This window comes from Miscanthus floridulus, chromosome 18, assembly GCF_019320115.1.
Source record: "Miscanthus floridulus cultivar M001 chromosome 18, ASM1932011v1, whole genome shotgun sequence".
Lineage (NCBI taxonomy): Eukaryota > Viridiplantae > Streptophyta > Magnoliopsida > Poales > Poaceae > Miscanthus > Miscanthus floridulus.
The window spans coordinates 59,644,472-59,716,560 of NC_089597.1; the positions used below are offsets into that span (position 1 = coordinate 59,644,472).

Sequence of the window (72,089 nt, forward strand, 5' to 3'; positions counted from 1 at the left end):
CCCTTCGACCACACCACCTCAAGGTTGTCATAGACCACTCCGAGGGTGGTGCTTAGGATACCGAGCTTGTCACTCTCCGCCTAAAGATTCCTCCTCACCTCATTGAGGTCCACTGCCAGCCTGGTAGAGACACTCTCGGCCTCTAGCTTCTAGGCCGTCGCATTTTTGAGCTTGGCCTGGAGGGAGCCAACCGTCTGCTGGGTGTTGTCATGCTCTTGGTAGGCTAGATCATGCTCTCAGAGGGCATAGTCACGCTCCTTGTGAGCCACACCATGCTCCAAGCAGAGCCTCTCTATGGTTTGGAGCAGCTCATCCTGCTCCTTGCACAGCCAGGCGACCACCGTAGCATCCAGACTCGCCCTTTTCTCTAGGGCCGTGAGCTTCTCCTTGGCCCCCAGCTTCAGCTCCCTTTGCTTCTCGACCTCGGCCAGGAGGTCAAGGATCTGCTGGCGGGTCTCAACATCCTTCTAGAGCAGCTCGTCCTGCTCCTTCCTAACCTTGGTGGCTTCCTCATCGTCCCTCCGTGATCTCACCGACGGGGCCTTGAACGCCCTCTCAGCCTCTTTAGCATGCCGACGGGCCATGGCCACCCATGACCGAAGACTGTCCTTCTCCTCAGCAAGGGGAGTTAGCTCAGCCACCTTTTGCTAGGTGGTAGCAAGCTGAGCCATCACCTCCCCACGCAGTGGCGCCTCCTCAATGAGGTGGTTTTAGGTTTCCTTCTGCTCATGAAGGAATCGAGACTTCTCCAAGCTATGAGCGATAAGGGACTGAAAGGAGATGATGGTTAGAATACAAAAATATGCGGAGAAAGGAAAGGGTGAGAAGCAGGATCAAGCAAATACCCAGCTAGTGGGAACAATAACATCGGCCAAGGCACCCTGGGCATGGTCTCGGGCTTAGAGCATGGATGCAACCCCCATGTCGAGGCTCTCTCACTCCATGCTCTCAGCGGCGTCATCGAGGGTGAAAAGCATTGATGCCAGGTCTTGTGGATTTGTCCACCTGAGAAGGGGCTCGCTCTGTGTAGGTGTGTCACCACCCACCGATGTCTAGGCCAGAGATGACTCCTCGCTGACTCCAAGCATCGCCAATCCCTCTCGCCGTGATGCCCTCGTCGAGACGCCTCCTTCGATGATAGAAGGGATTAGCGGTATAGACACCGACCTCTCCCAAGCACCATGACATTTGGGGACCCCACAGCCACATCTCCCTCCATCTAGCCCATGCCAGACTCTGTCACCTGGGCTACCAATGACGCGGGTAGCGCCGGTACCTCAGGCGCCACCTCCACCTCCACCTACATTGGTGGGGTCACGATCGGCTATGTTGCGCCGACCATGGTCGGCGCCATGAGCATGGTCAGCAGCCCCATCTGCCCTATCATTGGCAGCAGTATCGCCGCCATCGCTGGCTGCTTGGTGACCTCCAAAGGAGCCCCTTGGGCCCCCATGTTTGCCTATCCCATCGAGGGCATGGTGGCGGCGCCTGTCCAGCCAAAGATGTGGTCGCACTAGCATCGCTCCCGCCTGAAATGGGCATGGCACTAGCCGACGGCTACCGCCTCGCTTGGAGGGCAATGCTCTTCTTTGGTGCCAGCGCCAAAGGATTATGCTGCCTTCCGACGCTGCAAGAAACGAAAAGCATAAGTCATGATAAAATCTAACCAAAATAGGGAAAAATAGAGGAGATGATGACTCACCATGTTTGGGGGGTGAACCCCCTCGACCTCTGCTATGCCTTGTCAGGGCGAGGCCATTTTGAGCCTACCCCCTGCTCCTAGGCAGATGGGCTCGCTCCCCTTGGATCTTGGGGCACGACGATGGAGACACCCACTTCTGCTAGCACCTCGGGCATGATGGCTAAACTGTTTGCTCCTATTGACTCCTAGGGGAGGCTGACGGTATGTCCTACCTCCATTGGCCCCCAAGACGTACCCTCCCCTCCATGGAACAGGAAGGGTCCCGATGCCTGCAAGGACAAACCGATACCTATCAGCGCATGCTTGTTCTCTAGGATCTCCCACTCGACATTATCGGCTACCTCATCATCATCACCATCGTCATCATCGTTGCCACTGTCGGTGTCCTCCCCCTATTCCCGCACCTACAACTCCCGTTGTTTCTTCCTCTTCTAGTCCTCCTTCACCTTCCTCAGCTATTCATCCTTGATGTGATTCACTGTCCTTATGGCTAAATCCCTCGATAACGACGTTGGGTGATCCATGAGGATGAGGTCCCTCGGCTAGTCCCGCCTCCCTCAAAGTTAACATCAAGGGGTTGGGAAATCAATTGAAGAAAGGGCAAGAAAAGGGAGACTTACAAAGATGACATGGCCTCGCTCCAGCCGCATCGGAGGATGCCCCGACACTAGGTAGATGATGTTGAGGGGAGCGCCCGCATCATCCCACAAAGGCTCCATCACCTCCTTGATGCGTTGCATGATCTCGAAGTTGGGGAGCACCCCCTCGGTGAGCGTCGTTCCATCAAACGACGCCTTGGGTGCCATCACATACAGTGGGAGCACATGTGTCATCAATGGTGCCACCCTCCTTGCATGGTAGCCCTAATGACACCCAACCCCTTTCAGGCCACTCCCCTTTAGGATGTGGATGGCGGCGATGTGATCCTGGATCTTCTTCTTGTCCTTCTCTAGGATGCCCCACTTCCTCCATGACTCTGGGGCCTCCTTGATCAAGAGCCCGGTGAACTCCGGCAAGGTGGCGGCGGCGACGTTCTTGAGGTAGAACCACTATGAGTGCCACCCCTTGTTGGATGTCGATAGCCACATCGGCGGGTACTCGCCGACTCGATTGTTTCAGAGCTGGATGCTAGCGCACCCTATCGGCATGTGCAGCTCCTGCCTGCCGCTTTTCTCCCTCTTCTTCTAGAGGTTGATGGTGAAGAAGTACCTCTAGAGATTGAAGTGGGGGCTGATCCCTAGGAATCCCTCACACAAGGCAATGAACGCTGCCATGTGTTGTATCCTGTTGTGATTGAGGTGTTGCAACTCGATCTTATAGTAGTGCAGTAGCCCCTGAAGAAATCTAGGGTAGGGGTAGCAAACCTACGCTCATGGAAGTGCACGAACAACACCACGTAGCCATCGGACGGCAACGGTAGATCATCCTCGCTGGGCAGTAGCCACTCCTCGGCTGAGGTCCGTGTGTGGACAAGACCGCGACGGATGAGGCCCTCCATACGCTGGAAGGTAATGTTAGAGTGGCACCACAGATCCATTGGAAGATGGGGGCGGGTGGATGCAAGCTTGACAGCGGTAGGGACATGGATGTAGGAAGCCTAGGCGATTAGTGGTGGCGATTGTAGATGCGAAGGCAAGGTATGAAACCCAGGGGGCGAACCCTTCAGTTTTATAGGGGTGAAGGGCACGAGGAAACCAACCACCTGCCTAGGTCTCCGCACCTACCATGATCTACCACAATGTCACGCCACAAGATATGCGCACGCAATCTCTATCCGTTCCCTTGGAAAACTCACTGGATGTTTTGCCTCTCCAGACGGGTCACAATTCATCGCAAGTGCAAGGAATATGGATCTAAAAACACCTCTATGGCCCATCTGGCCCCAGGAGCTCAAAGGTTGGCCCATCGATGGGTTTGACAACCGCTCTGGGCACCTTCAAGGTAAGGAAGTAGAAAGGGGTGGGTCTGCTAGCAACCAGCACCTAGGCGCACAAGCGTTGTGGGCATCCTGGCCCATATTCGAGTCTCGGTTGGATACGATCCATGGTTTTTCCCTAAGGAAGGTAGAGAGCCCTCGGAAACTAGTCGAACGGATTAGAGAACTATATGGATTGACCGCTAAGAATTTGGAATCGGTCACCAGCTGGCTTAGCTGGATCCCCGCGAATGGGATATCGGGCCCCAATTAGGAAAGACCTTTTCCAAACAACCAAATCTCATGGCCATACCCGCGAAGGGTCCGATCTCGATGAAAGGGAACCACCATTCCTAGGTTATGTCATGGGCTATAGAAGAAGGCCAAAGCCCTTAGGGTCCCCAGTTCGGAAGAGCCTCTGAAGGAGTATTCTACTCCTCCGAAAGCTTGGGGGCTACTGTTAGGGACTAATACTAGGGTACCTAAAGAGGAGGGGCTAATGTTTGTTATATGTTAATCCATCCAGGCAGTCAAAGGTGCGACTACAGCTCCAACCGACACCGAGGCCGTGGGCTCCACCTCGCTCGACCTCTGGCCATGGGCTTCACCTCACCCGACCCCAAGGTCATGTGATCCGCCTCTCCTGACCTCTAGGGGTGGGCTCCACCTCATCCGCCATAGAAGCCGTGGGCTCTGCCTCGCCTGACCTCTAAGGGTGGGCTCCACCTCGCCCAACCTCTAAGGGTGGGCACCACCTCACCCAACCCCAAGGTCATGCGATCTGCCTCACCGACCTCTAGGGATGGGCTCTACCTCACCTGACATCGAGGCCACGGGCTCCATCTCGCCCGACCCTTGAGGGCGGGCTCTGCCTCACCTAACATCTGAGGGCTGGCTCTGCCTCACCCAACGTCTGAGGGCATAGCTCCTAATGGGAGCTCACATCGCCGCCAACCACTACGGGCTAGAAAGTACAACCCAAGGTCAAACTTCTGGCATCATGTACGTCTCAACATGACCCATCCCCGTGACATGTCTTTCCAGGGAACTCACATTGCCCACAGTGACGGATGCATGGTCACTATGTTGCCTACTCCCTGTATGGCCGTTGATCAGCACGCTGCTTCGTCGCGCCGCCCGCTGGGGCGGAGTGGGACATCATGCCCCACTGACAACGCCAGGGCATGGCATCATCAGCGGACAGGTGCCCAGCTTGGAGCTATCCCTATCACCACCTACCATGTCAGTGGGGCTCGCACAAAGGAAAGGGGAGGCTCGGTGACTATGAAGGATTTCCTCCCCCCTCTCGTTCTCCTCTTTTCTGCCATTGTAACCCGTGCTTTCCCTTGGCCTATAAAAGGGAAAGCAGGGCCTCCCATTAAGGGGCATTCACATCGCACCACATTAGATCAAAACTACTAGCATCAAACCTCGAACACATAGTCGAGCATCGATCGAGCTCTCGGTACCCATTCATTCTTTCCACTAGAGACTTGGGACTTGTCCCTCTCTCGCCCATTTGTAACCCCTACTATGATCTTTTCAGTGCTAGTAACATGAGCAGTAGCAATGAACTAGATGTAGGGACATTCTACCTAAACCAGTATAAACCTCGTGTCCTCTTAGCACACCATCCGGGCCAGACGCATGTCGGCACAAAAATGTGTCGACATAGGGCAAGCCAAAAGGATCTACTTGACGGAGCAAGGCTGGAGATCCACTTGGCTTCAACGTAGGGGTAACCGATCCTACGAATTCCTCTCGAGACGTGCTAGTCAATTTGACCTGCAATTGACAAGGAGAGAAAGTTTATTAGTAATTTAAGGTGGAACATGTCGGTCTTTGCCCAGACAGTTCCAAGTGTGCCGCTGTGGGAGCAGCCAGACGGAAAAATTGACTAAATAGCCAATACGCATAGAGATCGGCTATTACGGACTGTAAAGCTCATGGGTAGCGATTGATTTTATGTTGACAGGTACAGTACATGTAGACGTAAGTGAGATCATCAGCTAGGTAGATATTACCAGTATAAAGCATTGTGCCGATGAATCTAATCGATGAAGGATATAACATGTGAACAAATTGACTGTCTAATACAAATGGATCTACAAACGCTCTGAATCTAATCTGTTACCATCAACACTGAGCTTCGACCAGATCGATGGCACCTATGATGATAATAACAAACTAAAATGTTAGAATCCGTAAAACCATCTATACTTCGACAGGCTTTCCGAAAGACATGCTATACGTGAAGGCTCAGGCGAATCGGCTAAAATAACCGATTCGGGTGAAAAGGAACTACGGCGTGTGAACAATCGACTATTTCACGCAGACAAACCTATGGACTCATCAGACCTAACCTGCTATATCTAACAGTGGGGTTCAACCGGATCGATGCGGCCATGATAAAGAAAACAAATCAAACCTTTAAAGTAAACAGATCTATTCTCGTTTAACAGAATCATGTAAACACACTGTAGGTGTTAATGCATAGGCGATTGGCTATTTAGCCGATGTAGGTATAGCAAACAGTTAAGGTCACACCTAATCAAGAATAGATCTACTAACTAGCATCCTCCAATCTATAGTGCCATCAGTGGCGATCGACCGGATCGATGCAGCCATACAAACAGAAGTATAAGCCATGATGGTACTTACAGATAAGTCGGAAGTCAGTGCCATACAAAAAGAAGTATAAGCCATGATGGTACTAACGACAATAAGAACATCAGCAAGATTGATAACTTAATGAATCTACCCGAAGGACGCCACCCTTAGGTAGAGCCGATAACTTTGACCTTAATCTAATTCGAGCAGTGGAGGTCGACCAGATCGATGCAGCCGTACTTGAACTAGACAAGAGTCGATAACTAGCTTATACTAGAGTTTGCAGTGGAGGTTGACCGGATCGATGTAGCCGTACAAACAGAAGTATAAGCCATGATGGTACTTACAGATAAGTCGGAGGTCGGCCGGACTGATGCAGCCCTGCTTGCTGAAGAACTTATCGAGATCTACTCTACTCCTACTCCTAAGAGTTGGCCGGAGCCGAAAAAAGGTAAATTGTATTTGATTGATTGAATGTCCTTTTACAATAGCCAGGGTTTAATATTTATACCCAGAGCCTAAGCATGAATCCTACTTAAGTATGATAGATTAGGATCCTTGGCATAAGAGAAAACATTCCTAATCTAAGACAACTTGGACCCTAATCTTTTCCATTTTGTAGAGTTCAACATGTTTTTCCCGACGCCAATCGTAGCTTTTATCGTTATCTGCTGGCGCCATCTGAAGAGAGCCGATTCCAGTGTTGTATTTAAATCAGCTGATATCGACCTTTATGCAATCGATTCCTTGATGACATGATCTTGGGAGCTTCGAGTTACCACATTCCTCTTCCCAAATTTTGGTGTAAACACATGCCCCCAATTTTGGGATAAAAATAATTTTATTCAAAAATGCTCATGCCTGTGCCTCCGATAGGTCCGTAGTCACGAGAATCCTGATCTGGGGTCTACTACCAGTCAATGTCTTTGCCAGCTTATGAGCCCATGTTTCAAAACTTTATGAGAGCATCATTGCTTCACGAGCGCTTGAATCCATCTTTCTAGGCATGTCTATCCGACTCTGGCGAGAGCAACTCAACAACTCAGTTTTGTTTCTCTTCTGCTTAGTTCCTCGAGTGCCCTTGGCTCCACCGGACCCTCGATGGTCTAATTCATCGCTATGAGGATCTTGAGTGGTTAGAAGAATTCTTGTGCATAGGGTGATTGTGTCGCTCATTTTAGCGCCTTGTCGAGCAAGAGGATCAGCTACTATGGTTAGAAGAATTCTTGTGACATCACCTAAGTTTTCTCACCATGATCGTAGAGCGTTCTAGTGTTTGCAAGGGCTAAAATGTGTGGACACCTTCCCCATGTTTACTTCATCAAATGCCCATCGAGAAAACCATAGACTTCCTTCCCACGGTTTCCCAGCCACCGAGAGATGAGCATTCTTTAGTAGGTGGCTTTCTTTCCCATTGTTTCCCAGTCACCGAGAAATTGGTTGGGTATATGGGCATCTTTTAAGCAGGTGGCCTTTCCCCTTCCCCTGATGCAATTTTATCAATGGGTTGATGTGACTGGGTCCATGATGACCTTTAGCCTTATGGGGATCCAGACTTTCTTCAATCCAAAGAAGTCTTGGTGGGCTGATCGCCAGTCAATGCAAACCTTTCATATCAATCCCACGATATTTTGTAATTATGGGAAGCAATAAGTCTGAATTTGTTGTATCTTCATGATCCACCCCCTGAATTTTTGGAGTGTCGATCCATTTCCATATCTGACTTTAATTCCATAACTTTGGTGAAGCCTATCTTCTCACCTCTTGGGCTATATATACGGGCCATGGCTATGGATCGAAAAACAACCTACTTTGTCCCAAACCTTCCGTATCTTTGGTGTGATTCTACCTTCCCATAGTTTTGAAGGCATGGAGAATGGCAAGAGGTCTGCTGAGGAGGCCTTCAATGGATCTGTATCACCACGTCGGCGTCTTCGTCATCAGGAGGGTGCAACCCAGGATGCTCCCATCATCCCGGAGCATAGGGCCGATTACACTCAACTGCCAGGGTCATCCTCAACAACAACTCATTGCTAGCTCCCCTGCTACCCGAGGAGGTGGATAGACAATGACGATCTGCTTGCCTCCATTGATCGGGCTAGCTAGAAGCTCGTCGACTGCCTCTCCATCGCAAAATTGGCTCTAGCCACGGCTCGATGCCGATCACCCTCTGAGGCCGACCCGGTGGAGGATAGGTTGGCCAAGGCTGAGGCCAAAATCATGGGAGAGATGCCTACCACAACTTTCTATCTCTTCTTAATTTTATCTTCAAGACCTTGATCATCCCTCTCTTGAATCTTTTTAGATCTATCAGCTTAGCTAGAAAGCCTCTGATCAGCTACGGAGTACGCAATAGGATTCGTCAATGCTAGGGGCGCCATTCTAGTGGTTCGCTTGCACGACATCCCGAACCATGTTAGAGAGGTCGCTCTTCATGGCATTCGTCATGATGCTGCCATGGTGTTGGCTACTACGTAAGACCGCTCTAGCCATGAGCTTCGGCTACTTCCCCTTGGTTTTCCAGCCACTGAACACCCTAGGGATCATGAGCGCCTGGTCGAGGATTTCTTTGACCCCACCAACTCTATAGCCCTTACTTCCTAGGCCGATGACAAAGTAAACAAAGTGTTTTCTAGCCTGTATCTTGTAATAGGTGACACTAGCAAACAATCTCTTTGTCATAAGTGGTTTCTCTTTTGCTTCGTACTTCATGTTCCATGCATCAATTTATCCGTGTTTGCTTTGCTCTTATAGGCGATATATATCATACCGGCTTTTCCCCCTTCGGGTTTATTTTTGAACTAGAGGCGACACCCTTCTGGTATTGGCTATTAGAACCGATCATTGAACAAATCGGTTGTCAAGTATTAATACAAATGCTAGGATAATATTTCTTTAGATATTTTCCATTGATTGCTCTTTCAAACTCTTCTTCTCCACCTAGTGTTTCCAAAATATAAGCATTGCTAGGCACACAATGTTTAATCCGATAAGGTCCTTCCCAATTAGGCGACCATTTGCCAAACTTGATGTCCTTTGACCCGATCGGCAATTTTACTTTCCAGACTAAGTCGCCTTCAGAAAATTGTCTGCCCTTGACCTTTTTATTGTAATACTTTGCAATCCTCAATTTATTGGCTTCAATATTCTCAAGAGCACGCAGTTGATGGCAACTCAAGTCCTCTAAGTCATCTATTATAAGATTCTTGTAGACTTCGGCTAACAAATTATTTTGCAATGTGACACGTCTCGATCTAGTTTTAAGGACTGCATTATGACCATACACAAGCTCATAAGGCGATGTTTTAATCGATCCATGATAGGCCATCCTATATGCCTATAATGCCTCATTAAGCGTTGAATGCCACTTTCTTGGCTGCTCCTCAATCTTTTTCTTGATCAACTTAATCATAATCTGATTGGATGCCTCTGCCTGGCCATCAGCCTGAGCATAGTAAGGAGAAGAATTTAGTAGCTTAATTCCCATACTAGCAGCAAAATCTCCAAACTCTTCTTATGTGAACATTGTCCCTTGATCGGTGGTGATAGTTTGAGGAATCCCAAAACGATACACAATATGCTCCTTGACAAAATCAACCATGTTCTTTGAGGTTACCATCTTCAAAGGAATTGCCTCAACCCACTTAGTGAAGTAATCCATTGCTACCACAATGAACTTATGTCCTTTACTTGAAGGCGGAAAAATCTGGCGAATTAGATCAATTCCCCAACCTCGAAATGGCCATGGTTTGATCATTGAATTCATAGCCGATGCGGGTGATCTCTGAACATTACCAAAACATTAACAGTCTTGGCACCCCTTATAATATTCAAAACAGTCTTCCAGTATTGTTGGCCAGAAATATCCAGTCCTGCGAATAATCCATTTCATCTTATAAGCCGATTGATGAGCTCCACATATCCCTTCATGCACTTCACCCATCAACACCTTAGCTTCTTCTTGATTTAAGCATTTAAGCAACACCCCATCGACTGTTTTGTAATACAGCAGATCATCTAGTAAAACATATTTAGTCGATTTATACCTTAGCTTCCTGGTAACCTTCTGTGACAGATTCCTAAGGTAATCGGCTATTTCAACTCCAATCATTATTCAAGGTTTCACTACTTAAGATCTCTTGAAATACTCGATAACCTGACACATTTTGAGCTAAACGATTAGCCTCTTGATTCTGTGCTCTTGGAATATGTTGAAGAGAGACATGAGGGAATTCCTTGAGCAACCCTTGGCACTCATCATAATATCCCCTCAGAGTATCTTCTTTACACTCATATAGGCTAATCAACTGATTAATAATTAACTGCGAATCTCCTAATACTTTAATTGCCTCAGCCTTTACTTCATGAAGAAGTTGAAGCCCCTTAAGAATAGCTTTATATTCTGCTTGGTTGTTGGTAATCATTGGTTCCGCTGGAAAAGCAAACTCAAAACTTGCCCCCGAGGTGAAATAATAACAACACCAATGCCACCACCTTGCTTGCATGATGACCCATCAAAGAACAACATCTAGGGTACTGGCTCCACATAGCCAACACTTGGCTTATGATGTTGGGTGACAAAATTGGCTATTACTTGCCCTTTGACTGCTTTAGCCAATTCGTACCTCAAGTCAAATTCTGACAACGCAAGAATCCACTGTCCCATTCTTCCATTTAATATTGGCATTGATAGCATGTGCTTGATCACATCAGTCGTGGAGACGACTGTACACTCAGCCGACAACAAGTAATGTCATAACTTAGTGCAAGAGAAATATAAGCATAAGCATAACTTTTCGATGGGAGAATATCTTATCTCTAGATCTAGAAGCCTCGTACTGAGATAGAAAACAACTCGCTCTTTCCCTTCAAACTCTTACATCAGGGCCGATCTAATTGTTTGGTCATCAGCCGATATGTACAACTTAAAAGGCTTACCTTGCTAAGGAAGGATCAGCACGAGTGGACATTTCGTGTATTCTTTTATCTCCTCAAACGCTTTTTGTTGTACATCACCCCATTTAAATTCTTGATCATTTTTTAATTTCAACAAGGGAGAAAACGGCAGAACTCTATCCAACAAATTCAAAATAAACCTCCTGATAAAATTAATCTTACCACGCAAAGATTGTAACTCTATTTTAGTAGTCAGGGGCACTGCCTCATCAATTGCTTTCATGTTTTTTTGACCAATTTCGATTCCTCTCTCATGGACCATGAAGCCCAAGAATTGTCCAGCTGATACTCCAAAGGCACACTTATTAGGATTCATCTTTAGACCATGTTTTCTTGTGCACTCCAAAGTTTCCCGCAAATCAGCTAGATGTTCCTTGTATCCTTTGGATTTTACCATCACGTCGTCAATGTAAATTTCAACAATCCTGCCGATCAACTTATGAAAATGTAATTCATTGCCCTCTGATAAGTTGCACCGGCATTCTTCAAACTAAAAGACATCACAACCCATTCAAATAAACTGATTGCGCCAGGGCATCTAAAAGTTATTTTTGCTATATCTTCCTCAGCCATAAAAATTTGATTATATCCTACATTGTCGTCCATGAAACTAATAACCTTGTGCCCGACTGCCGCATCTACCAACATATCGGCTATCGGCATCGGATAACCATCTATGGGTGTAGCTTTGTTCATATCTCTAAAATCGATGCAAACTCTTAACTTCCCATTTTTCTTATACACTGGAACAACATTCGATATCCATTCTGCATATCGACACGATCGAATAAATTTCGCTTCTAGCAACCTCTCTGTCTCCTTTTTTATACCATCAAGAACATTTGGGTTGAATCTCCTCAGAGCTTGTTTAAACGGCCGATATCTAGATTTGATTGGCAACCGATGTTCAATAATCAATCGGTCTAGACCAGGCATTTAATAGTATTCCCAAGCAAAACAATCTTTAAATTCCTTTAATAAACCCACTAACTCTTGCTTATACTCAGGATCCAACTTGGTACTTATATACATTGGCCTAGGTCTATCTTCAGAACCAATATCTATCTCTTCTAATTCATCGGCTAACATAAAGCCATGCCCTAGTTTACCATCTGTAACATCTATTGGATTATCCATTAAGACAAATTTTTGAAGCCGACTTCTTGGATCGGCTATTGGCTTTCATTACTGATCTTAATGAAGCCTCCTTCCCATAGCTTGCCAGAAAAGCACTCAAAGTCTTCTAGCTCCCAAAATACTAGATCGGCTGTTGCGATACTCACAGATTCATCAGCGTGAACCAGCTCGACATCATCTCCATGCCATTGAATCAAACATTGATGCATGGTTGATGGCACACAACAATTTGCATGAATACAGTAATGACCGAGGCGTAAACTATATGAACATTTTCCATCGATGACGAAAAATTTGGTGAGCAGAGTCTTACTCTCGATTGTCAGTTCGACATTCATTGCCCCCCGGCTCTTAGACGCATTACCCCCAAAATCCTTAAGCATCATGTCGGTCTCAATTAAATCTCCTGATCCCTTGCCAAGCTTGCGAAAAGTGGTATAAGGCATAAGATTGACAGAAGCACCTCCATCCACCAACATCATGTTCATCAGCTTCCCATCAACAAAACCTTTTACATATAAAGCCTTTAAATACCGATGTTTGACTGGCTTATCGAATATAGCCTATTGTATAACCATCAACTTGGCAACTATCTCTTCATACTCCAATTCATCAAAATCTGAATAAACTTCTTGATCTGTTGGAGCCCTGAATTCTGACGGTAGCAGAAAAGCCATTTGAATATTAGCCGATGGTTGCCCTCTATCGGCTATTTGTTTAGCACGCCACATTTGAGGTTTACCAGATGCCTGAGCCTATTCTAATTCTCTATTCCTTAAGCATTGCACTCTTCTTTTCTGGCTTCTAGTCAGACCCCCTGAACACCATTGGCCTTCCTGCCAAATATATTCTTCCTCATTACTTTCTTCTTCATAATCAGCCCAGTTTTGATCAACAATTCACTTTCCAAGCCAATCATGAACACTTCTATTTTTAAAGCGCCGATCTATGTTATTATGATGATACTCATCTTGAGCATGGATAGACCAACAGCTGGTTTGAGATTGCCTAAACTCCCAATATTGCTCGCTGCACTCTGGACAGTTATTTCTGGTAGGCAATTTCAAACCTTCGTTCCAGCAATGTCTAAAGAAAGGACAATTCCAATGCGATTCAGCTTGCTTTCTTTCATACCTCTCTTTTTCCTGTTGACGCTGGTATTCTCGCTCTTCTAGCCAACACTGATAATCCTTTTCCTTCTGTTGCTGCTATTTATTCAACAAAATTTGAGACGTAAAACATGGCCTTGTTGCCCCATCCTTTGACATCTCTCCCTGCTCATTTCGGCTCTTTTGTTGGTCACGACGCCTTCTAATTTCTCTATATTCATTAGTCGATATTTGCGTCTCGGGATCGACTGTTCTAGTTTCTCTTGATCTAGTTGATGTTAGGACTTTAGTCTTTTCTTTGAGTAACCTTCCGTGTTGAATATCATCAACTTTCATCTTTCAAGGTGTATCAAATTTGAGCCTTCCGTGTTGAATAGCCCTCTGTATTTGTTGTCGAAACACTCTGCACTCATTAGTGGAATGAGAAGTGGCGTTATGAAATTTGCAGAACTTCTTGTTCTTCAACTGATCAGGGGGCAACATAACATGATTATCGAGCAACTTGATCTGTCCCTTCTTGAGCAAGAAATCAAAGAGCTTGTCTGATTTTGTGATGTTGAAATCATAGCTTTCTTCAACTCCTCTTCCCCAAGGATTTGACACCATTACTGTCTTCTTACCCCAATTCGATTCAGCCGCAGCAACCTCTTCTTCTTCATCATCCTCATAGTCATCATCGACTAAATATGGATTATAGGCTTCGGCCATTGTGGTACTCTTCTAGAATTGGGTATCTCTACACATATTCTAAAATTAGCTATTGAGCATTGCCACTCGTTGAGCCAATTGACCTAAATTGTTAAATTCTTGCCCCAGCAGCTTCTCTCTCCATGTTGGCAACATTCCTTGAATAGACAAAGCAGCAAGTTGATCATCAGTCAAGTTTAATGAGAAGCACAAATTTCTAGTCCCTCGGAACCTCTGAAGAAACTTGGTGCCCAGTTCGTTAGTTCTCTGCCTTATGGTCGTCGGATCGATAATTTTCTTTTCTCCGGTCCCAATATAAAAATATATATGAAACTTCTTCTCCAGGTCAGCCTAATTGGCAATGGAATTAACTAGCAGGGATGAGAACCAAGTGAAGGCTAGCCCTGATAGAGACAAGGAGAAGAAGCGAACTCGATGGGCCTCTTCAATGGATGCTTCGCCCAACTATGTAAGATACCGACTGACATGTTCTATTGTGCTTGTGCTATCTTGGCCAGTGAACTTAGCAAATTCTGGGGGCCTGTAATTTGTAGGAAGAGCGACCAAATCATACCATTCTGGATATGGGCATTTGTACGAGAAGGTCTGCCCTTTCAGCTTCGAACTAAACTGATTCTTCATCATTTCAGTCACTCTAAGCAACAACTCATCAGTATTTCAAGTTGGATTACTCTGCAATTGCTGGCCCATCTGTGGATTAAAATTTTGGGTACCTTGATACCCCAGGTTTGGAATCATGTGAAGGGTTAATCTGTGCCATAATGATACCCATGTGGAATCTCTATCTATTGGGTCCTTCGCTAGTTTGCTGCTTGAAGTCTCTAGTTATAGATATTAGGATCTATGTCTTTACGAATCCTTTGAACTGATGGCGCTATTTTTTGAGCCGATGACAGTATTTGGCCTGATATGCCAAAATTAACTATCTGGTTCTAATCTTGCCCTGTTGGCTGTTACACATGCTATACTAATGATCTAGGATTATACTGTATCTGATTAGTAGTAGCACCTTGAGTCTACTCAGATGAGCTCTGAACTACCTGGACATCATCATTGCCAGCTGGTGCTGCTTCTTGATGGCTAGTATCAGCTTGATTAGTCCCCTGAGTCGATGGATGTGGAATGTTGTAATAAGCTGGCCCAACCTGATCAACTGAAAACCCACGAAATACCTCTTTCATCTTGTTGTGGAATGTGTTCAAGAAAACTTCATTATGATTCGACATGGCATCATGAACAAATTTGTTTACAGCCTCTACGAAGAAATGCCTATCTTCAGCTTCATCTGCATCTGTCTGCCCATGCAACAGAACTCTTGGTAGTGGATATTTTTGAACAATTGTATTGTCACGTGTCTTGGTGTAGGACAACAAACACTTGTTCTGAAATTCTTCTATAGCTTTGCTGATGATATCTTTATCTCCATTAGGTAGGTCTTCATAAGGCACCATAAGGATGTCACTGTTGTTTTAAGCCGCCATGACAATTGTGGGGTCCCACCGGGCGTGCCAAAATGTGTGTTGGCATGAAAATGTGTCGACACATGGCAAGCCGGAAGGATCTGCTTGATAGAGCAAGGCTGGAGATCCGCTTGGCTTCAACGCAGGGGTAACCGATCCTATGAATTCCTCCTAAGACATGCCAGTCAATTTGACCTGCAATTGACAAGGAGAGAAAGTTTATCAATAATTTAAGGTAGAACATGCTAGTCTTTGCCTAGACTGTTCCAAGTGTGCCACTTTGGGAGTAGCCAGATGGGAAAATCGACTAAATAGCCAATACGCATAGAAATCGACTGTTATGGACTATAAAGCTCATGAGTAGTGATTGATTTTTATGTTGACAGGTATAGTACATGTAGACATAAGTGAGATCATCAGCTAGGCAGATATTACCAGTATAAAGCATTGAGCCGATGAATCTAATCGATGAAGGATATAACATGAGAAACAAATCAACTGTCTAATACAAATGGATCTACAAACGCTCTGAATCTAATCTGTTACCATCAACAGTGAGGTTCAACCGGATCGATGGCACCTATGATGATAATAACAAACTAAAACCTTAGAAACCATAAAACCATCTATACTTCAATAAGCTTTCTGAAAGACATGCTATACGTGAAGGCTCAGGCAAATCGGCTAGTCGATTCGGGTGAAAAGGAACTACGGTGTGTGAACAATCGACTATTTCACATGGATAAACCTATGGACTCATTAGACCTAACCTGCTATCTCTAATAGTGGGGTTCGATCGGATCTATGCAGCCGTGATAAAGACAACAAATCAAACCTTTAAAGTAAATAGATCTATTCTCGTTTAACAGAATCATGTAAACACACTGTAGGCATTAACGCATAGGCGATCGGCTATTTAGCTGATGCAGGCATAGCAAACAGTTAAGGTCATGCCTAATCAAGAATAGATCTACTAACTAGCATCCTCCAATCTACAGTGTCATTAGTGGGGATCGACTGAATCGTTACAGCCATAATAGCGAACTATAGACCAGATTCAACTAGCCAGCAAACCTCTTTAAGATCATACATGCCTTAACCGCATGCTATGCACGATCAAGATCAAAGTAGAAACAGTCGATGAAACATAAACCATCGCTCAAGGTGAACAATATTGTGTTGTAGCAAGGCAAGCGATGGACTAAAAAGATATGAGGTCGATATAAATCGATCTCGACCGGGCAGGTTGATGTTGCTGCAAACTAACGATAATAAGAACATCAGCAAGATCGGTAACTTAATGAATCTACCCAAAGGATGCCACCCTTAAGTAGAGTCAATAACTTTGACCTTAATCTAATTTGAGCAGTGGAGGTCGACCGGATCGATGTAGCCGTCCTTGAACTAGACAAGAGTCGATAACTAGCTTATACTAGAGTTCACAGTGAAGGTCGACCGGATCGATGCAGCCACACAAATAGAAGTATAAGCCATGACGGTACTTACAGACAAGTCAGAGGTCGGCCGAACCGATGCAACCCTGCTTGCTAAAGAACTCGCCAAGATCTACTCTACTCCTACTCCTAAGGGTTGGCTGGAGCCAAAAAAAGGTAAATTGTATTTGATTGATTGGATGTCCTTTTACAATAGTTGGGGTTCAATATTTCTACCTGGAGCCTAAGCATGAATCCTACTTAAGTATGATTCATTACAATCCTTGGCATAAGAGAAAACATTCCTAATCTAAGATAACTTGGACCCTAATCTTTCCCCTTTTATAGAGCCCAACATGTTTTTTTTCCAATGCCAACCGTAGCTTTTGTCGTTATATGCTGGCGTCATCTGAAGAGAGCCAATTCTAGTGTTGTATTTGAATCAGCTGATATCGACCTTATGCAATCGATTCCTTGATGACACAATCTTGGGAGCTTTGAGTTCCCACATTCCTCTTCCCAAATTTTGGTGTAAACAATGCGCAATATTAGAAATCTACTCATTGGTGTTTACTCGAAACACCAATAGGAAGTGCCACTACTAGAGGCGCCACCTCAAGAATCCTTATCTTCAAGAGTGAATTGAGGTACTCGATCAATGAACTTCCACAACTACCAAGGGCAAGATTATAAAGCAACCTCAAGTGGGCATCAGGGAGGATGCACATTTTTCTCTGGCCGAGGGTATCATGACTCTTAGAAGGTCTACCACCGCTTCGACAACAGACTCGTAACCATTGAAGAGACAAATGATGTCAAACAAGGTATGTTACATAATCATGCGCAATGGTAGTTAAGCATGGGACATGAGATGGCCAGCCTCCAGTAACAACAACAAAAACAAAATCAAAATTGGAAGGCTCTATTCCAGCACCTCTACATCCAGCCACCTCGTTGAGCAACCACGACAACAGCCAGCATGGGGAAGAAGGCATCCCCCATGTATCTAGATAAATATTTATTTTCCTTTTATTATTCTTAGTTTGTTTTAGAAAAAAAAAAGATGAATAACTAAAAACAAAATAAAAGTTATCTTTATAGATATATATAGTTATAATGTGTGATCTAAAAATGAAAACAAAATAAAGAGAGTGTGTCTAGTTTGCTTTAGTTTATTTTTAAGTGCTGAATAAAATAAAAAAAGGACTCTGAAGATCATCTCTTAAAATGGAAATGATGAATAGTTGCTCTGTTGTAATTCCTTTCAAGTATCTAGTTTTTAGCCTTGAATTCTCCTGAGTTTTGGATAAGATTGTTTTGATATAAGGATTTACTCTGAACTTGAAACTCATGGGTAGCATATGCTTGATCAAAGTCTAGGTAATTGACGGATATGATATGAGAAGGTCTGAGTTGTTGTTTATCTTATTCCAAGTGACACTAAAGTTTTGGACATTTATCTTTTAAAAAATACAAAAATGCTACATGATGAGTTCCTGTATGACAAAGCTTGACTTCCTACCAGAGCCATCATGTTATTTAGGCTAGAAAAACTTCCACAGATATGTTGCTTGTTTTGCATTGAGTTTTGTCAAGCTTTATTGACCCTTATGAGAGGCTTGTCATGCTCTTAAAATCAAGATCACGTACACTCCACCCACATATGCACTACTCCTACACTAGGGGTAGGTGCAAAAACATGACATTCCATTTAGATCCACCCAAAATGTTTTACTCCTATACTGGGAGTGAACACCAAAAATATGCTTGATAGGTTTTCCATCCACCAAATAAATCCTCCAAAGTTCTTGTTGCTATCTCTCAAAAGTTTTGTTGCGGAGAAGAGGCATGGGCTATGCAAAAGTTATTCATATAAAAAGAAAAAAGATAGTTGAAAAAAATGGACAAGTGTCTGAAATATTTAACACAATGGGTACTCAGATGCCTGCCTGACAAAAAAGAGAAGAAAAAAGAGATGAATAAGATAGCACATGTTCTCTAGCAAATGTTTTCAAGTTTCAAAAGAGAGATAAGTTTTTAAGGAGCAAAGTAGAATCAGGCTAGCCACCATATATATCCACCTCATATATCCACACACATGCACATCTTGATTTGATTGTATGTCTCAACTCTCTTTGAATCCAAGGTTTGACTTACAATATATGCATTGCAAGTATGCTCTAGTTTTCTCCCTACCGATGAACTCCACATAAGCCTTAGTGCTAGGAAGAGAAAAGGCATAACATCATTTTATGCCTTGGTAAGGATCCACAAATACCACATATATTGAGAGAGTTGAGAGTGTCATACAATGGAATCTCTGAGTTTTATTTTGAAAACTTACAAAAACTCCGGAACAATGGTGGAACAAAGAACTTGAGACATAGTGCTTGACTTGATCATTTTGTCTTTCAATTACTCAAGACCCAAGTGAAGGCTAAGAAGCCCCATGGTTGAAGCTAATATGGGTAAGTTTGAAAGTCAGATTAGTTTATTCTAATCTGGAGGAGAATTTTGGATTGAACGCATGTGTACTTTTGAGGCGTAAAAGCATTGTAGCAACTACTGATCCATTACTAAGTTTGGCTTTGCTCAAGGACTAGCAAAGGTTAAGTGTGGGGGACCTTATTGATGGTCATTAACATCAATCATAAATCATCAATATAACCTGCATATATACTTAATTCCATCACCAAACAAAGGTCTAGGGGTTTAAACTAATAAATTCCATGAATTTGTGTTTGCAGTAGGATTTAATCAGAAAATCGTCAAGGTGGACCTATTCATCAGAGCAAATCATGTTTATCCATGATGAAACCAACTTAGGAAGGATCTAGAATCATCCAGAAGGCAAACCACCAAAGATTGGGCCAAATGGTGCCGGTAGTGGGCCGGTCGGCCCAACCCCTAGGCCGACCGGCCTGTGGGTCCCGCCTATCAGCCTCCGCTTAAACGTCGGTTTTTCCACTGCCTTAAAGATCAAATCTACGCCATTGCTCAATGTCATTTTGATCCGAGGGTCCAGATTTGACACTACCCCTATATATAGTAGCCCCTACCCCCCCTCCGTGGAGCCATCTTGGAAACCCTAATTCATATCTCTCATTTAGATCAACACATGCTAGGAGAATTAGGTCTAGAACTCTCTAATGTAGTAGATTAGTTGTGAGGGAGTGAGGGTCGAGTTGGGCTCATGCTCAAGTTCTAGATCTAGTCTTGGAGGCTCGGCAAAGCATTGTATCTTCACTTCTATATCTTGTAAGACTTATTATCAATTTATCATATTCCCATCTACATGGCTATGCTTACTTTGAATATATATCTTCCTTAGTTAAGGTTATCATTACTTTTGTGTGCGGGTTCACAGAGCGCTTAACTTGCTAGTTTACCGGTTGGGCTAAGTAGCCGAGCCTCATGTAAACGTGGTGCTTACACGATGCTTTGCTTGTGAGTGCATCCTATTCCCTAGCCGTGTAGTAGCAGTGGGACGTGATAGCCCCATCTATCCTCTATAGTCCACCCCACGTGAGCAGGTTCTTAAATTGTAGGACCGTAGTCACGTCAGTAGAGTTATCCTTCGTGGTGCTCTATATCTAAGCAGCGTCCCAAAGTACACAAGAGTAGAGTTAGTCTTAGCTATAGTTGGGTGTATATATATATACTTTGACCATGTAATAGGAATATCATAGGAATCTACCTCACCCATTGTTCTCCTGAGTTAACTAGTTTATAGTATCTTAGTGATCTATCCCCTGAGTGTCATTATGCTTAATTCCTATCATTATATTCACCCCTGCTTTAGCTATGCTGGTATGTTGATTAGTAGACATTCCTTTCTTCTCCAATAAATCTTTACCCCCACTATTTTCCTGTGGTAAAATATAAATAATGATACCTAGAATACTCCCGGTAAAATGCTACAATGGTATTCTGTATGCTTGCATAATCCTTCATATTCTATTTGCACTTAATAAATACCAACAAATATTATTTACTAAAAACTTGGTCAAACGTGAAACACTTAAGCTAGCACGTATACCAAAATTACATTCTCTTAGGGACAGAGGTATATGGGTGGGCTGAGAGAAGGCAGCAAGCCGGCTGTATTATTAGCCTTGCTCTACGATGGTTCCTGGCATAATAAGTGGTGGGGACGGTATTGGAAGTTGGAACGACATTCAACACTCACACACACTTCCCTAAGGGCATCCCCAATGGTTCCCAAATAGCTAGTCTAGAAAGAATTCCATTGGTTATCAAGGAGAGAGATCAAATAGCTAGCGACTCCCAAATAGCTAGTCTAGCACGATCTCCTAGAAACACCTCTCTCACAACTCACATAACTCTCTACTACGGTGTTCATTTTTATTATTTTTATGCCTCATCTAGCTAGCTATTTGCAAATTGCCATTGTGGACGCCCTGAGTTTTGGGCTTCTTGTGCATCTTTCTAAATTTCGGTGTGAACACATGCCCCCCAATCTCATGTGTAACTCAATGAACCCACTATAGAGGTCCCCTAGGGCTATAAATTTGGAGGCAAGGAGAAGTAGAAGGAATATTGCTTGTGTTCATTTGTTGTGCTGTGACACATATTTTTTCTTCTTCGTTTTCTCCTTTTAGTCTTCTTCTAAACAATGGTTCACGGCAAGCGTCCAAGCGAGGAAACTCCAGAAGCCGTGGATCCGCCTCCACACCTTCGTGTCCCCCTTTATCACCAAGGGTGAGAGGGAATGATTTCTTATCTCAATGGCTGCCTTGCATTAATCCTTCGAATATGCAGAGCTACCTCTCATGTTGCGGTGCATCGGCCAACTCTGGCGTAGGTTGGACAATAATCGATTGTGCATTTTACTTGGTCCCTGGTATCTTCATCTTCATCCTCTAACTCCGAATCATATGATGGTCAGGATGTCTAGAATCTTATCCGCGAAAGGAGGGAGGCTGAAAACCTATATTCTGAAGCAATGCATGAGGTAGGTCAGCTCGAGCTATGTCTCGACACCGTTAAAATAGCCCTCTCTACATCTAAAGAAAAGACCAATGTTGCTCAGATGAGGGCTGATGAAGCTCATGCTAGGGCAGTAGGTAAAATTTCTTTGAAGAGTCTTTCCTTTTATATTCGTGACTTTATCCGATAACCCTTTATTTTCATTAGATCTTGAGGAACAACTAGCTGCTTCTTGTTGCGAGATTGAGGAGGCTCATCACCGAAAAATTGACCTAGAGAGTCGCCATGAGATCCTCCAACGGGCAGCACATGGCACAGTTGCAGCAGTCAACGCCAGGGGAGTTTCTCATGAAGATCGCCTATAGGATATCTCGGTTCATGCTAGAGAAGTGGCAACTCATGGGGTCCGCTCTGGTGCCGGTACCGCTCTGGCTACAGCGCAACTGTGTTTAGGGCATGAGCTCCATCACCTGGAACCTGGTTTTTTGGACATTAATCAGCTGGAAGATCAAGAGGAGCTGATTGGAGACTTCACTAATGCTGCCAAGGCTATTGCAGTGATCATCCATGCAGAAGATGTTGTAAACAATGTTTTCTTAGAACCATAGATTATATCTAGGGTCTTATAAGTAAAGAATCTACTATTTGAATGTCACTTTTGATCCTATGTCTTTTATTGTTATTTTTTGTTCTAAAGGCAATACTCTAGGTGTCAGCTATATTTTGAGCCGATGAGACTCGACTATCAAGCATCGACCCAAATACCTGGGTATAGTACTTCTTTACGTATTTTCCATTGAGGTCTATGTGATAATAGATCTCTATCATATGGCAGTTTGCACATACAAAGATTATAGAATCTAGAGAACGACGCAACACATCACAAAACTTCACCCTCAGTGAGGTGCTCTACCTTCCATCTTGCAACCCTCACGGTCAAGGGATGCGATCTGCTTCTTGACCGTGAGAGCTGCAAGATGGAATCACCAAATCTTGAAGAATGAGCACCTCGCAAACTTGAAGCACCCCCAATCAAGTATGGAGCCCCTAAACAGGAGAGAACCAGATGATTATAGATCTTCTATTAACACAAGATCTGCAAGAAGATCTACAATCATCAAGGTCAAGCTCCTGTTCAACGGCAGCACCTCGCCAAGAATGGAGAAGGAGCACCTCGCAAAACTTGCACCTGCATCTCAGTGAGGTTCTTTATATTCTATAATCTTGCTACCTCTGAGGGTTGAGGGATGCAGATCTGCATCTCGATGCTCAGGGGCAGCAAGGTTATGGAATCTAAAGCACCCAATCTTGAAGGCCTTCTCCAAACACCTATGAGATGCTTTATCTCCATCTTGTACCTCTCATGGCCAGACCATGAGAGGTGCAAGGATGAAGACAAAGCACTTCTTGGCAATGAGGAAAGATACAGTAGCTCACGAGTGTGTTGATTGAGCCCAAGAGGTGCATCCAGACCCTGGTTAAATAGGCCAACCTTGAAGATGGAGAAGTGTAAGTAATGGTGATGCAACTGTGTTGTGGGTAATTGGGAAATAACCCACACTGACTTTATCGCCGATAGACCAAACAGTCGTGGAGGGCCGACGGCCAAAACATGTATCCCAGTCATCTCGGCTTTTCATACGACTGAGAAAATACCACTGCCACATCTATTGTTAACCCATCGGTGGTAAAAGTTTCAACTACCTGTTTCCTTCCTCAGGAGGCCTCGCTATTGGTCCAACCGGCGGTGCAAGTATAACACCATCGCTTATATCACTACGGCAGTGAAAGTGGTGACAACGATATATCAATCTATAGTAGTGTATTGTCAATGAGTAAGGACGAAAACGGTCAAAACTACAAAAGAGGCTTCAATTGTTTCAACTTTCACGTATCCTCAAAATGAAATCGAATATCATATTGCTATAATCAAATATATATGGAGATCATATTACAAGAAAAATGAAAAACAAAACTATCCAATCAAAAACGGCTCGATATACCATGATCAATAGAATATGAAACCGCACTACTACACGCCAGTATAGCCCTTTTGGTGGTAAAAGTCAATGGTGATAATCAAGCTCATCGATGCTGGTTCAAATTGGCAGTGATAATATTATCACCACTGACTCATGTCATGAACCAATGGTGATGATGGATCCAAAAAATTGGCTAGCAGAGCCCACCGATTAGGCCCGCTAAGCCCATCGACGTGCAGACATTGCTGGTCACTGTTGACAGTCATTAAATGCCTATTTTGACCATTAACATTGCAGCAACAATGGGAGAAAACAATACCACAAGTAGTGATTTATGTTTATAATTCACATATTTCCACTTGTACTTGGAGATCTTTGGTCATGCAGGAAAACTATACAAAAATATCAAAAATCAAGCAACTAGAAGCAATTGGAGAAAGGTGGGCCACCATGGGCCACTTGGTGGCGCTGCTCGGCCCCACCATGGCACCGGCCGATGTGGCCCCACCAGTGCCACCTCACCAATCCATCTGAAATGGCCAAGAAACACACCTCCAAGCCTTCTCCACCATTGATTCCAAGTCGGTGCATGATCAAGGGCCGAAAAGAAGCATCACATGGATTGCTGACTCACCATCCGGTATGTCGGGTGCTCAAATGGACAAATGGTGTTCATACCCACACTCTACTACATCCCAAGGGGCCCCACAGTAAAGGAGGAGGGTCCACTCAATAGTGGGGAGCCGGCCGGCACCCTACCTACGCCGCCCGGCACCCCTCAGCCACTCCACCACCTCTCCTTCAGACATATGCAAGGAAACACACTTGGGAGCAATCCTATGTGTTGATTTATGGTGGTTCAAGGTTGGTTCGATCCAAGGGCAAGGAGAAGGTGTCACACGGATCACTGACGTGGCGATGGAGTAGCCCCTACTCCACCTAGCACTATAAATAGGACCATCACCCCTCACTTGTAACACACACCTACACACCACAAGAGAAACTCTCTCTTCTCTCAAGATGTAGTCTTAGTCTGAGCTTTAGTGGGAGTTAGAGTGAAGAGGAGCTCTTCCTAGAGTCTAGAGCGGTCTTCAAGAGTCTAGTATAGCTTTGTATCTCTCTTGTAGTACTTTCCTTATTTCAATATATTACTTTCTATGTAATATATTAGTATCTTCTTTATTGTTTATCTAGTTCATGCTTTGTTTTTTAGCTAAGTACGGTTAGCATAGTTGTATCACACCTTAGTATGGGATCTCCGCTCGCATCGAGTGCTTTAGTTACCATACGTAAGTAGAGTAGTAATCGTTAGCATAGACGTGGTGTCTAGTTTAGTGTTTACCTGAGTTTGCGCCCAATCCTACGGATAGTTGTGGTAGCCTCAGAGGTGACAGCTCTGTAAGGCCTTTGCAATCCATGACGTTCGGATTGGTGTTTTCGTAGAGCTTATTGGCAGCCTTCCCCCGACCACTCTTTCTCACCTTCTTCGAGGGTCGGAAAGGTACTATTGCTCCAAAGTGTTATTGTGTGTGATCACTATGTCTTACCCATTCCTAGTTATCTCATCTGGTCTGCTCTAGAATATAGAGAAGAATTTAGGAAACTCCCTCACTCGTTGTCCTTCCCATTTAGCTATGCTTTCACTTCATCCCTTCTAGAGTAGAGCTTCTTGTGTGTCACCCTAATTTATCGCATGTCACTTACCCCACTTTAGTTTAGTCGGTATACTAAGTTAGTAGATACATGATGGTTAGCTATCAACTTCTTTAACCACTGCTTCCCTATGGATAAATACGATATCCTAGAATACTCCCGGGTGAAAGCTATATCGGTATCCATGCGCTTACGGATTTCTTGGTGTGCGTTAATAAATACCAGTCACCTTATCCAGGTTGCACCGCCGCTGTGATATCTCCTTCAACGTTGTTGATGTCTCACACCGCTAGCCTTGACAAATATGCCTTTCCACCAGCCGATATGCCATGCCCCTGGCCAGATCTGCCTCCCTAGGCCTACCCGTACCGGAGTGGTGAAGTGCAACTGTAGTTGATTGGAGCTTTGGAAAGCCCATTGCTTAACCGGCTCGATCAAGCTCTCTTGGTGAAGAGCCAATCTGGTGTGATTGGAAGGCTCAATCAAGGTGTGTTAAAGTCTTTGAGTTTGCCTGAACGTGGAGTAAGGGTAACTAGCAAGTCACGGAGAACACAGTAAATAATTCCATATCTCCATTGTATTTTGTCCATTTGAGCTCATCTACTTTACGTGATTTATATTCATGTTGTTTATGTTCCACTACTACTAGAAAAGTTTATAGAGGAGGTCATAATCACTTTTCAGAGACAGGCATGCTACCCGCCTCACAATCATTGTCTGTGTTTTTTAGAGTTTTCTGAGGCAGGCATGATGCTTGTCTCTGAAAATGAATCACAAAATATATATAAAAAAAAAGCCCACTAGTGCGCCCGAGCCCACCAACATAGCTGCCACCGCTATCATCCTGCATTGTCGTCGTTGCTGTCTATTAGGGATGAAAACGGAACAGATATTTTCCGACCGTATTCGAAACCGAATCCGTTTAGAGAGATTGAGATATGTCCGTATCCGAGTCCGGATATCCAACATCCGATACCGTATCCATATCCGAATACTCAAATCACATATTTATGATGTCGATATCCAATCGTATCCTATCCGACATAGTTGACACTATCCGTATTCGAATCCGAATCCGGACAGAAATATAAAAACAAATTTAATATCGGTGATATCCGTCCGTATCCGATCCGTTTTCATCCCTACTGTCTATCCTGCATTGTCGTCGTTGCTGTCATTTGTTGACATCAACAGTGACAAACAGATAAAACCGCAAGTGTAGGACTATCAATGTAACTTTCGCCTGGGAATATTTAAAAGTGTCGATTTCCATGTGGAATGTAAAGTGGTCTAACAAAGGACTAGGTTTGTCCTAAGATGAAACAAGGGTATATGATAGATTGGGTAGAGAGATTTATATGGTTATGATAACTAGAAAGGTAAGGTAGATATAAAGGATGATCACTTCGGATCATTGTATGAGAATTAGCAGTGGAAAGGGGTGAGAAGGGCACTAAGGCTCCTAAAAGGGAAGGACCTACACTTTAAGAACTTACCTATCGTGGTGGAATATAGAGATCAAACACGGTTGTCACCACCTTCTAATTACCACAAGACAAACCATAGGGCAAGCCGTAGACACATGTAAAGATTATAGCCTATACACCACGTGTAATATATTTACTACTCTGATCCAGATCCCGACAAAATTGACTAAAGCACTCGATAAGAGCAGTGAACCAGTTAACAACTCAATTAAATACTTAACAGATCTAGGGAGTACCCACACACACACATATATATATATATATATATATATATATATATATATATATATATATATATATATATATATATATATATATATATATGGAGAGGCTATTCAGCAGCCGGCTACAAAATAAGTTATTCTGTAGCCACCTCTATTTACCATAATTTTATATACTAATTTACCATAATGTCAATACATATTTACGATAGTTTGGTTACTATAACACATGGGAATATTTACCATAACGTTATAGTAAACCACTTAGTAAGGAGTTACTGTAAATCTCGTAAATTAACATAGTAATTATCGTAACTCAAAGTGGCTACAGAATAAGTTATTCTGCAGCCAGCTATAGGATAGTAGTTATATATATATATATATATATATATATATATATATATATATAGTGGTTGAAGGTGGGCCCATTGATCCAAGTGCTCCAAATATAATTCATTGGATCAAACGCCATCAAACACACGATAAAGATCAAGGAACTTTGTGCTTCTTTTTTAGCTTTTGACTCGTGGAAGCTTTTTGGCTTTTGAAACCCAAGAAGCTAAAACAAATAGGGCCTAAAGTACAAAGCCACCATCGTGAAATAAAGACAAGTGTCGGCCCTTTTTTGAAACCATTGTTTGCTTGGGAGTTTTTTCTAAAGGCCCTTATACTTGAGAGTTAATAAGTTTTATAAATGATAAATGAGGTGCGGAAATGACCCCGGCAAGAGTGAATAGGAGAACTGTTATTGGAGACCATACGGGCGCTCCCAATGCAGAAACCATTATAGTTTCTATGGACATTAATTGTACTGCCACCTAAGCGTTTTGCTGATGTAGCAAGGTAGTTATTGAAGAGAGAGAGCAAAAATCATAGACACCGGGTCTAAGTTAGAAACCATGTCTACACAAGAACCAAGACATGAAGAGATGTGATTGGTAGAGAATGTAGAGAGAATGTTTGTGATTGGATAAAAAATTGTTCTGTACAAACTATCGGACCATAATTTCTATATGTAGTGTCTATGGAAATTAATAGCATTGGGACTGCCCTAATACAAATAAACTACATCAACCACGTCCCACAGAGTTCGTGCCTTGAATCCTTGATCCCTTAAACATGCCATTAACAAGTTTCTTTCCACGATAAACCGTATATACTAGAGAGATGCAGCGATCCTAAATAAAGGCTCACGGGAGTGAGGCTGAGGAGTGTTCAAAATATCTTGTGCACACTACACTAGTACACTATCACACCACGTCAATGTTCGATTGAGGTTGAGTTGATGAACCGGCAATATCTTCCGCACCTCTGTCACCGAATCTTTCAGTACCAACATCCACCTTAACTTCGCGTTTGATGTCACACGATCCGTCGATAGCTCCTGCTTCGATCGCCTCTAGATACATTGCCTTCACCAGGTTGATGAAGCGCCTCCTGAAACTCGGTACTCGGGACATGTTGGCCACAATCCCTTGCAACCTATTATGAATAGATGGGTTTGTTACTTGGAGTTGCTTCAGGTTTATTTATTGTTGAAAGTATAGCATGTGGAAATAAGGGTGCGCTTGTACGGTTGTACCTTCTGATTATCGCCTGCAGCTGACCTCTCTTTATATTGTCGTCTGAGGGGAAACCGGAATCGTCCCAGTCAGATGGCTTCTCGTTCTTGTTTGTCATGATCAGCTTCCTCAAGCACATCTCCTCGTCTTCAGTGATCTCCAGTTTCGTCATTTGATCCTTGATGACCAGAAGTGGCCCGAGCAACCAGTCAAATACTCTGTCTTTAGGCCAGTTGAAGTTTGTCACTTCGACATTATCAGCTACATGAACATACGAGCTATGTTGGTGAAACAAAAAGATGAAACAGGGACAGTGCACACTGAATCATATTGTTAGGTTTTGAAGTGGACATTCGTTCACATGTTGGGTACAGAATCGTACATATGAGTAAACCGTCCGAATCAGAATTTGCAGATCGTAACAGACACTGAAAGAGACACCAGGTAGGTAATTTAGTGCCTAACTTCTTGCATTTTCCTTTGGTGATATATTCCTCCATATCTTCGGCAGTTATCAGGCCCTCACTCAGTAATATCCTTCCATTGAGCTCACAGGAACGGAAGAACCAATCCCATATCTATGGAGTTTATAAGTGAAAAAAAAAGGAGAGGATATTAAATCTTAGTTGCTAGAACAGAGATATAGATCAGGCATGATTAAGAGAGAGGCATGATTAAGAGAGATTTGCATACTTGAATCGGTCTTAGTCGCTGGACTGTTTGCACGAATGTCTTTGATGGATGCAACACCCTTCTATGCTTATGATGGCCATTTTGTTGCCTCTCTTCAGGTTCAGTCATAAGCTTGTGCTCTTCCTTGCCAGTTTCACACTTCCTGACATCTGCTTTCCGATATTTGGGCCTGTCTGTCAAAAGTGGCTTACTGACAAATTGAATAAATAATCTATGCACATGGAAGAAATGGCATGCAAGTGATAAACAAATTGTAGATGGTAACTGCTAAATGTAATGGAAATATGAAATATACATCGAAACATACCTTGGGAGGCATGATCCTTCTCTCAGGTAAAGCAAATCATTGGTGTATTCATCAAAAATTGCTACTGCTGAAATCATGTATGCAAGTCCCATTTGGAAAGAAGCCTCCTGTGCATAATTGTAAAAGCATATGAGTATAGCTTACTTCATGTGTATTCTTGTTTCATCAGAGAAAATACTAGACAGACCTGATAAGCAATCAGTCCTGCACGAAAACCGAAAAAGAAGCTGCTGAAAAATGAAGCTAGTAACCCCCCAATCACAGCAAGTGACCATAGTATAATGGCCAAACCAGAAAAAGGCACACATACAGTTTCTAAAAATGGCCCTTCCCTTCTAACTAGATCCTCACATAACCTTTGCCATCCTTTCAACAACATGCAGGGGCTTTTCCACAAAGCCACTGCACTTATCATCAGCACATCCACTGGAACAGCGATAAAGGCAATGAGCATGCTTCGTGGTAGATAAGACAACCTACATCAAAGCACCGTATAATGTTAGTAACAAAACTGCACACATGATTTGATCTTTCCTCCGGTCATAAATGTCCAAAATTTATGTAGATTGGCAGCAAAATATTGAGATTACTAGATTCTTAATGAAAAAACTTTATAATGCATATAATTGTTTCATTTAATACAATATACTTTTAGTTAAGACGAAAAAAGGTTTGGCCTACACCATCCTTGGAGACTAATGGATGATGTTCTGTACACCATGGTAGCGAAGGAACCACTTGTCACAGAAGTTAATGTGCACACCAATGCACCAGCACCCGGCTGGCTTTGTGAACCCTAAGCCTGCTTCAGTGGAAGACCATGAACTAAGCATTGAACAAACAGCTACACAGTCTGGTTTACAGCCCTTCACTGGCAGCTGAGGTGGAAATGCAGATTGACAACATCACCACCAATGCAGCAACTGTATCGGTGATGCAATCTGACGGCACTAAATCCAGCTGTACTGCTACAATGAGTGATTTTTTTGAGATATACAAGGATAAGATCAATTCCTCGTTAGCATCACAACTACACTATCAGTACCATTACTAGCTGCATCACCCACAGGGAACACAAAGTAATCAACAAAAGAGTAGTCAGCTAGCTGATAAAAGCCAAGAACTTAAGGCAAAGATACTATCCAGTGGGCACAAGAATTCTCTAACAAAAGAGATTAGGTGAATTGTCACCTTTCTCCAAGAATATGGGTTCTGATCCGTTCAATCATTTTGCACAGCATTTCAAACAGCCCTCTTCCAAGATGAAGATGGAAGCATTAATGATTTTGGTTGAACATGAATGCACCGTTCAAAAAAGAAAGGGAAGAGCATCCAAGGCCGTGGAACTGACTATAAGGATCTGTCATAGTGTAAGGCCAATAGACCCTAGTGATCTGGTCAGAAGAACCCTGGTTGCTGCTATGTGATGACATGCAGTGGCCTGGAGAGGTAAACATCAGTTTGCACAAGGCCCCAATATCCCCATTACATGGTCCCTCCTGAAATATGTTTGGTCCGAAACATTGACCAGGATGAAGGTTTTCTGTTTTTTTTTTCCCCTGGGTCGTTTTCAGTATGTTGGGCTATTAATGATACACGTTGTTGCTCTAGAACTGTTGTGGGGTCATCTCTTCTCAAAAGTTTTGCTGCTTTAGTTGTTTTTTAGTCATGTTTTAGTAGTCAATTCTGAGCAAGTTGTTGAGTAGTAGTTGGCGGGGAGTGTTACTCCAGTGATCAGTGGTGTTCTGCTCCCTCCTGAGCAGGGTAGGTGTTTGTTTCTTGTAAGGTTTTAGGGTCCTTACAAACTGGGTCAATTCTCTTCTTATAATAAAACTACAATAAAGTTCTTCCCGTCCTTTCAAAAAGAAATAGATTGACTTAGGACAAACCTAAATGGACTTATATTTATGATCTGAGGAAGTATAAGTATGCTTATTAAGGTGTATGTTTTGAAGTTCAATATCGGTTGAAGATATATGCATGATTAGCATTGGTTCTGAAAAAAGATGTAATATGCTCAATAGTTGGTCTTGATTACTGGGAGAGGGAAAATGTAAGTTCAAAACATACTTGATGTCAAGAGGGGCTTCATCGTCCCCCATTTTCTCAATAAGATCATCCATGAAAGAGAAGTACGAGTGGAAGCAGAAATCGGTGACATCACGGACAACCGTGCAAGCTCCAGCTATTGTGCTTACAGTTCCATCCTACAGCAATGAGATGGTGTCAATAGAACTATTACACAGACTCCTACCCGATCAAAGGAAAGAATCTGAACCTAAAAGGCACAACCATACCATAAAACAATGAGTGAGCTTGTCAGTGACACCCTCGCCAACAGCCTCAAAGGTTGCCATAAGAGGTACAAAAACTCCATAGCCTATACCACCCAGAAGACTCCCAACAATAGCAAGCCCAGGCAAGAGAAGCAGCGGTAATGGTAACAGTGTTCCAATAAGAATCTTCAACTCCAGCCCGATCCTTTCGGTTCTGCAAAACCAGAACTAACAGAAATGATCACATCATTGATATCGCATTCATTTAATTAATCAGGATACAGATGAGAGGCAAGGAAATCACACAAAACTTGCCAATGTAGAGGAAGTTACCGTACTTAAGAACACAGTAGTATGTCCAGATGAAATGCGCAGGCCAGAGACCAATAATAACCGCAGAGCTCCCAAAGAATACGATGGAAGCCGTAACCGGACCGACTAGGACAGCTGCAGAAAAGAAGAGCGAATCATTTGCATCTGCCTGAACCACACATGACATGGACAATCGTTAACACTGAGCACAATACTACAAATGAAATCATCCACACAGAGACAATTCATAAATAAAAGCCGTGGCCAATCTGTGCTGCTGCTGTTACCTTTGATGGATCCCAGGAGCTGGAGGAGGATGAAGAAGGGCACGAAGGACACGAAGCTCCAGAGCTTGACGAGGAAACCCGCAGAGACCTGCATGGATCAGAGCGAGGCCTAGGTCCTAACCAATCGCCTCGCCTCGCAGGTCAGTATCACGAGCTCACAACTCTGCTGCTCGTATGTGTAGTCTTCTTGTTGTGCCCTGCCCTGCCCTGGCAGCGAAGCCGGAAGCCTCTGTAACAGGCTAGCAGCAGCGGGAAGGACAGGAGAAGAGAAAAGAGAGTTGGACGCCTGCAGGACGAAGGTGTTCATCGGCATGTGAGAATCAGAGGCGGTGTGCTTTGGGACTCGCCACGTGTTGGTCTGCATGAGCCACGGGCCACGCCGTATACACGACGGTGTGGGCCCACTCCCTAGAGATGTGCATGGCATCACAATAGATTAGAGGGGGGAAATCATGACCTTCTAACACATCAGAAGAACATACTTGATTTTTTATTCAGGATGCAGAATAACCTGAATGAAATGCTATCAGGAGCGTTGCCAGAATTCCCCAAGTGCCGGGTCCAGAGCTACAGATTCCACAAACATTGACCAGGATGAAGGATTACAAAGCAGGGGAATCAAATGTCACCATGCTAATTATGTTTTCCCCATGGACAACAAACTGATAATACGTCATGTGAACATACAGCAGCTAGGAGAGGACTACATGCTACAGCAATGTCATAGTGACAAACATTGATACATGATCAGCCCAAGGAAAGAGAGGCAAAATGGCCATGTGTCATCAACTGTCCGCACTGGTGGTTTCCTGCCAATGCAGCTCGTGACGATAAAAAAGTGGCGCTAAACTTGTCCACCAGTCAAGAAACAAAATGGTAATAGCCCAGGCCTGATTACAGAGCTATCTAATGTGGATGATCATCTTGTTGAAGAAATCCTTGTTCTCAGGAAAATACTCCAGCAGCTCGTCTTTGGTCACCCACGCGAAGTCCTTGCATTTTCCAATATGGTATTTCGTTGTGCCAACCACTTGTGACTTGAAAAAGAAACGCTGCGAAAAGCATAACAGGATTAATGATACAGAGAATTGCCAACGAACAGATCTTCCTAGCATACAAAGCCTAAACAGAAAAGCAAAAGCCAGTGCTGACAAGCGATGAGGAAACATGGCAATGATATTAGTGAACTAATTTCCTTACAACACGCAAGGAACTACAATGTATTGCAAAGAGCTTTCATCAATTGGTCAAATGAATTAGGCACCTTGAATGGTGAAGCACTTGAATCCGTTTGTTCAACTGCCATATGAGCCATTGGAGCATTGCCAACAAAGTATGTATGGTCAAGTCCCCCAAGAACAGATTTTAATGCAGCCTCGGCACACTGAAACAGAATCCAGTATATAAGAAACCACATATAACTTCTTCAAATCAGTCGTGCTTTTAAGGATGTGATGTAGGCAAAAGAAACTGAAAGAAGACTACATAAAAAATTAATTGATAGTTTTTCATTTGTAAAATTGCAGAACTGCATACCAGTCGCATAGTTTCTTCATTTTCGTATACTTTTTCCGGAAAATGCCATACAGGCTTTCCATCCAGAGCCCCATAAGCGTTGCCATACAGCAGGAGATAAAGTTTATTATCAAGAGCTCGTTGTAAAGACCTACATAAAAACAATGGTTCAGTAGGGGATTGGACAGCGCAGTACTTAAAAGCTAAGAAATGCCATGGAACTAATTCATAAAATATATTCAACTTTCAGCGCAATTCTATGGTGCCACACTTGCAAGTTGAAAAAACAAATCCTCATCATGTCGATTAAAAAGTTGCCCATGACAAATGCCTATTCAAGTCATCTTTGAGCAGACACAGAGAATAACATCAATGAATGTTTTAGCTATGAACCCATCCAATGATGCTCTCCTATTTCAGCTTCTCACAAGAGCAGACACATTGTAGCGATCGTGAATAGCCTGTTGTGATCTGCATTACTTGCCCTCAAAACAAAAGTAGCATAAGACTTCGACAGCTTGTACTTTGAATCATATGGAGCTATAAAAGTTGCTGTAGCACAGGTCATGATGGGCAACTAGCCAAGTACAACTAAAGCAATACACATGTTTGAAGATTGTAAATCAAAATCAATTATAATGTGTGTACCACTGTAAGAAGTAGAACAGGGAAGCACCAATGAATTGCTAAAGAATGGGAGAAATCCATAGCTTTCAGGGGTAGAAACTCCCTCCACAATCCATATTCCATATCATTGGATAAATACAAGAAATTCTACCACAAATCGAAAGAAAAATAGAGACCTATGATTATTTCATGACCAAACTGCAACGCGTATTCAATGATATTTTTGGTATTATGGTTGCCTCACAAATGGAAGCTATATTTTAATTAGAGGCATTGCACAGACAAATGTAATTTCATTGCACAATCACATCTGCAGTCCAACTAGTTATCATAGTAATTAGAGACATGCAAGACACGGACACCTGAGTGTATGGATACAAACAATAACCTTAAGGCATGCCAATCTCTGCCCAGAAGAACCATATAGAAAGACATGGAGGTGCAAAACTTACTTCCGGTCATTTGTTTTGTCAGCCTCGGTAATCCTTGGAGCAGGGACATAATCAATATGATAATCACCCTTACCCCTACAGAAAGAAAAGAGTTAGGATATTTTTCACACCCAAATAAAAAAGGGTCACTCAAAGGGATAAAACTGAGAAGGCCATAGTAAAACTCCCATGTATCAGAGTCAGAGACGAATCATAGCTTATAATAAAACATGTAGTGGCCTGATTCACATAATGAAGACATGTCTAAGTTTATTTATCACTTCGTTTTTTTTAATCAAGTCCCAATCTAGTCTGTTCTACATTTAAGTATAGAGCTCAAGTATGTCTATCATCTATCATGAGTCTATTTGCAATTTCTCTAAGTGTGACCCAACATGGGTACCTTTTTACGTTTTGGTCCTATTTTAGTAGAGTAGAATCATTCGTCTGCCACTACCAATAAGGTCGTGGTATTAGGGCTGCCCCAATATCAGTTTCAGGATTATAGGAGAAATTATTATGTTTCTAACACACAAAATTCAACATAATTTTAAATCCACAATTCCAAATGCAAATTCAAACATAACATATGGTCTAAAAAATGCATAATAAGCTAATTCAAACATAAACATAGGGCTTGTACACAGAGCATCATACACTCCCATTTCCACTCCCACTCCCTCCATTCTAATACATTTGCATTTTATTGATAATTGCCAAAACACTCAGTAAGATAGTTGCAAAGTATATGTAATACTCCATTACTCCCTCCATATATTCTAAATTGTAAGTTGTTCTGGCTTTTCTAGGTGCATAGCTTGTACCTACATATACATTATGTCTAGATATATAGCAAAAGCAATGTGTCTGAAAAAGCCAAAACGACTTACTATTTGGAAAGCACCGCCTATGTCTTTTTTCTAAATACTAATCAAGACCCTGTACTAATGCACCACAAAAGCATACTATTTTTCTCTCTTCTGGCAATTTTGGAAGGGTTGTTTGTGCTTATGCACAACGAAAATGCACTCATCCCATCCCATTTTAAAGTTGAATTTGTTACCCTACCCTCACAGCAAAATCAGAACAACCAGGAATAGGGGCAGTGAATTAGGAAAAATAAGTCTATGACACAAGGGACACAAGGGAGGGGGAGGGGCATCACCTCGCGTCGGCCTTGCCAAGGACCTCTTCGGGGTATTGCCGTCTGTACTGCTGCCTCCACCGAAATCTAAACAGAGAAACGAACCAAAGCCACGCAAAACCAAATAAGCATAACGAAGCAAGATCATATAAGGGTAGAGCGAACTGGATGAGCGGATCTGCCGTACGAGAATTCTTGGAAGGCGTAGACAACGGGATGAATCTTGGGGATGACGATGGGGAGGCGCTCGAACAGCACCGACGCCACGAGCTTCCCGTCGGCCGTTTCCTTAGATGAAGCCAGCACAGAGGAGGCGGAGGAGCTGAAGCCGCGCGGTTCCCGGAGAGACCGGCAAAGAAGGCTCACCGTCGCCGGCAATCGGGACAACATGGTGGGGGGCGGCGGTCGGGTTCGGGGGTGGTGCCGCGCCGCAACGGTGTGAGGAGGGAGCTGGGAAGAAGGCGAAGGAAGAACCCTCTCTGCCTAAACCGTAGCCTCGTGGGCCTTGTCTCTACGGGCCGGAGCCCCCAACAATGCGCTCCCACTCTCTTTGCTTCATTGTTTCCCTTTTTCTGATTTCCTGGGGAAAATCAGTAGCGATGAACCATCAAGCAATCATAGGCACCTATAGTAATTTTTTACATGCATATATATACAGTTAGTGTCTGATTGATTACTCCAACTATGATAGCCTGCATAAGAGTCTAGCATTGGATATCCAATCCAGCATAGCCTTATGCTTTTAACCGGTGTTTGGTTGTCTACGTTTTGCTCTTTGCACACCTTGAAACTTCGTTTGGTTACATGCACTAGTTGTTGGAATGCAAACTGATTGTGTTCGTTCGGTTGCATAACATGTATATGGTCACCGATTCTCATAGATGGGTAACGTTACCCCTTCTCCATCCTCAACCATACGCCTTTGTCTCTTGCATCCCCTCTTACTCACCGACGTCATCTCTCCCTCACGTGTGATCTCCCTCCCTCTCCCTACGGTGGAAGCAACCATGGAAGCAGGCCATGAGGAGATCTCCCAGAGCTCAAGGGTGCGGCCCGCCCAGGCCTACCGCGGGTCGGATCCTGTTACAACGGCAAGGGTGCGGCCCAAGCTCAGGATTTTGCTCCGACGTGCAGCATCTCGTAGAGGGAGAGCGGTGTGGGAGGTCGAGGTCGATGACATGGTGTTTCGCCTTCCTGGCCTGTCTCGGCGGGGATCCTACTTCTGCGGCGAGGGTGCATCCTGAGCTCGGGATCTTGCTCCAGCGCGTGCATGTGCTTCGGCAATTGGGATCCTGCTCTTCGGAGGGTGCTCCAATGGCGACGCAGCTCAGGTCATCGGCGGCGGTGGTGCAGTTGCCCTACGATGATGGGGCGCGGTGGCCAGGGGGTGACCTTGTAGTGAGATTGGGCGGTGTGGGTATCACTAGGAGACTGCACAACAGATGCAAAGCTTGGGCAGTGGCCTACAGTGTGGGTGCAAGCGCGCTCCTGCACAACTAAATATTGTTGTGCATGTGCCTGTGAAAGGTCCTTATTTGGTTTTGGTAATTGAGTGACAACCTAGGTGGACTAATTGTGTTTGATGTGAGATACATAGGAAATTAGTCCACAGGTACATGTGTGTGAGCAACATATGTCATGGTGGTGAAAATGGCTCGGAGATGTTGCAAAGCTCACACATGTGATGAAGGAGCTCATTGCATATGAGACATGACATGGAGTCATGTGACTAAGGTAGAGAAGATCAAGATAAGGCTTGGCTTGATGGACCGTAAAAGCATCTAGGCCCCTAGTTGGGTTTCGGTGATTAATGACAATACGTGATTACTATGACTAATGTATGTTTTGCAGAGGCAATTAAATTAGGTCATGGTAATGGAGATCGATTGGGCTATCATGGTGGTCATGCCCTATGATGGAAATCATTTTGGTTTTCAAAGGATGAACGATAAGGTTAAAGAAGGACTAGTTCTAAGTGTCGATTGGAGTGGAAGAGACACTTAGAGTAGTTTAGAACTTTGTTTTTCCTTTGGTCGTACTATTAAGGGTGGTATTAAGGGGTGTACGGACGGGTAGCTTGACCTAGGTGAGTCTAGTGAGTTAGGTGTGGTGCACACTTTGCTAAATCTAGCACTAGGTAGCTCCTAAAAAGCCCTTAAATCCATTGGAGCAAACTGCATTCACATATGATCGAGAGTTGGAAGTGAATGGAGGGTCAAATACTGACCGAACACTGGCTCCAGGGTGATCGGACGCTGGCGCAGAGTCTGGTCAGTTCATTTGATCAAGGTAAAATCGTCTGGTGCGATCGAACGCTGAGTCCCAGCGTCCGGTCGACTCCAGTAAGGTTCCAGAGAGGGAAATCACGACCGAAGGCGTCCGGTCAGTGTTGACCGGACGTTGTCCAGCATCCGGTCACAACTTAAACACTGGAGTTCGGGGAGAACTGACCGAAGCATCCGGTCACCCCGTAGAGGCACATAATGGTTTATTTTTCAGCCATGGTTATAAATACTTCCTCTATTCATGTGTGGGGGTACTTTTGCTCATTCCAACAGCTAAGAAACACCTTTGAGAGTGCCAAGAAGAGCAAGGTCCTAGTGAGGTGATTGAGATTTGAGAATCCCAAAGAGAGCCCTCATTAGTGAAAGCAAGAGTAGCAAAGTGTGCATCCACCCTTCTCATTAGGCTTATTGTGGTCAAGTGAGAGTTTGTGCTTGTTACTCTTGGTGATCGCCATCACCTAGATGGCTTGGTGGTGATTGGGAGTTTGGTGATCATCCGGCGGAGCTTGTGGATGACCCAACTCAAGTTATGAGCGGTTGTGGGTGATTCTCCGCGACGGAGCATCAAAGAATCAACCCGTAGAGAGCACTTGATCCTTGCGCGGATCAAGAGGGAGCTACATCCTTGCACTGGTGCTCCAACGAGGACTAGTGGGGAGTGGCGACTCTTCGATACCTCGCCAAAACATTGCTGCATTCCTCCTTCTCTCTTTACTTTGTGTATTTACTTTGAGCAATTCAATTCTTATCATTTACATTCATAGAATTGTCATGCTAGAGTAGAATTGGAACATAGGTTGCTAAACTTTTGTGCGGTAGATCAATAGAAACACTTTCTAGGCACAAGGGGTTAATTGGGCTAACCGTAGGATTTAATTATTACAAAGAAATTTCGAATTAGCCCAATTTACCCCTCCCCTCTTGGGCATCTTGATCCTTTCAATTGGTATCGGAGCCTCATGCTCACGTTTAGGCTTAACCGCCTAGAAAAAGATGTCTCACGAGGATGGACCTCCTCCTATCTTTGAGGGGGATGATTTTCCATATTGGAAAATCCGCATGGAGGCATATCTAGAAGCTTTAGATGTTGGAATACTTAGAGCTGCCTCACAAGGCTTCCCAAAACCTCGGGATACTACACACCTACAAGGCGATGAGATGAATTACAAAAAATGGAATGCAAAGGCTTGAAACACCATCTTTAGAGGCCTTTGCAAAGATGTGTTGAACCGGGTGAGAAACCACAAAGACGTCCATGCACTATGGTTGGACATTTCTACACTCAATGAGGGAACAAAGAGTAAGCATGAGGAACGCTATCATCTTGTCATGAAAAAGCTTAACTCTTTTGAGATGCTTCCTAAAGAATATGCTAATGAAATGTAGTCACACTTGAATGTTCTTGTAGAGAAAGTCAATGGGCTTGGACTCACTCAAATGCAACCATCTGATGTTGTAAGAAAGATCTTGAGTGTCCTCCCCATTGACAAATATGGGCATATTGTGACCATGCTTCATCAAGGTGATCTTTCCACCGCTACACCAACACAAATCTTGGGAAAGATCAATGCTCATGAGATGTACATGCACATCACACCACAAGATGGCTCATCCTCCACTAAGAAGAAAGAAAAGGACTTAGCATTCAAAGCTAGCCAAGAGAAGGGCAAAGCAAGGCTTGAGTATGAGAGTTTAAGTGATGATGAAGTTGATGATGCAAGCATTGCTCTCATGGTGAAAAGAACCACCAAGATGCTAAAGAAGCTCAACAAGAGTGGCATCAAGTTCGATGGCAAGAAGAAGTTCTTCACAAGCTCTAGAAGGAAGCCAATCTCAGAGATAGATTGCTAAAATTGTGGAGAACTTGGTCATCTAGCACATCAATGCACAAAGCCCAAGAAAGACAAGTACAAGAATAAGTACAAGGGCAAGAAAGATGACTCAAGCAATGAAGAAGAAGAAAAATAAGCCATATAAGAAGAGAGATGGCAAGAAGGACTTCCACAAGAAGAAGAAAAGTGGAAAGGCATACATCGTCGGTGATTGGCTCATGGACATTGATTCATCTAGTGGCTCATCCGATGATGATAGTGACAACAAAAAGGTGGCCACCATTGTTATTGACTCTTCATCACCTTCACCGCCACCACCACCATCATCCTCTACACACCTATGCCTTATGGCCAAGGGTGATCGCAAGGTATCAAATGATGATAGTAGTGGTAATGAACATGCTAGCAATGATGATAGCGATAGTGATGATGATGAATATGAATCACCTTCTTATGATGATCTTATTAAATTGCTAAATCAATACACTAAGATGAAGCCAAAAAGGCTAGTGTTGAGCTTAGAGAAGCAAATGATGTTATATCATCCAAACTCAAGGAGCTCAAATCTTCTAAGAAAGAGCTTAAAGATAAACATGATAAACTTGAGAGGATACACAATGAGCTCATCACTAGCCACAACAAGCTAAAAGAAGAATATACTACTCTTAAGATTAATCATGATAATCTTGTCATTGCTTAAGAATTTCTATCTAATGAGCCACATGATGCTACTACAATGTTGTTAAGATTGATATAGCTACATCATGTAATGATTTGATCATTGAGAGCATTGAGCAAAGTTCTAGTAGTAAGGGCAAGCAAGTGGTTGAGGCCGATGATTATAATGAGTTTGTCATGCTCAAGAATGACAATGAAAAGCTCAAGAAAGATCTTGAAGAGATCAAAAGCCACAACACTATTGTGCTAGAAACTCTTGATCATGATAGTGATTTGACTCTTGAGAATGAGAAGCTCAAAGAAGAGAACAAGAAGCTCAAGGAAAAGAAAAATAATGATGCTCTCAAGAAAGAGAACAAGAAGCTCAAGTTGGAGAAAGAGCATCTCAAGATTAGATTGAGCAAGTTCACAAGAGGCAAGCATCTTCAAAGTGAGCTACTAATGAACACCGTCATGAAGATGGATAGAAGTGGCATTAGGTACTTGGCAAACCAAGAGAAGAAGGTTCAAGCTCAACAACAACATAAGTCAAAGTCAAAGACAAAGAGATGTTTTGAGTGTGGACAAGAAGGCCACTTTGCCCATGAGTGCCAAACTCCACCACCACAACCCTTGCCCAAACATGCTAGACCTTTTGCCTTCAATGCTCATTACATGCTTAGAAAGGATTCTAGTGGAAAGATGAAAGTCATATTCTTAGGACCTCCAAACAAGAATAGGCCTAAGAAAATTTGGGTTGCAAAGTTACTTGTTGAGAAGGTGAAGGGCCCTCAACAAGTTTGGGTTCCTAAAGCTTAATCTCTTGTGTATAGGTGAACTACAAGACCGGTGGAAGTCATTGGGTTATTGATAGTGGTTGCACACAACATATGACCGGTGATCCTCGTATGTTCACCTCACTAGATGAAGAAGTAGATGGACAAGAAAGAATCACATTTGGAGATAATTCAAAGGGCAAGGTTAAAGGATTGGGCAAAGTGACAATTTCAAATGATCATTCTATTTCAAATGTGCTATAAGTTGCTTCATTGAGCTTCAACTTGCTATCCATTGGACAATTGTGTGATCTTGGCTTCCAATGTTTGTTTACCGAGAAGGAAGTTGTTGCGTCTAAAAAGGATGATGATCAAGTAATATTCAAAGGATTTAGATACAACAACCTATATCTAGTGAATTTCACCTCCAAAGATGCTAACTTGAAGACATACCTATTTACCAAAACAACATTTGGGTGGCTATGGCATAGAAGACTTGCTCATGTTGGGATGAGCTCACTCAAGAAGCTAATGAAGAATGATTTGGTGAGAGGGTTGAAGGATGTGAAGTTTGAGAAGGACAAGCTTTGTAGTGCATGTCAAGTCGGCAAGTAAGTTGCAAATACTCATCCAACAAAAGCTTTCATGTCAACCACAAGAGTGCTAGAACTCCTTCACATGGACTTATTTGGACCAACAACATATAAGAGTTTGGGAGGAAATCTTTATTGTCTTGTGATTGTTGATGACTATTCAAGATACACATAGGTATTCTTCCTTCATGACAAATCTGAAGTTGCATCTTGCTTCAAAAATTTTGCCAAGAGAGCACAAAATGAATTTAAAGTGAAGCTCAAGAAGATTAGAAGTGACAATGGGAAGGAATTTGACAACACAAATATAGAAGCCTATTGTGATGAAGTTGGGATCAAGCATGAGGTCTCCACAACATATACTCCTCAACAAAATGGTGTAGTTGAGAGAAAGAACCGGACATTGATCACTCTTGCAAGAACAATGCTAGATGAGTACAACACCCCCGAAGCTCTATGGGCGGAAGCTATCAACACCGCATGCTATGTATCAAACCACCTATTCCTTCAAAAGTTTCTTGGCAAGACACCTTATGAGTTGCTCAATGGAAAGAAGTTGGACATCTCCTTCTTTAGGGTGTTTGGTTGCAAATGCTACATCTATAAGAAGCGGCAACACCTAGGGAAGTTTCAAAGACATTGTGATATTGGTTTTCTTGTTGGTTACTCATCAAAGTCCAAAGCATATAGAGTATTTAATCATGCCACCGGCTTGGTTGAAGAAACATATGATGTGGAATTTGATGAATCTAACGGCTCCTAAGGAGCACATGAGAATCTTGATGATGTAGGTGATGAACCATTGAGGGAGGCTATGAAGAACATTCCGATTAGAGACATCAAGCCTAAAGATGATGTACAAGTAATTGATCCACCCTCTTCATCAAATGTGCCACAAGATGGTGATAAAGATGGGAGAGTAGAAAATGAAGACACGCATGTCTCCTATGATCAAATGGTGGTACAAGCACAAGATATTGATGCTCCACAACCTCCTCCTCAAGTGGTCAATAGAAGAAACACACCTCTACTATAATATCATCCATAAGATCTCATCATAGGGAGTCCATCAAAGAGTGTAATGACTCGCTCACAAAAACATGCTTCATTTATTGCACATCACTCTTTTGTCTCTTGTTTTGAGCCTACTAAGGTAGAAGAAGCTCTTCAAGATCCGGATTGGATAAATGCCATGCATGAAGAGTTAAACAACTTCACCCATAATGAAGTTTGGACTCTTGAAGAGTGACCAAAAGGTGCAAGAGTCATTGGAACAAAGTGGGTGTTCCACAACAAGCAAGATAATTAAGGCGTAGTTGTGAGGAATAAGGCAAGACTAGTTGCAAAGAGGTTCTCTCAAGTTAAAGGTTTGGATTTTGGAGAGACCTTTGCACCGGTTGCAAGACTAGAAGCCATTCATATCCTCCTTGCATATGCATCACATCATGACATGAAACTATATCAAATGGATGTGAAAACTGCATTTTTAAATGGCTTTATTAATAAACTAGTCTATGTTGATCAACATCCCGGGTTTGAAGACCCTAGATATCCTAATCATGTTTATAGGTTTTCCAAGGCATTATATGGGCTTAAGCAAACCCCAAGAGCTTGGTATGAGCGCCTTTAGGACTTCCTCATTGAGAAGGGCTTCACCATTGGGAAGGTCGACACCACACTATTCACCAAGAAGCTTGATGGGCATATCTTTATTTCTCAAGTGTATGTTGGTGATATCATCTTTGGATCATCAAATGAAGATTCTTGCAAAGAGTTTGGTGAATTGATGGTGAAAGAGTTTGAGATGTCAATGATTGGAGAGCTTACATTCTTTCTTGATTTTCAAGTCAAGCAAATGAGAGAAGGGATTTTCATCTCTCAAGAGAAATATACAAATGATCTTCTCAAGAGATTCAAGATGGATGAATGTAAGCCAATTAAGACACCAATGCCAACTAATAGACATCTCGACCTAGATGAGGGAGGTAACATGGTTGATCAAACTCTCTACTGCTCCATGATTGGTAGCTTGTTATATTTAACCGCATCTAGGCCCGACATCATGTTTAGTGTGTGTATGTGTGCTAGATTTCAAGCTAATCCTAAGGAAACTCATTTGATTGCCGTTAAAAGAATCCTTATGTATCTTAAGCACACACCAAGCATTGGCCTTTGGTATTCCAAAGGAGCTATATTTGAATTAGTTGGCTATTCCGATTTGGATTATGCCGGTTGCAAAGTGGATAGAAAAAGCACATCCAGAGGGTGCATTTGCTTGGTAGATCACTTGTGTCTTGGTCCTCCAAGAAACAAAATAGTGTGGCTTTGTCCACCGCTGAAGCGGAATACATTGCCGTGGTTGCTTGTTGTGTACAAATACTTTACATGAAACAAACTTTGCTAGACTATGGTGTAGTTCTAGAAAAAGTACCTCTTTTTTGCGACAATGAAAGTGCGGTAAAACTTGCAAATAATCCAATTCAACACTCTCGCACCAAGCACATAGATATCCGTCATCACTTTCTTAGAGATCATGTTGCAAAGAATGATATTTCATTAGAAGGTGTAAGGACCGATGATCAATTGGCGGATATCTTCACTAAACCGCTAGATGAGGTGACTTTTTGTCGATTATGGAATGAGCTCAATGTGCTTGATTTTAGTAACTTCACTAAAAAATGAGCGTGTGTTGTCCCTTGCATTGCATTGTAATATACAACATGTTTAATCTTTGGTAATGCATATAGGGCTTGTCTAACATGGTTAAGATAACCGCTATAAAGCATGTGAAGAAGTTTAACCTTGGATCAAACTTGACAAGCAACTAGATTTACTTTCAAGTATTGCATTGCACATGCATGAATGTTGCTTTGTCGCTTATCTTCAATTGCCCTCTTATTGCCTATTTTCTTAAAAAATTATAGCCTAAGGCAAAATATTTTTGAAAAATTTGAGGGTTTGAGAGAGGTCACTCACATTAGTCCCAATTGGTGTTTATTTGGATCTTATTGGAGTTGGGACTTGATTGGGAACAGGCAGCACGAAGGACTTTGAAGATTTGTAGGAAAAAGATTGACCGAACGCTGCACCGAACTCTGAATTCCAGCATCCGGTCAGTTCACAGGAGGTGAACTGCTGCTGAGAAGGAGTGACCGAATGCTGAAATAGTGTCCGATCAAGCGAAGAAGACGAAGTCAGGATCAACCGGACTCTGCCTACGTCTGGTCAGTGGTGATTGGACGCATTTGGTCACGATTCCAGGGGTTTTGGACCTCTCTAGAATCGATCGGATGCTGGGTGGCAGCATCTGGTTGCTACCACCAGAGTGTCCGGTTAGTAGAAAACATACGGTTTCTAGACTCTTTCATGTTTCCTTTTCTGTTACATCATGGGGGCCACCATATAACCAAGATTGAGCCGCGACCTGACCCAATCCGCTCGAGCCCACACCGACATCGCCGTCGTATCCACCCATAACGCTCCTACCCCCACCACCACAGCAACCACCACGCCACCCATGCCTGCGCCGTCCACGCCCTACCTACGTTGTCGCACCCATACGCTATTGTTGTACATCTGCATTGTTGCGCCTCTGCTCCATGCACCCTAGCTCCACACTGCCGTAGCTATGCCGCCCTGCTCCTGCTCCCTATGCCTTCACATGCCCACACACTGCTGAGCTCCCACAGTAGCAGCGCCGCCGCCGTGCTCTCTGCTCCTGTGCCCTAGCTCCAGCGCCGCCGCCCACACTTGTGCCCTCATTGCATTGCTCGGTCGCTGAATTTTGCCACAACCCTAACCCTAGACATTCAGTTGTCGACCCGGTGGTTCCCCGATTCATTACTCTTCTCATCGATTCGCCGGTTCATAAGGTAGCAAGCCCTCGTTTCCAAATTCGTATCCATTGCTTGCTTTCTTAGGGTTTCGTATCTCTAGATATATTGTATTTATTTGTATATCCTATCTATTCTATCGTGCAGCGAGTTTACTGTCGTTGTGGTCCCTTTGGCAGTTGATAGTTAACTCGAGGCCAAGCTCACGAGTACGGATCGAGGCCAAGCCTCGGAAGTGATAGTTGGCAGTTGATTCTTGTTAGGGCAGTTGTTCTTTTCAGCTTCTTCAGATGGCTTGTGTCAAGAATGTCGGAGGAGGTCCAGGTGATGAGGATCCGAGGCCCCCGCCTCGCTAGCCTACAGATGTAAAAGGCAAGGCAACAAAAAAGCTAGCAACAAGGAAGCGCAAGTACCCTGATGCAGATATAGTGAGAGCAGCCGCAGCTGAGAGAGGAGGTGCTCGAAGTGGTGTTGTTATTGCAGATCAGCTTTCTCCATCTATGAGGGCTACACTTGAGCAGGTTGAGCGCCATCATGGTGGTCCAGCTAGGACTCTCATGGTTAGAGGATGGCATGTCGCTATTGATGAGAGTCAGTCTCAGGGGGAGCCTCAGCAGCAACCATAGCCAGCAGACCAGACTTAGGAGGGAGAGCAGGCCGAGGAGACAGAGCAGGTACCTCAGCCACAGCTTTGCCGCTCTAGTCATACCTATGCTCCAGTCACACCGAGGTTAGAGACACAGCGAAGGGGTTCACATCCACCGCCTAGACCATAGGGTCCACCTCTAGTGACTCACTTGGATTTGAGGGCTGCCATGGCCAAGCAGGTTCAGCAGCTCAGATTTGTGGACTTTGAGCTATGGTTCCCACCGAGGAGGGATGACTGAGCTTCAGAAGGCTTCTATACACCTCTGCTGGAGGATTTTTATAATGCATATCTTAACAGTGGGGCAGTATTTATATCTCAGAGGGAGTGTAACATTGAGACCATTGTAGTAGCAGCTAGAGAGTATATTCACCCTTACCTATCTTACCTACTAGGGCTGATAGATTTACTTGGATGGACAGGCCTATATGTTCCATCTTGGGTCCGTTAGTTCTATGCTACACTTTGGATTGACCCGCAGCACAGATTCATTCACTTTGCTTTCAGAGGCAGAGATTACAGGCTGATGAGCACTAGGGTTAGAGAGATACTCAGACTTCAAGAGCAGCCTATCTGGCTACATGAGGTTTGCTATGGACAGACAGCGCCTCCCAGATGCCCTCACGGTGGTCTTGTGCCCCCTACAGATCTAGTCCGCCATTGCTTTATAGAGCCATTCAGCGAGGGATCGAGCAGGACACCCAGTGATCTCACTCTTATAGCTAGAGTGCTAGATGCTATTATGAGAAGGACACTGCTTTTGAGGATGGGGTATCATAAGGGCTTGACTCGCATACAGTTATGGTTACTGAACTCTCTGATGTAGTAGATAGTGTTTGACATTTGGGATCTCCTTCTATTAGAGATGGATAATACTATTGCAGAGGGGTTTAGGGGTCACAGGCAGCTGCCATATGCTCACTAGATTACATTCTTGATCCATAGGGCAGTTACTGTGAGGCCACCTGAGATGTTGGCAGAGTATAGTGGTGCTACTACAGAGTTCCCTACATATAACATGACTCAGATGATCCGTCATGGTGTAGTGAGTACACCCAGCCAGCCAAGCTAATGTCCAAAGGTGCCAGAGAATGCAGCTCAGTAGGATGAGACCATCAGGGACATAGCAGCTATAGAGGAGCAGCTTGATGCTCAGTAGGAGTGGATGGTCGAGAGCGACCCCAACGACAGCTTAGATGAGGACTACCGCGATATCCCTCAGATGCCTCCACAATGACATGACCATGAGGCTGGTAGCTCTAGTTCAGCTCCACCTGCACCACAGATAGACCCGCTCTACTTGCCATCCTTGAGCGGATGAGGCAGGATCAGGCTCGCTAGGCACAAGAGACCACCGCTACTTTTGCACAGTTCCAGACTCAGCAAGATGAGTTCCAGCGACAGCAGTAGGTGATCCAGCAGCAGCAGCAGCAGGCCATGCATCAGCAGTAGCTTCTCATGTAGCAGCAACTACTTAGGTTTATGCAGCATGTTGTGTCAGCCATTTGGGCTCCACCGCCACAGCCTTCACCCTAGATTGGCTAGCCTGCCACCACTTCTATGACTCCAGCATTACAGCCTAGTGGGCTTCAGAGTTAGGGACAGCCACCAGCACAGTTTGCTTCACCTACAGAGCAGGTGTCCTAGTGGTTTGCCTTGCCAGTGCTAGCCCCGCAGTTCACACCTCTTCAGATGGGCTTCACATTGGCTCAGACTTCCTCATTGCTAGTGCCAGATACCTCAGTCTCTAGGAGCCTTAGAGCGGCTTTCAATGAGTTAACAGGGTAGCCTACTTCGTATTTACATGTCCCAGGTCCTTCTATAGTTGCACCTATTACCGGGACTATAGGGACGCTCCCTTCTTCTGTTGCATCATCAGAGCCACCTGCTTCAGTGATACCTACATAGTCTATGGCCACTCCAGTCCCTGATCTAACCTAGACTGCTTCAGCATCGCTTCTAGCTACAGAGGGTCAGACTGCTCAGAGCTCCGGATCAGATGATGATGGCACACAATTCCAACTCGCTCCTCGTACCTCAGTGCCCGACTTGTCTGCTACAGCCCTGTCGACCGACCCTTAGGTTTTGGTGTTTGACACCAAAGGGGGAGAGGGATCTAGTATGTTAGTCATAGGGGGAGCGATACATTTAGGGGGAGTCTATCTATTAGCTTATCTATTATATTTGGTTTTTATGTGTGATACACTATTATGCATTTGTGTGTGTTTACTTTCATGCATCAAACTATATTTATGTGATAGTGATATCTACGTGATTGTGATATTTGACATGTGTGCTCTCTACTTTGAATCTTTTATATGTCATATCACTAGTGTTATGCTCATTTGCTTTGCTTCCGCATTTTACTCTGATGCAAATGAGCTTTATTACTTGTACTCATGCTTATTTCATATCTTTTGAGTATATCATGTTGCCTTGGGTCATATAAGCTTGCCTAACCCCTTTGTTCTTATTGTCAAAAGCTTATATGAACCAAGCATGTTAAAAACCTCAACTCTTTCACATACTCGAGGTGGTATTGTCATCAATCACCAAAATGGGGGAGATTGAAAGCATCTAGGCCCCTAGTTGGGTTTTGGTGATTAATGACAATACATGATTACTATGACTAACGTGTGTTTTGCAGAGGCAATTAAGTTAGGTCATGGTAATGGAGATCGATTGGGCTATCATGGTGGTCATGCCTCCACAATGGAAATCGTTTCGGTTTTCAAAGGATGGACGACAAGGTTAAGGATGGACTAGTTCTAAGTGTTGATTAGAGTGGAAGAGACACTTAGAGTAGTTTAGGACTTTGTTTTTCCTTTGGCTGTACTATTAAGGGGGGTATGGACGGGTAGCTTGACCTAGGTGAGTCTAGTGAGTTAGGTGTGGTGCACACTTTGCTAAATCTAGCACTAGGTAGCTCCAAAAAACCCCTTAGATCCATTGGAGCAAACTACATTCACATATGATCGAGAGTTGGAAGTGAATGAAGAGTCAAATACTGACCAAACGCTGGCTCCGGGGTGACTGGACGCTGGCGCAGAGTCCGGTTAGTTCATTTGATCAAGGTAAAATCATCTGGTGTGACTAGACGTTGAGAGGTGAAGTGACCGGACGCTAAGTCCTAGCGTCCGGTCGACTCCAGTAAGGTTTCAGAGAGGGAAAATCATGACCGGATGCGTCCAGTCACAACTTAAACACTAGAGTTCGGGAAAACTGACCAGAGCGTCCGATCACCCCGCAGAGGCACATAATGGTTTGTTTTTCAGCCATGGTTATAAATACTTCCTCTATTCATGTGTGGGGGCACCTTTACTCATTCCAACAGCTGAGAAACACCTTTGAGACTGCTAAGAAGAGCAATGTCCTAGTGAGGTGATTGAGATTTGAGAATCCCAAAGAGAGCCCTCATTAGTGAAAGCAAGAGTAGCAAAGTGTGCATCCACCCTTCTCATTAGGCTTGTCATGGTCAAGTGAGAGTTCATGCTTGTTACTCTTGGTGATCACCATCACCTAGATGACTTGGTGGTGATTGGGAGTTTGGTGATCATCCGGCGGAGCTTGTGGATGACCCAACTCAAGTTGTGAGCGGTTGTGGGTGATTCACCACGACAGAGCGTCAAAGAGTCAACCCGTAGAGAGCACTTGATCCTTGCGCGGATCAAGAGGGAGCTACACCCTTGCGCAAGTGCTCTAATGAGGACTAGTGGGGAGTGGCAACTCTTCGATACCTCGGTCAAAACATCGCCGCATTCCTCCTTCTCTCTTTACTTTGTGCATTTACTTTGAGCAATTCAATTCTTGTCATTTCCATTCATAGAATTGCCATGCTAGAGTAGAATTGGAACATAGGTTGCTAAACTTTTGTGCGGTAGATCAATAGAAACACTTTCTAGGCACAAGGGGTTAATTGGGCTAACCGTAGGATTTAATTATTGCAAAGAAATTTCAAATTAGCCCAATTCACCCCCCCCTCTTGGGCATCTTGATCCTTTCAGACCGGTTGCAAGAGTAAAGGGCAAGTCAGAGGCTTTGAAGCGCTGGACCGCATGGCGTGATGCTTGAGCAAAGACTTGACACCAATGGACCGATGCAACGCTAAAGAGCAAGTGAGGTCAAGATCTATGAACCAATAAGGTCACATGATGATATAAAGTGGATCATATCATTGTTGATCATGTTGGTGCATGTGTTGCATCGACATTGGAAGAGATGGAATGGAATGCGCAAGGCAAAGGTATAACCTATAGGGCATTTCATTTCACCGGTCATAGGTGTGTAGAGAAGTTTATGACCGGGTTTAGGATAGATGGACATACTATCAACAGGGGCAAACTTATTTGCATATCGGTCATGTAGTGCCACTTGAGCGATCTAACTTTGCGATGTTGCTAGGATCAAGTGGCGTGATAAATTGAGTGACTAATCCTTTGAAAATGTTTTAGAAAATGCTAACACACTTGCACTTGGTGGTGTACACTTGGTGGTGTTGGCACATTTGCAACGAAGAAGAAGTTGGAGTTGTTGTGAATCAACTTAGAGAAGAGAAAAATGTTTTTTGGTATACTCTAAACTATAGGATGGTCCTTCGATTAGAATACTGCTTTGATCCATTGTGATTTGGATCAAGTATGCATATGGGATGTGTAGCCCTCTGAGTAAGCTTTCCAAAAATGTCCAAGATCATCGAAATCAGAGTTCGGAGCTAAGAGTTATAGTCATTTTAGCGTTGAAAGGTTTGTGATCGGACTCTGCGCATCCGGTCAGCACCAGCGAGTCTGGTCAGTGTTTTTAACATGTCTAGGAGCAATCGGACGCACGGAGAGTGTAGTCCAATCATCAAAAGAGCTCTCTAGGACCTCTCTGGAAGTGACCGGATGCTGGGAGAGTCGAGTCCGATCATAGGATAAAGGTGGGTCCGATCAGTTGTGCAGACATGCGTTGGTAACCGGACTCGGCCTCGGCGCTTCCGGTCATTGGACCAAGGCGCGTCTGGTCAAGAGTATGCTTGCGCAGGAGCTAGCCATTGAAGCCCAATGGTTTGCTTTGAAAGGAGGGGATGTGTGGCGTCATCCTAGCGACTGGACTCTGTTTCCTGCACGTCCAGTCGTTATGACCTGTGAGTCCGGTCAGTTCGAAAAGTGCCCAGTGAAGGGTTACAACGGCTCTATTTTCTTGGGGGCTATAAAACCAAGCATTGGCCAGCCTTGGGTTGGTTGCTGAGCACCCTCACACCTATGTGGCTTGTGTAGGAGTGCTTGGATACCCTCTAACTCACTTGTTCTTGCAAGAGTGCGAATCGATTGAGAGTGAGTGTGATTCTAGTGTGTTGTATTGTGAGATTGCATCGAGTGGCACTAGGTGTTTGAGTTGCAAGCCGGTGGTGCTTGTTACTCTTGGAGGTTGCCACCTCCTAGACGGCTTGGTGGTGGTCTCCGTCGAAGCACGCAAAGAAGATTATGCGGTGCTCTAGAGAAGTGGTTGTGAGAGGTGTTGTGCTCGTCCCGCGGGAGCCACGAAGAGCAACTCTAGTTGAGCGTGTCATTGAGCTACCCTCACTTATGGGTAGGTTCTTGTGGTGCCCAACGTGTGGGCTTGGCGGGTGATGCCAATTAACCATCGAACCACCAAGTGAGTGGTCGACACAATGGGGACTAGCTTGGTGGCAACCAAGTAAACCTCGGGATAAAAATCACCGTGTCATCCTTGTCTTCCTATTGGTTTGCATCCCCTTTACACAAGCTTGTCTTTAAATTTCATACATTGTGCTTGTGTAGTTGCTCTTGTAATTAGTTAGCTTGTGTAGCTTGCTAGTTACCTTCTTGCTTGTGAAGCATAGAAGTAGTTCCCTTGCATGGCTAATTCGGTTTGAGTAACCTTGTTAGTCACATTGCTTAGTTTGTGTAGCTAAGAAATTTGCGCTCTATAATTTGGCTTGTGTAGCCTTGTTATTGAGCATTGATAGTGAGCTTAAGTGGATTTGTGATTTTGCTTACTAGCATGTGTAGGAGCTCCCTCGTTGCTTGAAGTACTAGTGGCATAGGTTTGTGTGACCTTGCTTCTAGAATTGGTTAGGTGAACTCTAGCTAGCTTGGCACCTTTGTTGCCTAATTAGTATCTTTATAAGGTGCTTGTGAACTTTGATAGAGGGGTGTAGTCTTGGCTAGATCGATTGTTTTAATTCTACATTTGTTTCGGTTAGCTGACACGATTAAATTTAGAAAGGACTATTCACCCCCCACTAGTCTGCCATCTCGACCCTACACTAGGTCTCTCATTTGTGGTCTTCACCAACCTGAGAGGATGGCAACTTATGGGCTAGATGTTGATTGTCCACACATTTTTTATGGCATACACTTTACACGGTGGAAAAATTGGATGATATGCAATTTTAAGTTTATTTACCCTCAAATGTGGTGGATGGTAGATGTCGGATTTTCTCATGTGTTGGATAAAAATAATCTAACTCAAGCATAAGAGAAATGCCTAAATCTCGACACCCAAGCTATTGACATCATGTATAGATCTTTGGATGATAGCATATTTGGAGAGATCATTGATATGAAGACCATTGTCAATAGAAGAGGCTTGGCAGTCCTCCAAGGGGTATCCCATGAAGATAGATTTGTCGGTGGGGGTGCGTGTAATCAGGAATCGGATGGTGACATAAGGCGCAGAGACTACGATTTAGACAGGTTTAGGTCATCTGATCGACGTAATACCCTACATCCTGTGTCTTTTGTGTATTGTATTGAATATGGGGTGTATCTTGGTGTCCACTAGGGGACCCTTGCCTCTTCTCATATACTCTAGAGGGGTAGGGTTACAAGGAAAGTATCCTATTTGGTACTATACAATAGCTTGCGGTGCACGCCGAGCAGCGCTGTGCACGCCTTGATCTTGTGGGCTGGGCCACCTCTGATGGTGTGGTCCATGTCTTGTCTTGTGGATACCGGGGCCATACCTCCACAACTAGTCCCTGAGCCTGATAGTAGGTGATGTAGTCACATGGTGCTAGGGTCAGAAAGTAGAAGAAAGGCAGAAGACCGGCTGAGCAGGCAACCAGTCCATGGGCAGAGCCCTGAATCAAAAAGTGCACATTCACCGCAAGGTGAAGTGTGCCCACTTAGTCCCCGAGCCTACTGGAAGATGAAGAATGAATCTTATAGTAGGGTCAAAGAAAAAGAAGTCTGAAAGCTTGCCGACGTCGTCTGACATGCGTGTATCAAGCATGGATTTAAATAGCGGGCTATAGCAATGCTATAGCGCTGCTATAGCCTCTGGAGAGAGCTCCCGCTACGCTATTTCTTGTTTTCCGCTATGTCATTTATAACCACTATATTATGCTTTAACGTCGCTAAATTGATTAGCCGTGACTTTAAAATAGCGCTGCTATTTCAACTTTAGCTTTTAGAGTGACAGTCTACTTATTATATATTTATCTTTTGCTGTTAAGTTGATCTTTTAGAAAATTGAATACTTGAGTCTCACAAACTGTGCTATAATGCCATATTAAATAATATTCCCTAGACTCCTAAAGCCTTGAAAACATATTTGTGTTCAGTAATTTTTAGGATTCTTGTGTTTTTATGAAATAATTACTTGATTTTTTATGGTTTTCTTAAAAACCGCTATCTGTCATAGCTCCGCTATAGCTGCGCTATAGCTTTATAGCTTTTGGAAAAAGATGCCGCTATTTGCAATAGCCTGCTATTTTAAACCTTGGTATCAAGACCCCAGACGTGCTGCCCAAGATCAGCACCCTGATCCGAACAGCATGGAGCAGCTTGATAGCACACTGATGAGACATAGCAAGATCTGACCACCAAGGGAGTCCCCGGCATAGCTGGCGATGTCTGAACACTGAGGAGTCCTCAGCGTAGCTGACGATGTCCGGGCACCTAGGAGTCCCCCGTGTCGTTGGCGATGTCTGAGCACCGAGGAGCCCCTGGCGTAGCTAGCGATGTCCGTAAGGTGAAGTGTGCCCACTTAGTCCTTAAGCACAAAGAAACCAAGCGCCGAGTAACCGGCGTAGCTGGTGATGAAGCACGAACGATGAACAGTCTAGTCAACTGGTCGGTGATGAAGTGAGCATTGAGTAGAAGCGACCAGTGAACAGTCCAATCAATTGGTCAGTGATGGAGTCCATGAACCAAGTAGTCCGATCAGTTGATTGGTGGAGAAGTCCGAGCACCAGGTGGTCCGATCAGCTAGATGATGATCCTGCAATACAAATATGTAGAATAGGTAGTACATGATGTAAAAATATATGAACTCTAGAGAAAAATCAGCAATGGTGATGAAATAGCGTATGCAGCTCGGCGATCAGTTGGTGTGAAGATGTATTTATATTTAATATAAACCGTCCAACCAGTTAGTGTGTAGCTGGGTCTCCAACCCTAGCTAGCATGTTAACCATAACATCGAGCGCCGAGCCCGTGCACGTGTAGGAGGAACAAGCGTGACCAAGGAGCCGCTGCCAACCACCCATAACGCAGAGCACGGAGCCCGTAGCACGTGTAGGGAGGAGCCGGAGATAGGGTCATCTCTAGAGGCGTCCGAGCATCAACATGACTGTTCGGGGGTTCGGAAAATCGTTTGGAGAGCAATTATGGAGAAAATAGCTCGGAGAAACATTATGGCAATATACGAAGAGCGGAGAATATTTAGAAGAATATTAAAGTTGTGACTTAGCTTTAGCATTATCTGGTTGGCGACATATGGCATTATCTGGTCGGCGACACGGGCAGCTTGCTTAGCGGCTCGCTATCCGGCTAGAACAAAGTTGATCTCATGTTGGAGTAGGACGGACGTAGTTAGAGCTTGGCGGTGTCAATCCACATATGAAGACATGCGCTGTGGTTGTTGAAGGATGTCAACACGATCTGCCAAGTTGCCACAAAGGATGTTGATCTTGAGTTACGCCATCTGGTTCGTCAGTGCGCATGGGCCCCTACCTGGCGTGCCAACTGTTGATAGAAGATGCTCGACAGTCCTCTGAGGGGTATCCTATGAAGGTAGATTTGTCGGTGGGGGTTTGTGTAATCAGCAACCGGATGGTGACACAAGGCGCAGAGACAACGATTTAGACAGGTTCGGGCTATCTGATCGATGTAATACCCTACGTCCTATGTCTTTTGTGTATTGTATTGAATATGGGGTGTATCTCGATGTCCACTAGGGGACCCCTGCCCCTTCTTATATACTCTGGAGGGGTAGGGTTACAAGGAAAGTATCCTATTTGGTACTATACAATAGCTTGCGGTGCAGTCGAGCAGCGCCGTGCATGCCTTGATCTTGTGGGCTAGGCCACCTCTGATGGAGTTATCTCAATAAGAAATATGGGACAGTTTTCGACGATGCAGATGAGCCCAAGAAGGAGGCGCATGAGTGTGTTGAGCATGACCACGATTTGGTGATTATAGAAGATTGCTCCACCTCATAGTCAAGTGATGATGATGATGATCATACCACAAGATCACTTAACAAGATTGATGATGATTCTACAAGTGATGCCAATGATGATGCTACTCCATGCACACTTGATGGTGATAATGATAGATCATGCTCGGGCTATGAGAGTGATGTTTCTTCAAGTTCTCCAACTACATCACATTGCTTCATGTCACAAGGTGACACTAAGGTATCTAATGCAAATGTGATTGATCTTGATTCATATGAGGAGCTTCTAGATAGATATAGTTGCATAATAAAAGCTTTAGAAAAAGAGATGGTTAAAACCGAGAAATTGAAAATTTAAAACTCTTTTCTAAAGAACACATGTGAACAACAAAAGCATCTACTCTATGTTACTACTTGTTCACATGAGGAGCTAAAATTGGCTCATGAGGAACTTAGTGTTACTCATGATAACTTGGTACAAGACCATGCTTTTCTCACTAAAGAACCTTCAAATGAAAAATCTAAAACTAGTGAGAGCTCATCACATGGGTCAATTGATCAATCACAAATTGTTGCTAACCCTTGTGATATAGGCAAGAAGCATGTATCCACCTCTTATGATGATTTATTAGATATGCCATGCTCTTCACATATAGATGCTTGTTCTACTTCTATATCTTGTGAGACTAACCTTTTGAAGGAGAACAATAAGCTCAAAAATAAAGTGAAGAATTTGAGCAACAAGTTAGAGAGGTGCTACAACTCAAAAGTCACATTTGAGAACATATTGAAGACTCAAAGAAGCTATGGTGACAAGTGTGGTGTCGGCTTCAACAAGAAGAGCATAACCAAGGGCAAAAGAAAAAGATAAAGAAAGGTAAAGAAGCAAGAAAAGGAGAGTCTCTCTCATTTCATATGCTTCAAATGCCATGAAGTGGGACATCTTGCAAATGGTTGCCCCAATGAAGAAAAGCTCAAGTTGAAGAAAGAAGAAGAGAGGCTCAAGCATGTGAAGTGCTTCAAGTGCCGCAGTTGGGGTCATCTTACCTCAATATGCCCAACCAAGCAATTGGTGAAGCAACAAGTGAAGCCTCAACCAATGCCACAAGTTGAGCAAGAGAAGACACCCCAAGGGCAAGTCAAGATCTATCATAAAAATGGTGGTGACTTGATGACGATGAAGAAGAAAACAAGAAGAGGTGGAAAGGTAAGGCATCCAATGCAAACTCAAGATGCCAAGATGATGAGCAAGACACAAGATGAGAAGAAAGTCTATGCTCACATCAAGTGCTTTAAGTGTGGAAATACGGGACACTTTGTCTCTAAGTATCCTACAAAGCTTGAGAAGAAGGCTCAAGCAATCCATGAGAGGTAAGGCAATGGGAAGCACCACATGAGCAAGGAAGAAAAGGCTCAATCAAAGAGAAAGTGCTACTTATGCTGGGAAAGGGAACACATGGCATATTTATGTCCCCTAGGTAATATTTCTAAGCCTATTTTAATTATTGATAATAATATGCTTAGAAAGGATGGCAATGGTACATCATTGGTTGAAATTGCAAAACATCTCGTTATTCATACTAAGGTTATGCCTAAGTATGTTGCTCCTAACTTGAGAGGACCCAAACTAGTTTGGGTACCATCAAAAAGTGGATGAATGATTGTAGGTACCATGGCATTGGAGGTTTGATTCAATTGATCTCACATTGTTTATCACATATTGAGTCAAGTTATAAAGCTTAGTGCACATCCAAACCCAATGCCAAGTGAAAATTAAGTGAAGTCCAAGTGCTATCAATATACAAGTGTCATATTCAAGTTGTGGTGATTTATTGGATTATTTGATGGCTTGAAAAATTGTTTGAGTTGAAGCTTGCTAGTTAGATGATCATGAGCTAACCAAGGTATATCTCTTGTTGATCATTTCATTTGGGTGCATATGAGTTGATTGAATTAGATAAATATGCAATGTTGCTTGCTATGAGATGTTTGAATGGATAAATCGCTTAGTAATCAAGTTTGGATTGATTTGTGTTGAATAAGTTCAAAAGATGACATTTCGTAAGTGGATTTAATTGATTTATGTCTTGTGAAAGTATTCAAACAAGTTGATTTCAAATTTGATTCACATTTGATAAAGTATAACTCAAGTGGTTGAAATCTGTCCTATATTGAAAATCTGAGTGAGCTGTGATCTTAGCCATGTTTGAGTGATCAAAACTTATTTTATTGGCGTAAAAATTGGTGTACATGCTCTAGACTTATGATATAAGATGCTATATAAATTTCATGAGAATTGGATAAGAGATGCTTCAGTTTTGGAGTGGATCTTGTCAGCTATAGTAGAGCAGTTTTCAGCATGTAACAGTGGTGGAAGAATTGAAATCTGGTAGCAATCTAGAAGTCAAATGAAGCTCAAATTTTTACAGCTGCTCGATAACTTAGTGAAGCACATCTCCACCAAATTTTGTAGTATTTGGATTTATACTTTAGGAGATATGTATTTTTCTTTGAAGAGTACAGAATCTGCCAGAAAAGTAGCAATTATTAGATTTATTTGGAGTCACTTTGATTGAAAGGTTCTCAAGTTGAAACATGTTTATAAGTAATTGAGGCACCTAAGTTTAGTTTTGAGATGACCTAGAAGTATGACAAGAAAAGAGTACAAGGCCATTTGATTATGGAAGTGTACTTGGCACACATTTGGTACTCAAATTGGAAGATCAAGATCAAACTCAAGATGGAGATAAAGTTTAAGTTCTAAGTGATGACTAGAGATCATTTGAAAGAAAGAAAAGGACTTAAACAATTAGAAAGAAAAGGACTTAAAGAAGGATTCAAGGTTATTGATCAAGTTAAGTCCATCACTTGGATCAATCAATCAAGTCATTTTAAGTGAGTATCAAGGATGGTTCTTTGGAGAGAGGTCACTTCTCCCTAGTGTAGGGGCTTGCCGCCTATGTGTAGGTAAACCAAGCGTGGTGCTTGGAAGGCTAACATAGAAGTAGTGATCCGAGGAATATTTGAGATGCTTAGTTGAAGCAGTCAAAAGGGTTGATCAAGAAAAACAAGCAACACCCAAAAGAGAGCTAGTCATGATATTTGAAGTGGTATTCCAAATAGTTCTCTCATGCAAGCATTGATCAAAAGATGAAGCAAGCTAACCACAATAAGATAGTGCACTTGATCATATTAGTGGTTATCAAATCATATGGGTGAAGAATGGATTTCATTATTCATGATTGGTCTTCACCAAGCTTATAATTGGACTTTACATTGCTATTGGAGTACTGAATTGGAACCTGTGTGACTATCCTCTACTCCAACATAGCAAAGGTATCATGGTAATGTGCATGATCATTTCATCCCTTACTGGTATGCAATTAGTGCATATAGTACATGCTTCATAGGATCATGCATAACAAATGAAATGTTTAAATTCATAGCCTACCACTATTGCTTGAATGATTAGTTGATCTAGTGGTTGGTATATGAATTTATTCATGAGCTAGTGAACCCAAGTACTTAATTTAATCTAGATTGCCAACAAGTGACAAGTACAACCTCGATAAGATAACCTCCAAATGAGTGTGAAGAAGCTTAGAGAGGGTTCAAACCGTACTTGGAAGCTTAGGCAAATCAATTTAGTTTAAGTCAACCATAGAAGCTCATGATAGTGATAAGAGTACAAGCACAAGACAACAATACAAATGGATATCTAGTTTGTCTATTTCAAGTGATATCTGGACTCAAGTATTTCATCAAGAATTCACAAGTGATGTCTAGATCAACTCTCAAGTGATACCCTATAAGTGGTACTCATGAAGGTAGCAAAGGTTCAAGAAATAGTTTTTTATTGATAAATTCAACAAGTAGTTCCATACTAGAAATTTCTTTCACGTGGTATCACATCTACATGTGGTATCAATCATGCAAGACGATGGTTCCACAAGTGATACTCAACTTTAAGTGATCATCAAATGAAGAATGCATCCCTCATCTACAAGAGCTCAAGTTTAGCAAATGGATGACCCATGCAATGACTTAGGGGGAGGTGTCCCACCGATTTGTATCAAGGTCAAAGATCCTATGTGTGGTATCTTAAGAGCTATACAAGTGATGTCATTCCAATATTTGGTAGCGTCCATCAAAACTGCAAAGATTCAAGCCTCAACCATCTACCCCAATGCAAGCCTTTGCATCAATGAGAATCACACCTTTTATGGAAATTGATGACAAAGGGGGAGAGATTGTACAAAGATATGAAAGCTTTGGGAGAGATTGAGACAAAGAAGTAGAGGTTGGACATGGACATAGACAAAGAGGGAGCAACATTGAAGAAAAAAGATGGATCAAAATTCTTGGACAAGAGAAGCACACAAGTAGGGGGAGCAAGCTCATGAACTTTGATTGGTTGCATTTGATATGTACATAGTCATATGCTTGCTTGCATTGCATAATTTTTTTTAATTTGATATGCATGCTTGTATGGTGTATGCTAGTTGTAGAACTTGAATGATGATTTGATAACTAGCATGTATAGGATGGTAGCTAGACTTGTATTTTTACATGTGGTACTAGAACCTTGCTTATAATGTTGATCTCATGGGGTTTCTAGTATTTTTGTTGTCTAGCTACTCATGGTGCTAAGGATGGTGTTAAAAGTACAACTCCGATTGGTATCATGCTTCAAAGGTTTATTCTATACACCTTAGCATCATTTGGTAGTAATTACTCCAATCTATGCATATGTGCAAGCTTCAAACCAAACACTCTAGTACATATGTAGGGGGAACTAATACTACCAATTCAGGTTTGTGGTACACATCATAAAATTGCTTGGGCAAGCAACATGAATCCAAAAGAGCTTAATTTCTATATCTTTGTAGAGTTGTCATCAATTACCAAAAAGGGGGAGATTGAAAGGTCCTTGTTTGATTTTAGTAATTGAGTGACAACCTAGATGGACTAATTGTGTTTGATGTGAGATACACAGGAAATTAGTCCACAGGTACATGTGTGTGAGCAACATATGTCATGGTGGTGAAAATGGCTTAGAGATGTTGCAAAGCTCACACATGTGATGAAGGAGCTCATTGCATATGAGACATGGCATGGAGTCATGTGACTAAGGTGGAGAAGATCAAGACAAGGCTTGGCTTGATGGATTAGTTGCAAGAGTGAAGGGCAAGTTAGAGGCTTTGAAGCGCTGGACCGTGTGGCGGGATGCTTGAGCAAAGACTTGGCACCGATGGACCGATGCAACAGTGAAGAGCAAGTGAGGTCAAGATCGATGAACCAATAAGGTCACATGATGATATGAAGTGGATCATATCATTGTTGATCATGTTGGTGCATGTGTTGCATCGACATTGGAGGAGATGGAATAGAATGCATAAGGCAAAGGTATAACCCATAGGGAATTTCATTTCACTAGTCATAGGTGTATAGAGAAGTTTATGATCAGGTTTAGGATAGATGGCCGTACTATCAAGAGGGGCAAACTTATTTGCATATCGATCATCTAGTGCTACTTGAGTGATCTAACTTTGCGATGTTGCTAGGATCGAGTGGCATGGTAAATTGAGTGACTAATCCTTTGAAAAATGTTTTAGAAAATGCTAACACTTGAACTTGGTGGTGTTGGCATATTTACAAAGGAGAAGAAGTTGGAGTTGTTGTGAATCAACTTAGAGAATAGAAAATGGTTTTTTGGTATACTCCAAACTATAGGATGGTCCTTGGATTGGAATACTGTTTTGATCCATTGTGATTTGGATCAAGTATGCATGTGGGATGTGTAGCCCTCTAAGGAAGCTTTCCAAAATGTCCAAGATCATCGAAATCAGAGTTCGGAGCTAAGAGTTATAGCTGTTTTAGCATTGAAAGGTCTGTGACCAGACTCTACACGTCCGGTCATCGCCAGCGAGTCTGGTCACAGCGTCCAGTCAGTGTTTTTAACATGTCCAGGAGTGATCGGATGCACAAAGAGTTCGGTCAGTGATGACCTGACGTGTCCGGTCATCAAAAGAGCTCTCTGGAACCTCTCTGGAAGTGACCGGATACTGGGAGAGTCGAGTCCGGTCATAGGACAAAGGTGAGCCCGATCAGTTGTGAAGAAATGAGTTGGTAATTGGACTCGACCTCGGTGCATTCGGTCGCTGGACCTAGGCACGTCCGGTCAAGAGTATGCACGCGTGGGAGCTAGCCGTTGAAGCCCAAGAGTCGGCTTCGAAAGCAGGGGATGCATGGCATCATCCTAGCGACTGGACTCTGTGACCTACGCGTTCAGTCGTTATGACCTGCGAGTCCGGACAGTTCGAAAAGTGCCCAATGAAGGGGTATAATGGCTCTATTTTCTTGGGGGCTATAAAACCAAGCATTGTCCAGCCTTGGGCTGGTTGCTGAGCACCCTCATGCCTATGTGTCTTGTGTAGGAGTGCTTGGATGCCCTCTAATTCACTTGTGCTTGCAAGAGTGCGAATCAATTGCGAGTGAGTGTGATTCTAGTGCGTTGAATTATGAGATTGCATTGAGTGGCACTAGGTGGTCGAGTTGTAAGCCGGTGGTGCTTGTTACTCTTGGAGGTTGCCACCTCCTAGATGGCTTGGTGGTGGTCTCCGTCGAAGCACGCAAAGAAGATTGTGCGGTGCTCCGGATAAGTGATTGTGAGGGGTGTTGTGCTCGCCCCGTGGAAGCCACGAAGAGCAACTCTAGTTGAGCGTGTCATTGAGCTACCCTCACTTGTGGGTAGGTTCTTGCGGTGCCCAACATGTGAGCTTGGCGGGTGATGCCAATTAGCCACCGAACCACAAGTGAGCGGTCGACACAACGGGGACAAGCTTGGTGGCAACCAAGTGGACCTCGGGATAAAAATCACCGTGTCATCCTTGTCTTCCTGTTGGTTTGCATCCCCTTTACACAAGCTTGTCTTTACATTTCATACATTGTGCTTATGTAGTTGCTCTTGTAATTAGTTAGCTTGGGTAGCTTGCTAGTTATCTTCTTGCTTGTGTAGCATAGAAGTAGTTCCCTTGCATGGCTAATTCGGTTTGAGTAACCTTGTTAGTCACATTGCTTAGTTTGTGTAGCTAAGAAATTTGCACTCTATAATTTGGCTTGTGTAGCCTTGTTATTGAGCATTGCTAATGAGCTTAAGTGGATTTGTGCTTTTGCTTACTAGCATGTGTAGGAGCTCCCTCATTGCTTAAAGTACTAGTGGCATAGGTTTGTGTGACCTTGCTTCTAGAATTGGTTAGGTGAGCTCTAGCTAGCTCGGCACCTTTGTTGCCTAATTAGTATCTTTATAAGGTGCTTGTGAACTTCGATAGAGGTGTGTAGTATTGGCTAGACCAATTGTTTTAATTCCGCATTTGTTTTGGTTAGCCAGGGTGATTAAATTTAGAAAGGACTATTCACCCCCCTCTTGTCCACCATCTCGTCCCTACAGCATGTACATGTGCAGGCAACTGATCAGACCAAAGTCTACCATCATTGGATATATGCGCATTAATAGGTGTCATAAATTCGTGATAGCTGCTTCAGAGCAATGTAGTAAAAAATTGTATGCTGAAGTGGGATAGCTAAGTAAGTTTGATGAGATAGCTAAGTATATGAATGCCACCATCGAGAAAAAGATAGACCTTGATTGCAAGACAAGATGAAACTCAACTTACATAATGCTTAGTATTGCATTACCATACAATGCTTTTTCCATAAGAGCAAATCATGCAAATAGACAATATAATTGCTGCCTCAGTGAGGGGAGAACGAAAATTTGTTACTGATGTTGTAGAAAGGCTTAAGTTGTTCAAAGACATAATTGTTTTCTAGAACGGACTATGTGACAGCGAATATTCTTTTATAAGATTTGTGAGATTAAAAGTATCATTAAGGAGTTGTCAACTTGCTGTGGCAATCCATTGATAGAAGAAGTGTCAGTTGACATGGAAGCCTTAGAAATATTGGATATTCAAGGTGAAAGGATCAAGATGCCCAAGAGGGGGATGAATTGGGATAATCTAAAATTTCTCGCAACAATTAAGACCTATCGCTTTGCCCATTTCACCTCTAATACCTAAGTGTGATTTCTATTCTACCGCACAAAGTTTTGCACCCTAGGTTCCAACCCTATTCTATCAAGGCAATTTTAGAAATGTAAAAACACAATTGAAATTGCTTAAATGTAAATGCTCAAAGTAAAGAGGATTAGAAACACGGCAATGTTTTCCTGAGGTATCAGAGAGCCACCACTCTCCACTAGTCCTCATTGGAGCACCCACACAAGGGTGTAGCTGTAACACCCCTGGTGTTACGATCTTGTTCAGCACCACGATTTAGGCCTAAGTAAAAATTTCCGAAACGAGTTTCTTGGATTTTTATTTAAAACGTACTTTATGTGATAAGTGAATCTGGTGTGACTTAGTTTCGCGGACTCAAATAAACACCCAAGTTGAATTACTCAGTGCGTAAAGATATGTAGAAATATCATATGATGATTCGAGCCAAGAGATAGTGAACGGTTTGTTCTATTAGATTAAGCGAGAAAAGCAATTTTTATAAATAAAATAAAATCTGTTAATAAATTGAACGATATATATATATATATATACTCACGGGTTTATTTTGTTATGCACGAACTGATGAGAGAGGGAGCGCAGCAGCTTCATTTATTTTCCTGACATGTAGTGTCCTCGTCTGGCAGTGCAACTATACGCCGTCTCGTCCATGCCCCTGTGTCCTACGACCAGCACAGTGTGCGAGCTCCTTGCTGCTGCTACGCGGCCGTTGTCGTTTGCCTTTAAGAAAGATGGCCGGCCTACTGCTCGCATCGTCCCGTCGATCTGCTGCCGCCATGTACAGCTTCGCTTGAAATTCCCCCAGGAGAGCACGTGGCCTAGCTCTGACCTCGCTGTGTCCTTTCACTTCCCTGTGCACACGTGGGTGCACCGCTGCCGACCCGTGTTGTCCCTGTGTTCCCGTTTCCGTGCAGGCCGAGCTTTCCACTGTTTCCTCCTTTCTTTTCCTTCTCTACTGTCGAAGGGAGGAGTCCCAAGTTCCTGCTCGCCCGTCCCGCTAGCCATCTCTTTCTCTGCTGGTCTCCATGGTGCCTCTGGTGGTAAGACAGCCAGTACAGACAACGCATTCATCGTCCCTGCTGCCGTGTTGCTCGTGCGCTCTCTTGCTTGTGATAACGGGTGGTCTTGTCCAAATTTTTTTTAATGGGAGCACAGCAGTCCCACAATGGCTCACCTTTTTGAGCACCAACAGCCGAGCCATTGTAGCTGCAAGTGGCTCCTGTTCTTCCTTGCCTCCCCCTCACTCTCTCGGTTTCTCTGCTTGCCTCTTGTGCTGGTGCTCACTGCTCCCTGCTGCTGCCTCGCATGGGCACACACTGGGACTGAGCCACCATCGCCCGACCACAGCACGCGCTAGCGCACCACTCGCGCCCCTTGGCCTCGCGCTGCTCATCCTCGTCCTTCTCTGCCACAGCCTTGTGTAGCCGCAATACCTCGTTGTGGCCGCTGTAGTGCCATGGCACGCCATAGTCGCTGGTGCCGTGCCGCAGCAGCCACGTTGCCCCGTGCCACTTTCCTTCTGATATGGCCGCAGCACCGATGCCCCTCCCGTGTGCCTGCAGCCACCCAAGCCTAGAGCACCGCTGTGGCCACGCTTCCATCGTCGGCCACTGCGCACATAAGCTCCATGACCCGCCTCGGCCATGCGCCGCCCTCTCAGGCACCCCTTCGCCTCGGTCCACGCCATGGCTAGGCAAGCCGAGTCGTGGCCGTGCATCTCCCAGCACCGCCCATCGCCCGCTTCATCACCTGCTCCGGCGCCTCCCTCCCTTCCGATGCCATCCGTGCTAGGAGCCACCGATGTTGTCGAGCCACGTTGTCGCGCGTTGCCGATGCTATCGAGCCACATTGCCGCGTGCCGTCGATGCCACCGTGGGGCCATCCTGCAGCGCCATCTTCCCCCACCAGTGGGTGCACTGGTGGCTGGGATTTGGCTAGTCGCGCCCATCCCGTGCCTCCTCTGCTCCTCTCTATGAAGAAGATGATGTGAATGGGTATAAATCCAAGCTAAAATATTATACAAGGTTCTCAACGCTAAATACGTCACTTGAGTGAATAGTGCTAACATACTATGGGGTGAATTGTTGGGAACTCAAGGACCTCTTCACGAAGTTGTGCTGCCTGTCTCTGGGCTGTCCGCGCCGCCAGCCTTGCTAGGCCGCGCATTCACCACGCTAGCCCTGGTGTCGCACTCCCAGCGTGGGTCGGTCCGCTCCGGCTGCTGCCACCGGTTGGCTGCTTGGGCTAGCCTTGTGTCATGCTCACCAGTAGTAGGCCCACCTGGGCTACACGTCTGCATGGGCTACTAGTCCCATGAGACCACCGCGAGCCTGTCCGCCTGGGCTGCTAGGCCAATTTAGTTGCTGTCGATGTTTGACCACCGATAGCCTGCCACGGGGGTCCCTAGGGTAGTATGTTTGGGCTTCAGCATATGCAAAACCCGATGGTGAACATAAGAGATAGTTGATTTATCCTGGTTTGGACCCTCGATCTTTGATCGAGTAACAGCCCTACGTCCAGTCGGCGTTAGCCTTTGCGTTGGATTGATCGTAAAGTGTTGTGTCGTACAATTGTTCTCTCAACTCCTGATCCAAAAAAACCCACCCTCCTTTATATAGTCAGGAGGCCAGAGTCCTAGTCAGTTTATAATGAGAGTTCCTAGTAGGATTATAGAATAATACTACTACTAAGATTACAGGGGAAGAATCCTAGTTAGGCTAGTTCTTCTCCCTTCCTTGTGGGGTATCCCATGGGTCCCGCACCGACAAGCCCCCGAGCACTTCATGGTTGAGTTCTGGAAGCCTCGTCTTGTTCCTTCAAGTCTTGTCGAGCAGGAACAAGCGTCATTCGAGTGCTTTCTTGAGTGAAACCGTGCAGCTCTTTGTGAGATCTTCGTGTGGTGTGTACCTTTTTGAAGAAAAAAGTACCCCCATTTGGATGTAGCCCCCGAGCCTCTTGCTGTTTGGCATAAGGAGCTTAAGGGTCTTTTCTTGAAATCTTCCTGATTCTTTGCTAAAAGTTTCCCAAGCATATACCTAGTTTCCTTGTTGAAAAGAGCTCTGATTTAGCTATGTTCGGGTTCTTTTTGTCGAAAAGAGCTTCGATATAGCTATGTCTAGGTTCTTTTTATCTTGTGGCCTTGAAGTTGTCTGTCTTGAAGAAGTGTTCTGAGTGACGTCTGCTTTTTTTAAGGAAAAAATGCACTCACTGAGTGTAGCCCCCGAGCCTCTTGCTATATGAAACAAAAAGTTGGAGGGTCTTGAATCTGAGTTATTTGAAAGAACTGTTGCAGCCCCTGAGCATATATCCAGGTTGTTTTGTTCAGGAAGAACTCGAATGCAGAGTCTTGGCATATTCTCTGGTAGTCTGGTGTTGTCAGATGTAATTGTATGGTGGTGGTTGAGTGTAAATGCCTTTTGTTCATGGGTTGTACTGTGTTGGTATATTCTTCTGAATATGCTCGTCTTCGAGTACTGTTCCCTCTCGCCTGAGTCTTCCATTATTGAGCCCTGTCTTTTCACTATGTCCTTTGTTAGGCTTATTTCCTTGGTACTCCTAGTCCATGTGCACCGCTCCTTTGATCTATAAATACCCTCCTGGAGTGCTTGTTTTCATCCATTGAACATTCTGTTGAAACCTTCATAGTTATGAATATGGTAGTTTGTGAAGTAGAGCAGCCCTCGGGCATGTTTTGTAGTTCTTGTGTGTCTTGTCATAGCTGGAGGAAGTCTTGTGATAGGGATTAGAGGTAGGCTAATCCCACAGCAGCAATGTACCAGGATGTACGTGGCAGTAGTTGGAGGAAGTCTTGTGATGTGGGCTTCGTTCCTTCATCTGGCAGTTCTGGGTTGATCCTCGCCGCTTGTCTTGAGATTGTCCGGTGTAGATCAACACCATATCTAGCATCACATCGGACTTGGGTAGACAGATGCCTGCCGACCTTCTCTGCTCCATGTTGTCCTGTCATTCTGCTAATTTCTGCCTTGGGTGCACTACGTCCGTCCTTTGAAGAAAATAGTGTAGCCGAGTGCGGTTTGTTCTATCGAGTAGCGATTTGGGACACATAGTCATTCTAGAGCCCAGCCGTGTCCGGGTTCCTCTTTGCTACTTTGCTTTTCATGGTACTGAGTTCGTTGGGCCTTGTAAGATTTGTAATCTTCTATTTTTGAAGTCGCTTGTAATGGAAAGAATCTTGTCTTCTGAGTTATCATTTTTTTCTGCTGTAGTCCTGGTTGTTCATGAGATTCCTGAGTTCTTTCCATAAGAACTGAGTTCTTATGTTCCTTGTGAGGTAGCCCTTCTTTTCTTCATGGCTGACGGGTTGTTTTTTGCAGTAATCTAATAACTCCACCGTAGTGCTGGATGGACAAGTCTGAAATCTACCTGTTGAATTGTACCGTTGTGTGGATTTGTGCCCTCCGTCATTTTAGCTGTGTCAGTAAATGGACCATTGCGTTCTCACACAGTGCTTTAATGGGCCTGGTGGGCCGTTTTTATCGCTGTAAAATCTATTTAAAGACCATTCATCTTCTTTTTCTTTACTGCCCTTCTCTTGCCTTGAAACCCTAGCTTTCAGAAATCCGCCACCGCCATTGCCGCCACCATCTTAGCGCCGCCGTTCAAACCTTCTCTTCCCCTAGTTCCTTCTTGCCTCTGTTAGTACATGGGTAGGAAGAAAGCTACGAGCAAGTCCTAGGCAACCTTCATGGATGAGGAGTCATCTCTTTCCATGATCGAGAACCAAGAGTTCGTGGCCATGAGGGCAGCCCAGAAAGCTTGGCTGCCTCCAACAACAACTAAAGACTAGCTCCACGAGCTTGCCAGCAATGGTCTAATCTAGAGCAAGGGCATTGCTGAATGGAGAGTCCCAGGTGAGCACCAGGTCCCTACTCCAGGTCCTGGTGAGATCATTCTTTTCGTCTCTTTTATCCATGCCGGTCTTTGCCTTCCTGCTTCCGCCTTCCTTCATCAATTTCTTGGTTATTTTGGGGTTAGTCTGAACCATCTAACTCCCAATGCCGTCCTCCATCTTTCTATTTTTGTACATCTCTGTGAAGCTTTCCTTGGAATTCCTCCTTCTCTTTCTCTTTTCCGTCACTTCTTTCATCTAAAGCCTCAACCCCGCCGTGAAGATACCAACGTTCTTGGTGGCTATGGGATTCAGTTTCGCTAGGGTCTGAAAAGCAAGTTCTTTGACTATGACCTGGTTGATTCTATGAGGGATTTGCGCGCTGATTGGTTCTATGCCGCCAATTTGATTCCTTCTCTTGCCGTGCATTCTGGATCTGGTCCCTCGGTTAATGACTGATGGGAAAAGAACTCCCTGACTCTAGTCGAGCTCTAGGCGATCTAGCCATTCCTTGAGCGGATAAGCACTCTAAAGCAGCAGGGCTTGACCGGTTTTGGAATCATCTCAAGTTTTCTTCGCCGTCGTGTCTAGCCTCTAAAGGAACGAGAGAACTTTGGCTTCGAGTACTTTGGGGCTAAGGATCCTTCGTGAATGGTCCCTACTCTTGAGTTGACCGACAAGGAGGTTCTCAAGCATCTCTAGAAGATGCTAAAGGGAGCAAGCATTGTCCCGCTTACTGTCTCCAAGTTCTCTGCCAACAACCCGCCTCTAGCTGTGAGTAGTTTTCTCTTTGTGCGGGTACTTTCTGTATTTCTTTTGATGTATCCATTTTTGCTTAATTTTCCTTGTCTTGTTGTTTTATTCTTTCCATAGGCATTGGGGCACAACTTTGTTGACCCGATCCCTCTTGATGCCCCCCCCTGCCATGGTGAATACTAGGGAGAACCTTGCTGGGGCTTCTGTAACTTGTAAGTTCCCAATCACCACTGTGTTTCCTGGAGTTTCTTCTAAAGTTGTTGATGTATATGAAGAATATGTTCCTCGTCCAGTTCCTCGAGGTCCTCGTTGTGTCTCAAAGAGGGGGCGAGCAGATGGTTCTTCATCTGGTTTACCTGCTTCCAAGAAGTCTCGCCAGCCAAGTACTCGTCCAGGTTCTCCAGTTGTAGCTAGCATGCTCTTAGGTGAGCATATTAATACACTCTGTCCCTTTTTTCTTCTTGTTTTTGTCTTGAACCGAGTATTTTTGTTCTTTTTCAGCTGGTACTATGGTGGGCTTGGTCAAGACTGAGGAAGAAGAGGGCGATGATGCACCCCTTATCACACGGCGGTGAGTTATTTTCTTGTTCTGCTGCTACTAAATCCCTCCTCTTTGTTTTGACTTTGGTCTTGATCTTTTTGTAGTAAGCGGTCGTCGGGCACTAGTTCTTCTGAGGCTCCTACACTGGGTTCTTCTATGGCTCCGGTGCTGAGTTCTTCCGTAGCTCTGGTACCGGGTTCTTCTAGGGCTCTAGTACCAGCTATACCGCTCATGACGCCTAGGGGCGGGGATGTTTTTGCTGTCGTGGTTCCTCCTGCAAGGTCTTCTTTTTGTTTTGCGAAGAAGAAGATAGCTGGGTGAGTGGATTCTGGTTTCATCTCTTTGCTTCTGTTCTCCTTTTCTCTTGTTCTCATTGGCGAGTTCTTTTATCAACTTTTAGGCCTTCATCTTCTCTCGTCTCTCTGTCGACTTCTTGCCAGCCCTCTATTGTGCCACCGAGTACTGAGCCTTAGGACTCACAGTGCACTGTTAATGAAGTGGTTGTGGGGGCGACAAGGCCTTCTGGTGATGATGCTGCTGCTGTCTTGGCTACCCCAGAGGTGACTGTGGCCATTGTGGTGGACTCATCTAGGGAGGCAGCTAGGACTTCCCATGATGTGTCTTTGGCCTTATCTTCTCCGCATCAGCTGTCTTCTCCCTCCGCTCCTCTTTCTGCTGAAGATGTGGTTCATCAATTTGATGCCACTCATCGGTTGTCAGAGTTGACCGCTTCTTGGGGAGAGTTTGCGACCTTTGTGACTTCTTTTGGAGAAAAACTCCAAGTAAGTTTTCTAAAGTTCTTTCTTTGGATGTCCGTCTTTCTCCTATTCTTATGCCTTCTTTCTCACTTTCTTTTTTGTTCAGTCCTTCTCTCGAGACCATACCAGCTTCTTCTTCTCATCGAAAACCAAGAAGTTGTCTTCTGAGTTGAGTGCCCTGAAGGCAGAGCTAGATCTCTATCAGGTCGAGATGGAGGCTGAGCGTAAAACGCATCAGAAGGAGGAACAAGGTCTCCATGCCAGGGTTGTTGAGGCCAAGAAATAGAGGGATGCCGCTATCCAGGAGGCTCTAAAGAATTCGGAGGCCATGAAGAACTTGGAGGTCATGAAGGAGTGCAACGGTATTACGGGTTCTTTTTGTTTCCTTCTACATTCAAATTCTCCTTTCTGTTGACTTGTTGTCTTGTCCAGTTCTCCGGGTTGAAAAGCAGAAGCTCTCGGAGGGCATTAATGAAATGAAGACTCTTGTTCGTATGAGTCACAACAAGGCTGAGGAGGTAATTACTCATGCTAAGGAGGAACTTGCACTTGCTGAAGACTTGTCTAGCAAGTTGGCGACGGCTACTGAAAACTAGAAAG

At 43.9% G+C, this 72,089-nt stretch overlaps 2 protein-coding genes across 3 annotated transcripts; both read right to left on the reverse strand.

Annotated features, from left to right (window-relative positions):
- Positions 1–28,277: 28,277 nt before the first annotated feature.
- Positions 28,278–32,629, reverse strand: LOC136522842 (uncharacterized membrane protein At3g27390-like). Of its 2 annotated transcripts, none has more exons than XM_066516640.1 (9): positions 32,500–32,629; positions 32,183–32,389; positions 31,956–32,092; positions 30,073–30,361; positions 29,886–29,992; positions 29,579–29,747; positions 29,268–29,463; positions 28,906–29,146; positions 28,278–28,805 (listed from the first exon to the last, which is right to left on the reverse strand). In XM_066516640.1, the coding sequence occupies exons 2-9, from the start codon at positions 32,240–32,242 to the stop codon at positions 28,574–28,576; spliced, it is 1,431 nt and encodes a 476-aa protein (XP_066372737.1). In that variant the 5' UTR covers positions 32,243–32,389; positions 32,500–32,629; the 3' UTR covers positions 28,278–28,573. The 2 variants fall into 2 exon arrangements, with proteins under 2 accessions (XP_066372737.1, XP_066372738.1); XM_066516641.1 differs by having other exon boundaries at positions 32,183–32,375; positions 32,500–32,606.
- An 892-nt stretch (positions 32,630–33,521) lies between these two features.
- LOC136522200 (large ribosomal subunit protein mL46-like) lies at positions 33,522–36,996 on the reverse strand. Its single transcript, XM_066515997.1, has 6 exons — positions 36,665–36,996; positions 36,499–36,564; positions 35,355–35,429; positions 34,297–34,426; positions 34,025–34,144; positions 33,522–33,812 (listed from the first exon to the last, which is right to left on the reverse strand). Exons 1-6 carry the CDS (start codon positions 36,865–36,867, stop codon positions 33,663–33,665), a joined length of 744 nt encoding a protein of 247 aa, XP_066372094.1. The 5' UTR covers positions 36,868–36,996; the 3' UTR covers positions 33,522–33,662.
- Positions 36,997–72,089: the final 35,093 nt, after the last annotated feature.

Excerpts from the sequence above, each read along its gene's own strand:
- LOC136522842 (XM_066516640.1), bottom strand. The coding sequence starts at position 32,242 with ATGGCAACCTTTGAGGCTGTTGGCGAGGGTGTCACTGACAAGCTCACT. Across the intron at positions 30,362-31,955 it reads GAAGCCCCTCTTGACATCAA|GTTGTCTTATCTACCACGAA; the intron begins GTATGTTTTGAA and ends GCTTTGATGTAG. Across the intron at positions 28,806-28,905 it reads CTGCAGGCGATAATCAGAAG|GTTGCAAGGGATTGTGGCCA; the intron begins GTACAACCGTAC and ends TATTCATAATAG.
- LOC136522200 (XM_066515997.1), bottom strand. The coding sequence starts at position 36,867 with ATGTTGTCCCGATTGCCGGCGACGGTGAGCCTTCTTTGCCGGTCTCTC. Across the intron at positions 34,145-34,296 it reads ATGAAGAAACTATGCGACTG|TGTGCCGAGGCTGCATTAAA; the intron begins GTATGCAGTTCT and ends ATTCTGTTTCAG. Across the intron at positions 33,813-34,024 it reads CAAGTGCTTCACCATTCAAG|CGTTTCTTTTTCAAGTCACA; the intron begins GTGCCTAATTCA and ends TGCTTTTCGCAG.